This window comes from Rhinopithecus roxellana, chromosome 18 (assembly GCF_007565055.1).
Source record: "Rhinopithecus roxellana isolate Shanxi Qingling chromosome 18, ASM756505v1, whole genome shotgun sequence".
NCBI lineage: Eukaryota > Metazoa > Chordata > Mammalia > Primates > Cercopithecidae > Rhinopithecus > Rhinopithecus roxellana.
Window position 1 is genome coordinate 31,577,218 of NC_044566.1, and position 72,089 is coordinate 31,649,306.

The 72,089-nt window shown below is 41.3% G+C and overlaps 1 protein-coding gene across 2 annotated transcripts; it reads right to left on the reverse strand.

Annotated features, from left to right (window-relative positions):
* Nucleotides 1-43,082: 43,082 nt before the first annotated feature.
* SPRY2 (sprouty RTK signaling antagonist 2) lies at nucleotides 43,083-48,377 on the reverse strand. Of its 2 annotated transcripts, none has more exons than XM_010361836.2 (2): nucleotides 47,859-48,377; nucleotides 43,083-44,863 (listed from the first exon to the last, which is right to left on the reverse strand). In XM_010361836.2, the coding sequence occupies exon 2, from the start codon at nucleotides 44,810-44,812 to the stop codon at nucleotides 43,865-43,867; it is 948 nt and encodes a 315-aa protein (XP_010360138.1). In that variant the 5' UTR covers nucleotides 44,813-44,863; nucleotides 47,859-48,377; the 3' UTR covers nucleotides 43,083-43,864. The 2 variants fall into 2 exon arrangements, with proteins under 2 accessions (XP_010360138.1, XP_030778248.1); XM_030922388.1 differs by lacking the exon at nucleotides 47,859-48,377 and adding an exon at nucleotides 45,902-46,504.
* Nucleotides 48,378-72,089: the final 23,712 nt, after the last annotated feature.

Here is a 72,089-nt window from a genome sequence, read left to right on the forward strand (position 1 = left end):
GGCTGGGCGCGGTGCTCACTTTGGGAGTCTGAGGCGGATCGATCACAAGGTCAGGAGATCAAGACCATCCTGGCTAACACGGTGAAACCCCGTCTCTACTAAAAATACAAAAAATTAGCTGGGCATGGTGGCAGGCACCTGTAGTCCCAGCTACTCAGGAGGCTGAGGCAGGAGAATGGTGTGAACCCGAGAGACGGAGCTTGCAGTGAGCCGACATCGTGCCACTGCACTCCAGCCTGGGCGACAGAGTAAGACTCTGTCTCAAAAAAGAAAAAAAAAGAAAGAAAAAGACAGAAAGAAACCATTAGAAGGCTCACTAGGAGCCACTGCATTAGCATAAATTCAGGTATGGTTATTGGACTTTCTTATAAACAACAAATGACACTCCTCTGATTGAGAAGACTCTAAGAGTTTATATGTAAAATCTCTATGCCTGTGCCACCTGAAACCACAACAAAAAACAAATACTTTTATTTTTTCCTCTTTTTTTCTTTTCTCTCTCTTTCTCTCTCTCTCTTTCTTTTTCCTTCCTTCCTTCCTTCCTTCATTTTCTCTTTTCTATTTTTTTTTTTTTTCTGACAATGTCTGGGATCATGGCTCATTGCAACCTCAACCTCCCAAGCTCAAGTGATCCTCCCACCTCACCCCAAGTAGCTGGGACCACAGGCACATGCCACCATGCCCAACTAATTTTTAAATTTTGGTAGAGATGGAGTCTCCCTATGTTGCCCAGACTTGTCTCCAATCCCTGGCCTCCAGCAATCCTCCTGCCTTGGCCTCCCAAAGTGCTGATAACAGGTATGAGCCACCGTACCCGGCCTAGATATTTTTATTATACCACATAGGTACCACATATGTAAGCAAGTACTTGCAACACTATAAACTAATTCTACGTGATAGATTTATGTTCGGAACCCAAGTCGTTCACTTCTGATCACACTTGATAGCTGATAATTTCCTCATCCTCCACCATCTCTGCTCCCCCTTGATGTTTGATCACCCTAGCCTATCTTAAGCAAGAATTGTTAGGTTGGTTTAACCAAAATCCCCCTTACTCTTTTTTTTTTTTTTTTTTTTTTTTTTTTTTTGAGGTGGAGTCTCTCTCTGTCACCCAGGCTGGAGTGCAGTGGCGCGATCTCGGCTCACTGCAAGCTCCACTTCCTGGGTTCACGCCATTCTCCCACCTCAGCCTCCCGAGTAGCTGGAACTACAGGCGCCCGCCAGCACACCCAGCTAATTTCTTGTATTTTTAGTAGAGACAGGATTTTACCGTGTTAGCCAGGATGGTCTCAATCTCCTGACCTCATGATCGGCCCGCCTCAGCCTCCCAAAGTGCTGGGATTACAGGTGTCAGCCACTGTGCCCAGCCAAAATCCCCCTTACTCTTAATAGTAGCTCTTAGTAATGTTCCACTCACTGACCCTCAGTCTGTTCCTTGGCTATCAATTCCCACTTGCACATGCTGTATTTGGAGTTGAGCCCAATTTCTGTCTCCCACTCTTGTGGTCCCTATGTGCAGGATTCTCTAACTGATCCTGAATAGAGTCTGCCTTATACTTACCAACCTTTATGCTTTGATAAGTATAATTGAATAACTTTTACTTTAACAAGGCCCTTGAAATTATGTACAACTGTCTCTAAGACAGTCTTTTTTATTAGACAGGGCTTCATTCTGTTGCCCAAGCAGGTGTGATCACAGCTCACTGTAGCCTTGAATTCCTGGGTTCAAAGGATCCGCTCACCTCAGCGTCCCAAGTAGCAGGCTAATTTTTTATAGTTTTTTGGTAGAGATGATGTCTCTTTATGTTGCTCCGGCTGGTCTTGAACTCCCGACCTCAAGTGATCCTCCGACCTTGGCCCCCTAAAGCGCTGGAATTACAGGTGTGAGCCAATGTGCCCAACCAACTTTCTGGCTGTTTTTGAAAATGATGTTTATCAGGTTAACAGGAGACTTCAGACCTGAGCATTATTTGTCTCCATCTATTGTGAATCCCGGTATTTGTTACCGTACAGTTCATTGTATTAGAAAATGAGACCATCAAGTGTGTTCTCAGGATGAAAATAAGCACAGTTTGGGAGGACAGACAATACTATGTCCAGTTAGTGAAACTGCAGAGAATTGGGAATAAATCAAATAATATGTGTTTTGTACTGTTAGTAGCAAGACAATATTCCCCTTTTTGATACTTTTTTAGTTATTTAAATTTTTTTTTATATTTTTGTTATTCTGTCTGTTAGAGTTAAGCCTAATTTTAGAAATAAAAGAATTGAGACAGAGTTCAAGGAGATGCCAAGTCATAGTCAATGCTTCCTTGAGGAGTTTGTACCAAATAGATGGATACAAACTTCAAACAATGATCTCTGATTTCTGACCTTTTACTTCAAAACTCTGTTTGCTAGTTGCTAGTTTTCTTTATTATTATTAGTAGTAGTAGTATATTTAATTTTATTTTATTGTTTCTTTTGAGATGGAGTCTTGCTCTGTCGCCCAGGCTGGAGTGCAGTGGTGCAATCTCGGCTCACTGCAACCTCTGCCTCCCAAGTTTGAGCAATTCTCCTGCCCCAGCCTCCTCAGTAGCCAAGATTACAGGTGTGCACCACCACACCTAGCTAATTTTTTTTTTTTTTTTGTATTTTTAGTAGAGACAGGGTTTTACCATGTTGGCCAGGCTAGTCTTGAACTCCTGATCTTGTGATCTGCCCGCCTTGGCCTCCCAAAGTCCTGGGAGTACAGGCATGAGCCACTGTGCCTGGCCCTGTTTGCTAGTTTTCTATATGCTGAATTAATGCCTTTTTTCCCCAGGTTTCATTTTTATTCTCCTTCAGAAAATGTGATTAGGATTGCATTTTATTTTTTTTTTTTATGTTGAATGACAGCATTTACTAATTTTCTTTTTTGTTTGTTTGAGATGGAGTCTCATTCTGTTGTCCAAGCTGGAGTGCAGTGGTTCGATCTCCGCTCACTGCAACCTCTACCTCCTGGGTTCAAGCAATTCTTGTGTCTCAGCCTCCCGAGTAGCTGGGATTACAGGCCCCTGCCCACCACGCATGGCTAATTTTTGTATTTTTTAGTAGAGGCAAGGTTTCACCATTTTGGCCAGGTTGGTCTCGAACTCCTGACCTCAAGTGATCCACCCACCTCAGCCTCCCAAAGTGCTGGGATTACAGACGTGAGCCGCCGTGCCTGGCCTACTCATTTTCAAAAAGAGTGACACAACTTCTAACAATTGCTGATCAGATAAAGTCAGGGATGTTCTATACTTTCATTAGAAGGCTGAATTTGGAGAGAAAGCTGCGAGAAAAATGAGATTTTCCTGTAGCTCACTGGCTAATAAATACACCTCCAGGTGGAGGGAGTCACAGTGAGTATTTTGGCACCGCTTTTAGTTAATTAAAAGCTAGACTACACATACTATTTGTAATTGGGCTATCTTCTTTGCACTGCTGTTTACTTAATTGTAAACATGAGAGTACACTGGTATTTTGCTTTACAAATGGAATATCAGAAGTATTGCATTCATTTAGTCTGATTGATTTGTGCCCTATGAAACAGAATGAAACATTGGGTAGAACTAAATCAGGGTATTAATATTTGTCTACTATCTTCTAATTAAAATGATTTTCTGTTAACATTTTGTTTCCCATACTATTAATAGTGAAGGAAAAGACTGGGTGCGGTGGCTCTTGCCTGTAACCCCAGCATTTTGGGAGGTGGAGGCAGGTGGATCACCTGAAGTCAGGAGTTTGAGACCAGCCTGGCCAACATGGTGAAACGCTGTCTCTACTAAAAATACAAAAATTAGCCAGGCCTGGCAGTGGATGCCTGTAATCCCAGCTGCTTGGGAGGCTGAGGCAGGAGAATCACTTGAATCCATGAGGCGGAGGTTGCAATGAGCTGAGATCATGCCAGTGCACTCCAGCCTGGGCGAGAAGTGAGACTCAAAATAACAAGGAGGGGGGGGCGGGGGAGGAGGAGAAGGAGAAGGGGAAGGAGGAGGAGAGGGAAAAAAACTGCTTCCTTTATTTTGGTAAAATGTTTAACACTTTTCTTCTTCCTTCCCCCAGCCCCCAAAAGTCGTAATTCTATCCCTTTCATGATTTATAAGAGCTCTCCTGAGGCATTCATACGCATACTTTGAAGGTCTTCTGTGTTATTGTTCGTTAGTGATTCTTTTTTTTTTTTTTTTTTTTTTTTTTGAGACGGAGTCTTGCTCTGTCGCCCGGGCTGGAGTGCAGTGGCCTGATCTCAGCTCACTGCAAGCTCCGCCTCCCGGGTTCACGCCATTCTCCTGCCTCAGCCTCCCGAGTAGCTGGGATTACAGGCGCCCGCCACCTTGCCCGGCTAGTTTTTTGTATTTTTTAGTAGAGACGGGGTTTCACCATGTTAGCCAGGTTGGTCTCGATCTCCTGACCTCGTGATCCGCCCGTCTCGGCCTCCCAAAGTGCTGGGATTCCAGGCTTGAGCCACCGAACCCGGCCGTTCGTTAGTGATTCTTATAATAATTAAATAATTTTCCTAAATCCAAATTTTACTTTTGACTAACCTATTTGGTTCTAATGTGTATATACACAGGAGTTTTCACAGGGTCCCCTATTCTCAAAATCAGCAACGCTTCTTTGGATGCTCTCTGCAAGAGGCATTCAAGGTTAAAAGTCAGCATGACTCTCCCAGCGAACCTTGTACCTTCATACCCACCCCCATCCCAGCGACGGAGGAGTTTCCTCCTCTCACTTCCCCCAGAGAAGGAAGCTCAACAATATTAGCACACAAATGCAAAATAACCAGCCAGGATTCTTCCTAGGAATACAAATTAGGGGCAGGTAGTTGAAGAGCTTAGAAAGCTGAAATTGTTCACTATGAAAGGATGAATAGATGTGAGACTGAAAGTGGGGTAAAGTGTTCAGCTTTTGTCATTTAAAGTGATGTATTTAACTCTTTGCCTTCTAGAGACTACCCTTTGCCAAATAATAGAGCTTTACAATCAAGAGTTCCTGGGTTTAAAAAAAAAAAAAAAAAAGAGGTATTCAGCTTCCTTTTAAAAATTAGATATTGGTTTCACTAGAGCATAAGTCTGACAAAAAAAGACAGTGGAGAGCCTTATGGCATTGAATAACTTATTAGCAGATCTTTTAATTTTTTTAAAAAAGAGAGTCTATATTAACTGATTAGTGCATTTTCTTTTTTTTCTTTTAGCTGCCACTTTTAGCTAAATGCAAATCATGTTTTACTACATTTACATTTGGCCGAGTTTTAACTTGAGAGGTGTGTTTGGCTGAAAGCTTGAATTTTATTTTCTAATTAGATCTATCTTATTTAGTAGTCAATGGCATAGTCTTGCCACAGTTTTCCTATAATAATTATAAGATGAATGCCCAAACAAGTCATTTTCTAGATTGCTGAAGCTTTGGATATGTATCCTGGATATCCAGAAAGTAACATTGTGGGGAGAGTAATCAGCACTGTGCACGCACATTCTCAAGCTAAAATCTGACTAGTTCAGCATGACGCTGCATCAGTGGCTAAAAACCTAACTTAAGGGCAGGAAGATGCATTAGTGTCTTATTATAAGACAATGGAGGAACACGAACGTATAAAGTTAACTAATAAAACTCAGGGTTTCTACAACAACAGCGTGTTTTGACCTTGAGGTAAAATTGTCGTTTGGTTTGCTTTTATTAAGAGAGTATTTCCTAGCTAGGCATAGTGGCACACACCTGTAGCCGCAGGTACTTGGGAGGCTGAGGCAGGAGGATGACGTGAGTGCAGGAGGTCAAGTAAACCGAGGCAGGAGGATCACGTGAGTGCAGGAGGTCAAGTAAACCATGACTGTACCTCTGCACTCCAGCCTGGGTGACAGAGCAAGGCTCTCTCTCAAAAAAAAAAAAAAAAAAAAAGGATTTCTTCTTTTGTAGATACCAACCTTTGCTCTGATAGAGATCATACATGATGTACTATATTTATGAAATCCCTTCTGTGTACCCTTCGACCAGACTGTGCTCATCTTTGGTAGGACAATTTGGACCAACAAGTTATAATTGCTGAAGAAGATATAATGTCACTGAAGCACAGAGAAAGTATGTAAGACATAAATCCTAAGATATCCAAAATTGGTTTTTTTGGGCGGTGGGGGGAGTGTACGGGGGTGGCGAGGAAAGAGTTTCACTCTTGTTGCCCAGGCTGCAATCCAGTGGTGCTATTTTGGCTCACTGCAACCTCTGCCACCTGGGTTCACGCTATTCTCTGGCCTCAGCCTCCTGAGTAGCTGGGATTGCAGGCGCATGCCACAGTGCCTGGCTAATTTTTGTGTTTCTAGTGGAGATGGGGTTTTACCGTGTTGGCTAGGTTGGTCTCGAACTCCTGGACTCAGGTGATCCACCCACCTCAGCCTCCCAAAGTGCTGGGATTATAGGTGTGAGCCATGGCGCCCAGCCTCAAAATTGTTTTTTATACAATGGTATTGGGGGAGGGTAACTGGGAGATATATAAGTATTAGAGGATGTGGGCAGCCATGCATATAATGAGATTTTACATCTAGTATGGCATTATATTTAGAATATTTCTACTGTATAGGAGGAAAGCCTAGAAAGTTATGGTTTTTTGCTTTACTTTTTCTTTTTTTTTTTTTGTGAGATGGAGTCTTGCTCTGTTGCCCAGGCTGGAGTGCAGTGGCATGATCTCGGCTCACTGCAAGCTCTGCCTCTCGGGTTCACGCCATTCTCCTGCCTCAGCCTCCCGAGTAGCTGGGACTACAGGCGCACACCACAACGCCCGGCTAATTTTTGTATTTTTAGTAGAGACAGGGTTTCACTGTGTTAGTCAGGATGATCTGCATCTCCTGATCTCATGATCCGCCTATCTTGGCCTCCCAAAGTGCTGGGATTACAGGCATGAGCCACGGAGCCTGGCCTTGCTTTACTTTTATAATGACACTTTTAACAAAAGCCAATCCATTACCTTGCACGCTTTTTTCTCCTATTTCTCCAGTGATACATAGTTTTTTGAGGACAAAATGTCCTTTCCTTTCTCAGTGTCTTCAATAGTCCTGTTTATAATATTAGTGCTTAAAAATATCTTTAGGACAGGGTGTGGTAGCTCACACCTGTATTCTCAGCACTTTGGGAAGCTGAGACAGGAAAATAGCCTGAGACCAGGAGTTAGACCAGCCTAGTCAACATAGTGAGACCCTGTCTCTACTTTATATATAAATAAATAACAAAACAAACAAGCAAATAAAATAAAAATACTTCTAGTGGCTTAAGGGTACCACACCAAATCCCTGTGTCCTCATAGATAACACAGAGGTATTTATCTACCATCTTTGATTTCTGCTCTGAAATCTGTCAATAGTAAAATCCACATATAAAATCTAGGAAATGATTATTTATATCAGATACAGTTCTAAGAAAGACACTCTATGAAAATTGTCATGATTTTTGTCGAGGGATTTCCCTAGAAGGCTCCTTTGCAGTCTCCTTCTCTTTAGGTTGACATTGGGATTGGAGAGTAGAAGCCTCTCACCATCCTTCTTGTTTTGTTTCTTGATTACTTTTGACATTTTTAAAGTAACCTTGTAAAATCATGATGAATACAGGGATAATAGGATGGAAGTTAAGCCAATAAAGACTTAAATTTTGGAATCAGATAAAGTTTGAATAGAAGGAGGTTCTGCCGTTTATTACTAGTTGTGTTATCTTCAGCATTCCCTGACATCTTTGAGCTTCGGTATATTATCTACAGATGAAGAATAATAATATCTACTTCACAATAGGTTGTGAGGATTAAATGGAATCCTGTTTGTAGGTAGCCTAGCCTAGTAACTGCTTAGTGTAGCTGTTCAATCCACGTTAAACCATGTTCTTACAGAGAATGAGCAGAATTTGCTTATTGTAGCTGGGTTATTCATAGGGAGGATGACTTTAGGATGGATAAATTCAGGAGCTCAACCTACTATCAATGTGAGACTAAACTGGGTTTTGAGGAGGAAGCTGTTGAAGGATGCACACTGAAGACTGAAATTCAGAAAAGATCAAGGTAGACTGGTTTGAATAAGAGACTCTCTGCTATTAACCCATTTTCTCTCTCAAACCCCTAGTTCTACCTTTCAGTAGACTACAAACTCTTGACTCTATCTCATTCCTGGATACTGAACTTCTATATTCAAGAGTTTCTGGACTCTGTTTGGATGTTCTACATACATCTCAAACCAAACATGCCCCAAACTGAATATATAATACAAAATTACATCTAGAAAGGAGAAATAAGTTCTAGTGTTCTATGGAATTGGAGGGTGACAGTAGTTAACAATTCATTGTTTATTTTCAGATAGCCAGAAGAGAAGATTTTGAATGAAGAAGTGATCAATGTTTTGGGTAATGGATATGCTAATTACATTACCCTGAGTTGATCATTACACATTGTATATATGTACTGAAATATCACACTGTACTCCATGAATATATACAATTATTATGTGTCAATTAAAAATAAACAACTGAATGTTTGAATTTCTCCATCCAAATCCACTCTACATCTTGCATTCCCTAACTTTGTGATTGGTGTTGATATGTAACCTGGAAAACTGAATTGCATCATTAACTTGATCTTTGTCGAGTACATTCAATCGGTCATTGGCTCATGTACACTCTTCTTCTTAAAGTCATTTGTTCTGAACCTTTAACATTACTCATATTTTAAACTCGTTCTTTGATGCACTCCCTAGCTTAGATACATACAATTCTCTTCACCTCAAATGCTACTCACTTCCCTTCTCTACCTCAGGAATAACTAGTCCTATTTCAAAAAGCAACTCCACTGTCCCCTCTGTTAAGCTTTTCTCAACCTGTTCAGTGGCAGCTTGCTCCCACTCTGTGATTCAGTAGCATCCATCTAAAGAGAGGAAATTTAGAATATACTCCATCCTATTATTTATTATTAATTTTTCATAAGTGTCTCCATTTTTAAGTTATAAAACTAATCTTAATAGAAAAAAACAAGAAATTATTCATAATAAATGATTTAGCAATGTATAAAGTAAAAAATAAAAGTCTTGCATATTCATTCCCAGAAAAAATTACCACATCTTCTTCTTTGAAACAGAGTCTCACTCTGTTGCCCAGGCTGGAGTGCAGTGGCACTATCATGGTTCATGTAGCCTTGACCTCCTAAGCTAAATTCATCCTCCCACCTCAGTCTCCCTAGTAGCTGGGACTACAGGCGCACGCCACCACATCTGGCTAAGTTTTGTATTTTTTGTAGAGACAGGGTTTTGTCATGTTGCCCAGGCCAGTCTCCTACTCCTGGGCTCAAGCAATCTGCCCGCGGCAGCCTCCCAAAGTGTTGGGATTATAAGAGTGAGCCACTGTGCCCAGCCAAAATCACCACACTTACCAATTTGGTATGTATCCTTCCACCCTAAATAAAGAAAAACATACACATACACATTCACAGATGTACATGAGTACAAATACACACATATTTGTAAGAATGAGACTTGAAATACAGATGATTCTATTCTCTGGTTTTATATTTTTATATATTGCATAATATTAATTAATACTTGAATGTTTTAACTTACTCATATGGAATACATTTATATCTGGTAGAGCAATTATGTAACGTCTAAAACGTTTTTGCTAATTTTATGTTCTTACTTATTAGAGTTAGTGAATAAAGCTCAACAAAATTGTATTTTTATTGGGATGGAAACAAACTAATAAATAATTCATAAAGAACGCGTATCTTTAAAAAATGTAGGCTTCTCATTCATAAATATGGCGTAATTTTTCGCTTGCTAAAAATCTACTTATACTTTTAGACACTTTGAAGTCTTCTTGATACAGGTTTTATATATTTTTATTGTCAGTGCTCAATTTATTGATATTGTGAATAGAATATTTCTTCCCTTGTTTTGTTCTAACTGCTTTCTGCTTTTATAAGGAGAGCTATTGCTTTTTGTTTATATTTCTTATATCAACATACCTTAATTGAACTGTTACTAAGTTTGAAGGTTATTTATAAGATACACTGATTTTCAGGCAGGGCGCGGTGGCTCACGCCTGTGATCCCGACACTTTGGAAGGCCGAGGCAAGCGGATCACGAGGTCAGGAGATCGAGATCACGGTGAAACCCCATCTCTACTAAAAAAAAAAAAAAAAAAAAAAAAAAAAAAAAAAAAACTCAAAAAATTAGCCGGGCATGGTGGCAGGCGCCTATAGTCCCAACTACTCGGGAGGCTGAGGCAGGAGAATGGCGTGAACCCGGGAGACGGAGCTTGCACTTGTAGTGAGCTGAGATCACGCCACTGCACTCCAGCCTGGGTGACAGCGCCAGACTGTTAAAAGAAAAAAAAAAAAAAAAAGATACATTGATTTTCTTTTCTTTTCTTTTTTTTTTTTTTTGAGACAGAATCTTGCTCTGTCACCCAGGCTGGAGTGCAGTGGCACAATCTTGGCTCACTGCAACCCTCCACCCGCCGGATTCAAGCAATTCTCCTGTCTCAGCTTTCTGAGTAGCTGGGATTACAGGCACATGCCACCACGCTCAGCTAATGTTTGTATTTTCAGTAGAGATGGGAGTTCACCATGTTGGTCAGGCTGGTCTTGAACTCCTGACCTTGCCATCCGCCCACCTCGGCCTCCCAAAGTGCTGGGATTAAGGTGTGAGCCACCGTGCCTGGCCTGATACCCTGATTTTCTTAATAAACAGTCATGTCACCTGCAAATAAATGATATTGCCCCACACTTCCTATCCATTTTTTCCAGCTGAGTACACTGGATAGGATCTCTAGAACAATCTGGAATAAGAAGCGCATTGGCAATATTCAGGAGGGTGCACGTATGCCCTGAGGAAGATGCTGCAGAACTGGCCTCAAGGCCTCTGTGGACGGATATAAAAGGAAACAGGTTTCAAAGGACGTTGCTCTAGGGCACCGTGTGCTCCATGGAAGACCTCCTGTTCCTCGGCTTTGCTGACATTCACAGTTTCAGATATAGCAACTTTCCTAAGAACCATCTAGAAAAATCCCATCATGTTCTTAACCACCGTTTTTGTCCCAGTCACGAGACATTTAAGACCTCCAGCTCATTCTTTATTCCCCAGACTCTAATCCGCAAAGAGTTTGGTAAAACACTTTTTCTGACTTCATCTCTTACTGTTCCTCATCTCCTTTCACCCTTTCACCATGCCGTCTGGAACTCCACATCATCTGTGAAATTTTTGCCTTCTCACTCTGGAACCTAACCTTGTCTTGAAGCCGTCCTTTTCCTAAGGTCCTTGCAAGAGACATCTGTTTTCTCTCTTATAGCCCTACTGTCACTAGGCCTGGTGGTAGATTAGGTATCCTGTGTTCTGGAATAGTTTGAATAACATAGGAATTATAATTTCTTAAAATTGTTTTATATATAGAATAGCCTATAAATCTCAGTACTTGACATGTTTCTAGTTGTAAATCTTTAACAACCTTTTCAATGTTTCTGTGTTGCCCATCTATTCATATTTCGGTCTCCTTGAATAAATCTTGCGAATTAATATATTTTTAGGAAAGTTTCAATTTGATCCAGATTTTTAGATTGTTTAATAAACAACCCCAACTCATTAAAAGTTATGTTCTTTAGGCCAGGTGTGGTGGCTCATGCCTGTAGTTCCACTACTTTGGGAGGCCGAGGCAAGGGGACAACTTGAGACCGGGAGTTTGAGACCAGCCTGGCCAATACAGTGAAACCCCGTCTCTACTAAAAAGGTATGAAAATAGGCGGGGTGTGGTGGTGCATGCCTGTAATCCCAGCTACTTGGAGACTGAGGCATGAGAATAGCCTGAATTGGGGAGGCGGAAGTTGCAGTGAGCCGAGATCGTGCCACTGGACTCCATCCAGGTCTGGGTTACAGAGCCAGACCCTGTCTCAAAAAAAAAATATATATATATATACATATATATATATATAATTATATATATCATGTTCTTTGAGTGCAGCATCATTAGTTTCCCTTTTCCTTTTCCTTTTTTTTTTTTTTTCTGAGATGGAGTTTCGCTCTTGTTGCCCAGGCTGGAGTGCAATGGCCTGATCTCAGCTCACCGCAACCTCTGTCTCCTGGGTTCAAATGATTCTCCTGCCTCAGCCTCCTGAGTAGCTGGGATTATAGGCATGTGCCATCACGCCTGCCTAATTTTGTATTTTTAGTAGAGAAGCGGTTTCTCCATGCTGGTCAGGCTGGTCTGGAACTTCCAACCTCAGGTGATCCTCGTGCCTTGGCCTCCAAAGCGCTGGGATTATAGGCCTGAGCCACTGTGCTCAGTCCATTGGTTTCTCTTTAAGCCGATATCAAATTGAGGGAAACCACCTTGAAATCCCCTGTGTATCATAAAATTGGATTTTTTGCTTTATATACCTGATGAAGAAATAGAAGCACTGAGGTCTTTGAAGGCACGTTTATCGAGGGAGGGGATTGTGACCTATTTCTTTGACTTGTCTTATCACGCGTGTTAGAGGCATTGAACACTCAAAAGGGGACTATATTGACTGTGCCAGATGGAGTCAGAATTTCTTCGTTTCCTGCATAGGCTAGTTGGGTGTCAAACTAGGTAACTCACTTATCTCCTTTATTTTTCCTGTACTACCTATGTTGAGTATACCTATATATCTGTTCAAATCTTGGACAATCCTATATCCTGAAAGTATTAAAACAGGAGTACTTAGCCTTGCTATTATATTAAGACATTAAACCAATTAAATTGAGACCTTAATATGGACAAAATACTATACTGAGAAATATTAAGAAAAATGAGACATGGTCTTTGCCATCCAAGAACTGACAATCCAATTGGGAAAACTTGTGTTGAAGAAGCTCCAGTAAAAGTCAGTTTATAAAATAATTACTGGCTGGGCGCGGTGGCTCACGCCTGTAATCCCAGTACTTTGGGAGGCCTGAGGTGGGTGGATCATGAGGTCAGGAGATGGAGATCATCCTGGCTAACATGGTGGAACCCCGTCTCTACTAAAAATACAAAAATTTAGTGGCACGTGCCTGCAATCCCAGCTCCTTGGGAGGCTGAGGCAGGAGAATCGCTTGAACCCGGGACGTGGAGGTTGCAGTGAGCCAAGATCGTGCCACCGCACTCCAGCCTGGGTAAGAGAGCGAGACTCCGTCTAAAAAGAAAAAGATTATGAAACATCACTATGGTATTATTCTATTCAATGTCGATCCAGTCAGTTTTCACATACCCAGTGCTATACTGGACATTATTTGTACAAAGACTAGTGGTCCTCAAGAAGCTAATGATTTAGCAGAGAATCTCAGATATATAAAATTAGCCACACTCTGATGTAATTTATTCATCTCTGTGATGAATAAAATGCCACGTGAGAGTCCAAAAGAAAGTTGTGTCTCGCTAAGGAAATGAGTGGCTGAGAAGATGATGATAAATTTAACTAACACAGGAAATGCAGGCAAAATAGCTCATTTTAGTGGGATGCTCATTTTAGCAGTTGGAGCTGAAGATTAAATTTTGAAATCAGCTTCACTTTAATAATAACTAAAACACTGGGGACAAATGCCCTTGCCTGGGGAAAGAATCTGTAGTAAGATAAGATTAAAAAAAAAAATTAGGCTAGAATCATGGGAAAAATTCAAGATGTGCTGAAGTTCAAAACGGGTGCTGTGAGAGTCTAAGGAAGGGAAAGTTTCATTCTGGCTGAGATCATCAGGGAAGGTATTTTGGAGGAAGTGAGATTCACAATAGAATTTAAAAGTGCAGATGAGGAGAGCAGTATATTATAGAAGATGGAAATTCTAGATCTAGAGAACTATTTGAATAATAGTTGATGAACTGCTGCTTCAGAAATGTAGTTTATACATAAGAAGAGTAAAGCTGAGGAAAGTTGGAGAGAAATTGTACAATGATTGTTACAGCTGGTTATTTCAAGGCGTCAACTAGTGAGGGATATGTTTGGCTATGGAATAATTTTGAGCAGGAGAGTTTCAGAATCAGTTGTGAGTTTCAGAAAGAAAGCTTTTGAAAAGCTCTCTGTGGAAAAAATAAGACCCTCTATCCTTTTGCAGGCCAGATCTCCAAATGGCCCTTGTGTTAGGGAACCAGGGAGAAATCTCTGTCTTTCCTAGGCAGAAAAAGGAGATGGAAGGATATTTTTTCTTTCTCCAAGATCCTAGGTAATCTTTAACTCAGACCCCTATCTGACCCATGAACTAGAGAAATAGACTTATTAATCATCTAATTATGAAAAATCTGGCTTTTAACTTGAGCAAATTTATAAACTAGTTATGACAAGCTTTCAGAAGAAAAATATCTTTCATCATCCCTATAACTTAAAGAACAGAGTCTTAAACTGTGTATTATTTATAACGTTGAAAACTTGGAAATTGTTCAAAAGTTTGTCACTGATGAATAAATTATTTGTGACTTTATAATTATTTATATTTCAGATATGATATATTTGTTCTTACAAGTAGATAAAAATGATTTTTTATCTATGAAATTCTGTAGCTTCCTTTATTTACATATCTCAGTGATTTATGAAACACATATTTATGCTTTTTTATTAAAGAAGAAGAAGAAGAAGAAGAAGAAATGGTTAAGAATTGTTATTCCTGGAAATAGTTCTGTTTATGCATGGCTTTTAAGTTTTTAAAAATCAATTTAAAGAGGGTCTTCCATCATACTTTACTTTTCATTTCATATTTTACATATTTTTTCCTGAAACACTAACATTGAAATGCTTTCAGTTGTAAATTTCCAGGGGAATATAGAAATGGTATTATTGAAAAGCATAAAGAAGATTAAAAAGAACCAGGAGAGATGCAAATGACGTTTCAAATAAGGATGTCGAAAGCTTCTTCATGTCATTTGCTATTTGCAGGAAGGGTGAGAAGTTTTGCTAGCTAATGTTGACAATTGTTTAGAAAACTTTTTACAAGAATTGGAAGGACACGTGACTTTCCCATGAGGAGAAGAGAGCAGGTATTTCGCCGGGTTGACTTTAACCTCAAGTACCAGAGACAGAAATGAAACTTACTCTTTTGAGAGAGTTAGTAGTGGTGTTCAATGTTTTGTAAACTCTCTCCAGAGTCTGTTGCTAAATTTGTGCCCAGCAATGTTCATATTTTATTCATGCTCCATAAAAGAGAGGTCAAGGGATGTTAGAGTTTGTTGATTTCAACAACCTGAGAATTTGAGTCCAGTGGGATTAAAAGCCCCTCTCACTTCCTTTATGAAGCCACTGTGCTGTTATTTGAATAAGTTGTCTGGGTATCTTTTTATTTCTGTGAGGCACTACAGTAAGGAGAGATGCCATGATGAGAATCAGAACTCACTTATTAAGCACACATTTACTCTGGGCATAGACCTAGACACTGGAGGTTTCTATCAGCCAACTTGAACATTAATATTCATGACATACAGGCAGCAGAACAATATTAAGACAAAATATACATAATCGGAAAGGCAGTTTTCCTAAACTGTGTTTTGAGATATGTTCATATATGTTCCTTGAAAATAAAAGGTAAAATATCCATTCAAAGTACGAGATGGATTAATAGATTTTCTTGTAATTAAGTATGAAAAGTTCATTGATATGATTTTGGATTCTATATTTCAACTAACCCTTAAGAAACTACCAGATGCTAAATTTTGGTACAGTACTACAGAATAACCACAATTTTCTGAAAATGTTATTTAGAAACTCCTGCTTTTTAAACTACATGTAATACCAGATTTTCTTCAACTACTTCATCCAAAACAACATTTCACAAGACTGCAATAGGAGATAGGAGTATTCAACTGTCTACTTTCAAGCCAGACATTAAAGTGATTTGCACAAATGTAAAACAATGCTACTGTTTTCATTGATTTTTGCTTTTTAAAACAGTTTTCATAAAAATATGTTATGTATATTAACATGTTAGGGTATATTTATTGTAGCTATTTTATTTATCTATTTTTATTTTATTTTTTTTTTAAGCAGGATCTTGTTCTGTCATCCAGGCTGGAGTGCAGTGGTGTGATCACAGTTCACTATAGCCTTGACTTCCCAGGTTCCAACAATCCTGCCACCTCAGCCTCCCAAGTAGCCGGGACTACAGGTGCACACCACCCCGCCCAGCTCGTTTTTATATTTTTACTGGATTCGGGGTTTCACCACATTGCCCAGGCTGGTCTCGAACTTCTTGGCTGAAGTGATCTGCCAGCCTCAGTCTCCTGAAGTGCTGGGATTACAGGTGTCAGCCATCGTGTCTGGCTGTAGCTATTTTAAATTAATTAATTAATTAATAGTTTATAAATTTTAAAAATGGCTTTTAGGGTCAAATGCACTTGAGAAATGCAGATAGAATATTGAATGTCTTCAAATAAGAATAAGTCTCAATTGTATTAACAATACAAGAACAAATTGGTTCTTTTTTTTTTTTTGAGATGGAGGAGTCTCAGTCTGTCACCCAGGCTGGAGTGCAGTGGCCCAATCTCAGCTCACTGCAAGCTCCGCCTCCCGGGTTTACACCATTCTTCTGCCTCAGCCTCCCGAGTAGCTGGGACTACAGTCACCCACCACCTCGCCTGGCTAGTTTTTTGTATTGTTTTAGTAGAGACGGAGTTTCACCGTGTTAGCCAGGATGGTCTCGATCTCCTGACCTCGTGATCTACCTGTCTTGGCCCCCCAAAGTGCTGGGATTAGAGGCTTGAGTCACCGCGCCTGGCCAACAAATTTGTTCTTATCGCAAATAGTAAAACCACCATTACTGAATATACCTGATTTTTAAATGAATTTAATGTTTTATGATACAGTGATTTAAAATTTTGATTCTAGATTTACTTAATATTGATAATTGGTTTGGCAGCCCTAAATGTTGGAAAAAAGACACATCACAATTACATAAAATAATGCTTTAGGTGTGTTTCATTGGTAACAATAGTAAATATTTCACATATCTCCCTTCACTCCCATTTCCTCTCAGACTGATCTTTTTCCCTTGTATCATGACTGATAATGAACTTAGGCTTGGAATAGGAATATCAACTGTCATTTTCTTACTTCTCACCTGTGCTTACATTATTAGAATTACAACTTTTGGTCTTTATTTAGACTGTGAGTGTGAGGCTAAGGTCGGTTTAAACTAGTTGATAGAATGGACAAACACGCCTAACCCAGGACACATAACTGTCAAATGTTGGTACATACTGAAAGCAAAGTGGTCAGGCGCGGTGGCTCACGCCTGTAATCCCAGCACTTTGGTAGACTGAGGCAGGCAAATCACCTGAGGTCGGGAGTTCGAGACCAGCCTGATCAACATGGAGAAACCCCATGTCTACTAAAAATACTAAATTAGCCGGGCTTGGTGGCACATACCTGTAATTCCAGCTACTCGGGAGGCTGAGGCAGGAAAATCACTTGAACCCAGCAGGAAGAGGTTGTGGTGAGCTGAGATCACGCCATTGCACTCCAACCTGGGCAACAAGACCAAAACTTCATTTTTTTTAAAAAAGAAAGAAAGAGAGAGAGGAAGGAAGGAAGAGAGGAAAGGAGGGAGGAAAGGAAGCAAAGCTTGAGTAAAAGAGCCATGACCAGCCCCTTTCCTCTCCGTGAGGTGCAGCTCACCACACATGAATGCCTGGCACAAGGACCAGACCTTGTCATCACTAGTAGGTATCCCTATAATAAATATAATGAATGACACTTTGAGAGGCCAAGGCAGGTGGATCACTTGAATCCAGGAGTCTAAGACCAACCTGGGAAACATAGCGAAAACTTGTCTCTACAAAACACACACACATACCCACATTAGCTGGGCGTGGTGGCACGTACCTGTAGCCCATCTACTTGGGAGGCTGAGGCAGGAGGCTGAGGCAGAGTTGCAGTGAGCTGTGATTGCACCCCTGCACTCCAGCCTGGGTGAAAAAGTGAGACTCTGTTTCAAAACAAAATAAAACAAAACAAAAACCCAATTATTTATTATTATTATTATTATTTGAGATGGAATTTAGCTCTTGTTGCCCAGGCTGGAATGCAATGGCACGATCTTGGCTCACCACAACCTCTGCCTGCCGGGTTCAAGCAATTCTCCTGCCTCAGCCTCCCCAGTAGCTGGGATTGCAGGCATGCACCACCACGCCTGGCTAATTTAGTCTTTTTAGTAGAGATGGGGTTTCTCCATGTTGGTCAGGCTGGTCTTGAACTCCCGACCTCAGGTGATCCACCTGCCTCGGCCTCCCAAAGTGCTGGGATTACAGGCGTGAGCCACCGCACCCGGCCTATTTGTTATTATTTTTAAGATAAAAAATAGGTATGTTCTTTCTATATGCCTATGGTTCACTGTACATATCTTTCAGAGGCACACCTCATTTTATAGATAATTTCTCTAGACCATTCAGTCTAAAAGAGAAAACCTGGTCAGAAATATAAGCTTCAATAAAAACAAACAAAATTAACATAATTTTTTTTTTTTTTTTTTTTTTTGAGAAGGAGTCTTGCTCTGTTGCCAGGCTGGAGTACAATGGTGCAATCCCAGCTCACTGCAACCTCCACCTCCCGGGTTCAAGTGATTCTCCTGCCTCAGCCTCCTGAGGCAGGCACGTGCCACCACGTGATTACAGGCACGTGCCACCACGCCCAGCTAATTTTTGTATTTTTAGTAGATCCAGGGTTTCACCATATTGGTCAGGCTGATCTCGATCTCTTGACCTTGTGATCCACCCACCTTGGCCTCCCAAAGTGCTGGGATTACAGGTGTGAGCCACCACGCCTGGCATAAACATAATTTTTGACTGATGAGGAAAACAATTTCATTACCTCTTGAAAATTAACAGCACTTTTGAATCATAAAAGGTGTGGATCACTTGAGGCCACAACTTCAAGACCAGCCTGTTCAAAGCCCCATTGCTACTAAAAATACAAACATTAGCTGGGCGTGGTGGCTCGGGCCTGTAGAACCAGCTACTCGGGAGGCTGAGGCAAGAGAATTGTTTGAACCTGGGAGGTAGAGGTTGCCGTGAACCAAGATCACTCCACTGCACTCCATCCTGGGTGACAAGGCGAGCCCTGTCTCCAAAAAAAAAAAAAAAAAAAAAAAGTTTTTTTATGCAATATAAGTTTATTTTCTAAGTAAGAATTATTCACTTGAGCAAATGTTATTTAAATTTACAGTCAGCCTGTCTTTACCCTTCTTTTAATCATACATATAAATCTGGTGTAATGAACTCCACAGGATATTTCTTCACTCTGTGTTGAAAATTGAGTTTCCTGTGTTCACAGAGAGCACAGAGGGTTGAGAGTACTTTTGGAATGATGGCAGTGGTTGAAAAAATAGAAGAATTGCTTCTTGGTGACTAGATAGAAAAACGATACAAGAGTTTAGCTATTGCCGAGTTCTACTTTTTTTTTCCTTTACTAAAATCAGAATCCATTATTGTTGGAAAAGACTTTAGTGACCATGTAGGGCTAATCCAATTCTCCTACTTCACAAGAGGCAAAAATGAATTAAACGGCTTGCCTGCTGTTACACAGAGTGGCAGAATCAGGATGAGAATCCAGTTTTCCTCACTGTCAGTCCCTGTAATCCACATTCTCTCACTGAGGAAGACTGCCCCACAAGTGCTCTTTTTACAGAGTAATAGTCCTGCAACCAAGGTCCAAACAAAGTACTTGTGCCATCTCTGTTGTATAAGGCACCCTTCCTTGAGGTGACATTTGTTGTCCAGAAATTTTATCTGTAAGCAATGTCTCTGCTGAACTGCTTCACAAAACTCCTAGTTTCCCTGACACACATTCTTATTATGCCTTTCAATGAGCCCTTTATACTCAGAAGCTTCAAACTCCTACAGGTGGTAAAAATGAAAACAGTAGCAAAAAGGAAGTAAAGCAGTGTAATAAAAGGTAATATAAGCAATATACTGACTTAGGATAGGATGTGCTGTAGGAAGAAGTGTTATGATTTAGCTTCCTCATGTTATTGCAGTAGACACAAGTAATGGCAACAGAAGCTAGCATGTGGCAGTGTATAAGAAAACAGGGGCCGGGCGCGGTGGCTCAAGCCTGTAATCCCAGCACTTTGGGAGGCCGAGACGGGCGGATCACGAGGTCAGGAGATCGAGACCATCCTGGCTAATACGGTGAAACCCCGTCTCTACTAAAAAATACAAAAAACTAGCCGGGCGACGAGGCGGGCGCCTGTAGTCCCAGCTACTGGGGAGGCTGAGACAGGAGAATGGCGTGAACCCGGGAGGCGGAGCTTGCAGTGAGCTGAGAGCCGGCCACTGCACTCCAGCCTGGGCGGCAGAGCAAGACTCCGTCTCAAAAAAAAAAAAAAAAAAAAAAAAGAAAACAGGAAAAGCCAATACAGTTATAGAAGCTTCATTTTAGGCTGAATGTTGCAGGAATGAATGCCCACCTGTATTTTATCTGTAAAATATGTCTCTGCCGAACTGCTTCACAAAACTCCAAGTTTCCAGCCGGCCATGGTGGCTCACGCCTGTAATCCCAGCACTTTGGGAGGCCGAGGAGGGTGGATCGCCTGAGGTCAGGAGTTCGAGACCAGCCTGGCCAACATGGTGAAACCCTGTCTCTATTAAAAATACAAAAATTAGCCAGGCATGGTGGCAGGCGCCTGTAATCCCAGCTACTCGGGAGGTTGAGGCAGGAGAATCACTTGAATCCTGGTGTCAGAGGTTGCAGTGAGTCAAGATCGTGCCACTGCACTCCAGCCTGGGCGACAGAGCAAGACTCCGTCTCGAAAAAAACAAAAAACAAAACAAAACAAAAACAAACCTGCAAGATTCCTTGATACACACATCCTTACTATTGTCTTTCAATGAACAATTTGTATTCAGAATTGCTTTGCATGTATGGCAGGTCTAATTGTACTAGAGCCTGGTCAGTCATCTTGATGGAGCATGTCAAGGTCCTGGCCCCAAGTGTAGGGGAACATTCTATTAGAAATGCTTCATTTGTCTTTTTAGGCCATACCATGATGATTACATCACAGAAAGGGAAAGGCTCTCATCAACTGGATTTTGCAGAGACTATGCAGAATATTAGGGTTATTAGAGCTTAGAGAGCTTTTATCCCAGTGATCAGACCTAAATTAATGCTGATGTCCTCAGCATCTCAACAGCTGCTTTCCGAGGTCCACCCAGAGTTTGGTCACAGTTGCCTTCTTGGTAGCTGAGCCACTCAGGGAAATGCTGGTCACTCTGGGAGAGGGAGAAGCAACGAGTGCTAAAAAGAGATAACACATTTCATTACGGTCCTTCCTTCTGAGAAGGTTGAAAGGGGCACTCCTAGTGGGAAGAGAATTAAAAGACACTAACTATTCAGCCAGTGCCTGCTTAACTACAAATCAAAAGCTGACGCACCAAAACCATGGGTATCATGAGAAGCACAAGCTTTCATTTCAAAGGTGAATATGATTGGGAGAAAAGTGGGAGATATAAAGGAAGTAACATTTATCAGCCAGCCACCATGAGCTAGGTGCCATCCTTGGAAATGCATGTACCTTATCACAAATTCTTACAAAACTTGAGAGATAAGTATTACTTTCCCCTACTATAAGGGTGAAGAAAGAGAGGTTAAGACACTCACCCAATGTCACATGGTTTTCATATGGTAGAGCAGGGCTCAAATTAGGTTATCTCTGACTCCAAAGTTCATGTTCTTTCTGGGACGCTGCACCAGTGAATAAGTAGAATAAATAAATAAATGTGACTATTTGTTTTTATAGGATGTAACTCCCTTAGTAAAATAAACAAATAAACCAATAAATAAAATGAGTCAGAGGAGTCTTAGTTATAGGTGAGCTCCCTACCCGCATGTATATTCTCAGCAAAGGATCAACCTACATTGATGACGTTGACATAATCTATGACAAAACCTAAATATAATTTGTTCTTGTTCCACTGTGGAAAAGTGAAAGTGAGGAATCACTCAGTGAAGAAGAGAAGGGGAGAGAGCTAGGCATCTGGCCCTTCCTTCCTACATGCCTTCTTAGGCATGGGCTAAGACACCTGGCAGGGTCACGTCAGAGCATGCTTAGGGCAGAGGCTGCCACTTGGGCATTTCCAGGGGATCCTGCTCTGAAAGAGATCACCTAGAAATTTGTTTTAAAAATTTAGAAGTGATTTTTTTCTGTGACAAAGCTTTTTCTTTCAGCAATTGTGATCATGCTCCATTTAAAAATGAATAAATATGCCAGGCAGGGTGGCTCACACCTGTAATCCCAAAACTTTAGGAGGCTTAGGGAGAATCATTTGAGTCCAGGAGTTCAAGACCATCCTGGGAAACAAAATGAAATCCTGTCTCTACAAAAAGAAAAGAAAAGAAAAGAAAAATTCGCCAGTCGTGGTGGTGTGCACCTGTAGTCCCAGCTACTTGGGAGGCTGAGATGAGAGGGTTGCTTCAGCCAGGGAGGTTGGGTCTGCAGTGAGTCTTCTTTGTACCAGTGCACTCCAGCCTAGGCGACAGAGTGAGACCCTGTTGCTAAAACAGAGACAACAAAAGAGGAAGAAATAAGTAAAATTTTCTCCTCTATAAAAATGCTCCATGTTTTTAATATCTGTGAAATAAACTAGGGTCAAAGATTCCAGGCAATGACTGTGGAACTAGTGGTAATTCACATTTGTTGAGAAAGGGACAAAAAAAAAAAAAAAAAAAAATCTCAAAACTCAGTTACCCTATTTAATGAATTTTGCAATTAAACTCAAAATTGATAAGATGGACCTTTAGGCAAACCAGTCCATTACTTACTCTACTCCCATTTTCTTCTCTACTTTGGTTTAAAATAATACCAGCATGCTCAAGATGTGAGAACTCTGGCAAAAGAAGGCAAGGTAATGACAAGGCAGGATCAGCCTGACATCAATTCCTCTCAGCCCTGTCTAAGAACCACTGGGCAGGAAGAATCTGAGTTCTTGAATTCTGCTACAGTGGCTGAGATCAGTCTTTCAATGTGTCTAAATGGGAGATAAATCATTGTTAACTTAAAATGCAACATGGTGATTTAGCATGATTTTAATTGGATTTGGGCAATAAAAATACCCTTTGCTACTAAAAAAGAAAGGCAAAATTTGAAAATGGTGGTTATGTAACCTCTTTATGGCAAAAGAGCAGTCTTTTGAAAGATTGTCCTTCTCACAATAGAAGCTGATTTTATATTCCTAATGAGGCATGGGAGACACAATCTATTCTTGAAACGTTTCAGCTCTCTTCAGTGTTCCCTATTTAATTAGAATTGCTCCCTATACTAATCTCCCTAGCTAGCAATCTAATAGCCATTAGCAGAATTTATTTACTGTTTAAATTGCTACTTAAAGTTTAGGCTTGCTTCCAAGGATTTAAGCAGGTAACTAAGAGAAGGTTTGGCTTTTTAAGTCAAATCCTTGCCTCATTTCTTCCTTCAAATTATGCATAAGAAAATCCCTGTAAAAATAAATCAATAAAATCATAGCCCTAGTAAAGGAGACTTGTTTATTTTTGGGGGTGGGGGCAGAGGAGATGAGGAGTGAGGGTGCAAGCAGATAGTAATTATATATATCTAAATGCACCTGCAAATCTGTTGAAATTGGAAATGTTTATGTATTTGTTTTCTTTTTTTGGTACGTGCATTTACAGATGTGAATCTTAGAGTTTCATACTATGCGAGACAGCCAACATATGAAAACAATTAAAACAAATCTACCACACTTACCAGGTTAGCATATTTTACTTTCCTAAATGAGAGAAAAGAAAGTTACAGGAGTAACCAACCTAGAATTTGGGAGGTTCATAATGATAACTCCAGTACATTCCTGGGGAAACCTTACATTAGCCAGTTCTATGGAAGTCAAATAGAATGTGAAATTTAGTATTAATAGTTTTGTTTTTAAATTCCCAGCTCTTTTTCTATTTTTAGATTAATCTAATTAGAATAGCCATAAAATAATTACATTCCATAGTTATTAGGAACAGGCATATCAATGAAGATAAAATGATACATTCCTAAATGATAGTTGACCAGGAAATTAAATGGCAAACTTTGTGTAAAACATTAAATAAATTATTCTTAAATTTAAGGAACATGAGAAAACTCCCACAGATTGTTCAACTACTTTCTCACTTGTGATTCATTAAAACGCAACACATAGAAGGGATAGGAAATATATTTTCATGGATCTCCCTTTAGATATGTTTCCAAATCAAGCAATTTATGTATCAAAAATAAGAAGGTTTATGTATTCTTTCATTATTTTATAGGATTAGAATTGCTGAAAAGTAATTGGATATGATCTGCTACTAATCATTGACTTGAAAGAATAGTAACAATGCTAATAACAATTCCAACAACCAAAATTATAGTAGAACTCATACAAGAAGACAGCTTAGCTTAGAATAGCCTAACTTTTATTACTATTTTTTATTTTTTATTTTTTTACAATTTCACTCTGTCACCCAGACTGGAGTTGCAGTGGCATGACCTTGGCTCACTGCAACCTCTGCCTCCTGGATTCAAGTGATTCTTGTTCCTAAGCCTCCTGAGAAGCTGGGATTACAGGCGCACACCACCATGCCTGGCAAATTTTTGTATTATTAATAGAGATGGGGTTTCACCATGTGGGCCAGGATGGTCTCTAACTCCTGACCTCAGGTGATCTGTCCACCTTGGCCTCCCAAAGTGCTGGGATTACAAGCATCCTCCGTGCCTAGCCTAGAATAACCCAATTTTAAATAGTACATGGGGCCGGGTGCGGTGGCTCAAGCCTGTAATCCCAGCACTTAGGGAGGCTGAGACGGGCGGATCACAAGGTCAGGAGATCGAGACCATCCTGGCTAACACGGTGAAACCCCGTCTCTACTAAAAAATACAAAAAAAAAACTAGCCAGGCGAGGTGGCGGGCGCCTGTAGTCCCAGCTACTCAGGAGGCTAAGGCAGGAGAATGGCGTAAACCTGGGAGGCGGAGCTTGCAGTGAGCCGAGATCCAGCCACTGCACTCCAGCCTGGGCGACAGAGCGAGACTCCGTCTCAAAAAAAAAAAAAAGTACATGGTTGCCCAGGTATAAAAATGACAGAACAGAAATATCATCAGGTAACCAAGAATGCATTTAAGAAATATTTCTCTGTAAGCAGAGATAGAAGGAAACAACTATAAACAATCATAACATTGGTCTTGGAATCAAAAGTCTGGGCCTCAGTCAAAATATTTTTATTTGCATGCTATGTGATTTGGAGCAATTCTGTCACCTACAAAAATTCCAATTTCCTCTTATGTAAAATCGGCATATTAGTATCTGTCTTACATGAATCTCAGGGCCAACTGTGAGGATCAAAAGTCAAAATGAGACAATGGGGTGGACATAGTGGCTCATGCATGTAATCCCAGCACTTTGGGAGGCCGAGGTGGGCAGATCATTTGATCTTAGGAGATGAAGTCCAGCCTAGGCAACATGGCAAAACTCTGTCTTTACAAAAAATACAAAAATTAGTTGGGCATGGTGGCACATGGCCTGTAGTTCCAGCTACTTTGGAGGCTGAGGCAAGAGGATCACTTGAGCCCAGGAGTTTGAGGCTGAAGTGAGGTGAGATCACACCACTGCACTCCAGCCTGGGAAACAGAGTGAGACCCTGTTTCAAAAAAAAAAAAGTAAAACATAAAGCTACAAGTCAATAATATGGGACTGTGCCATAAAATGTAAATAATTACTATGATTCATACAAATATAGCCTCAGTTTTCATGTTAAGATCTGAGACTAGAGCTCAGGAATAAGATAGATCAAGGATACATTAATATCCAATGAAGGTTAATCTTAGATGGTTTTATTATATCCTGCTTCACCCTACAATGAAAGTAAAGTGGCTGTCAACCAAAGCTGCCATTTATGTAGTGCTTTGTTCATTGGCATGTACTCATGCCACAAATGTTGCAATTCAAGGCAGTGCTAGATGCTGGGGATAAAATATCCCTTGCCCTGCAGTGGAATATACAAACCAACTTAAAGAAGACAGTAGTAATATACCATAGTTTTAATTATGAGATGTCCTATAAGAAAGTATTTTTAATCCCTCTTTTATATGTGAGTAAATTGACGCTTGCGAAAGTTAAGAAACAACCCCAAGGCTATTCAATAAATGCAGGTGCCATCTATAAAGTTCCAAAGTCAGTTGACTTGGGCTATTATATTTGTATTGTATCAAATCAAAAATTGTTGGTGCTTTTTTAAGAAATCCCTCTAAAGCTCTAATAGACAGTTTATAAGTTTTCCGAAAAAAGTATATTCAATATGCTTGAATATGGTTTTCTGTTTAATAGAAGAGGTTTAGTGTCCCACTTGTTAAAGTCTCACCCACTTATCATCAGCAGGCAGCTAATTTATAATGTCTTGGTAAATCTAAAGAGATACAAAAACATACCCTTTCTTTTGAGACGGAGTCTCTATCTGTCACCCAGACTGGAGTGCAGTGGCGCTATCTCGGCTCACTGTAACCTCTGCCTCTCAGGGTCAAACGACTCTCCTGCCTCAGCCTCCCAAGTAGCTGGAATTACAGGCGCCCACCATCACACCTGGCTAATTTTTTTTTTTTTGGTATATTTAGTAGAGATGGGGTTTCACCATGTTGGCCACGATGGAGACCTAACTATTTTAATTAAGAACCAAGTCTTTCCCTATATCCTTGCTTCCTATGATGATTAATTTTATGCGGCAACTTAGTTGGGCCACGGTACCCAGATATTTGGTCGAACATTGAACATTTGGGGTGTTTCTTTGAGAGCGTGTCTGTGGATGATTTAAATTGGTGAACTTTAAGCAAAGCAGACTGCCCTCCATAATGTAGAGTATCCTCATTCCAGCAGTTGATGGTGTTACTAGAACAAAGACTAAACTCCCCTGAGCAAAGAGGAATGCTGAGAGGAGACATTTTTGGTCTGGTTTATTTTATTTATTTTTTACATGGAGTCTCACTCTGTTGCCCAGGCTGGAGTACAGTGGCACGATATCAGCTCATTGCAACCTCTGCCTCCCAGGTTCAACAGTTCTCGTATCTCAGCCTCCTGAGTAGCTGGGATTACAGGAACATGCCACCACACCTGGCTAATTTTTGTATTTTTGGTAGAAACAGCGTCTCGCCATGTTGGCCAGGCTGGTCTCAAACAACTGGCCTCAAGTGATCCACCTGCCTCAGTCTCCCAAAGTGCTAGGATTATAGGCGTGAGTCACCGTGCTTGGCCCATCCCTGTCTTTTAAAACCTTAGCATCAGTTCAGTGGAAGCATAGATGTGTAAGTAAGAGCAGTAATATGATACAGGTCCCCCACCCAAATGACAATGAATCCAGGACTTTGGAGAAGAAAGAAGGGAGAGGTAAGTTTTTCTTTAACTAGTTCTTGCATTTCTAATTCATTCCACCAAAACAATCATCTGAGTTTTTCAAAATAGCTACTTCCTCATATCCTTCCTTTCTCAGATGCCATCAGTATATCTTTACTTTCTGTTTTGAATTCATTCATTTATTCATCAAATACTTATTGAGCTCTCCCTATGTTCCAGGTGATGGGCGTGATCCTGGGAATCCAGATGTAAATCAAATAATAAAGGTCTAATGGAGACAAAGACATTAAACAAATAATCACACCGATAATTAAACTTCATTGCTAATGTGTCATGAAAGAAAAAGACTGCAGAAGATGACAGCAAACCACGAAGGATTTTATCTAATCTGGACTAGGGGTTGGAAGCAGTTTTCCCGGGGAAGTGATATTTTTACTGAGTTATTGTTTGTTTGTTTGTTTGTTTTGAGATGGAGTCTCTCTCTGTTGCCCAGACTGGAGTGCAGTGGCCGATCTTGGCTCACTGCAGCCTCCGCCTCCCAGGTGGTTCAAGCGATTTTTCTGCCTCAGCCTCCTGAGTAACTGGGATTACAGACACCTGCCACCACGCCCAGCTAATTTTTGTATTTTTAGTAGAGAAGGGGGTTTCATCATGTTGGCCAGGCTGGTCTCAAATTCCTGACCTCAGGTGATCCGCCCACCTCGGCCTCCCGAAGTGCTGGGATGATCGGCGTGAGCCACCATGCCCAGCCTTTACTGAGTTTTAAAGGAAGACTAAAAGTTTATCAGGTGAATGGATGTGGGATGAGGATTAAGGAAGGGGAGTTTCCAGGTAAAGACAACAGTATTCTGAAGGACACGTGGAGGAAAGGGATGAGACTGAAACTAAGAAATGAGACAGAAGGCAGAGCAGCTGTGGTGAGCGTGTAGGGCTGGTAGGAGGATAGTTATTGGCATAGGGAAGAACCGGATCTTTATAGATCTTGAAAGAACTGGAACTTTGTTCAAAGAGCAAAAGGAAGTCATCAAATACATTCTTTTCAAAGGTCTAAATTCTTAGAATATACTCTTAAAACATCCCTCTTACAAATTGATTGAAAAATGTTATGGAAGGGCCAAAAATAGATTTGGGGAGATGCATTAGGATGAAGTCCAGGTTCTTTAGTTTGACTTTCAGGCTCCTTAGAATTGAGGCCAAACCATGAGAATTGCTTGGACCCAGAAGGCAGAAGTTGTAGTGAGCCGAGATCGTGCTACTGCACTCTGGTCCAGCCTGGGCAACAGACCAAGACTTCGTCTAAAAAAATTTAATAAATAAATAAATAAATAAATAAATAAATAAATAAATAAAAGTAAAGAATTGAGACCAAACCTATCTTCATAGTTTTTTTTTTGAGATGGAGTTTTGTTCTTGTTACACAGGCTGGAGTGCAATGGCATGATTTCAGCTCACTGCAACCTCTGCCTCCCAGGTTCAAGCAATTCTCCTGCCTCAGCCTCCTGAGTAGCTGCTATTATAGGCGCTCACTACCACATCCAGCTAATTTTTGTATTTTTAGTAGAGACGAGGTTTCACCATGTTGGCCAGGCTGGTCTCAAACTCCTGACCTCGGGTGATCCACCTGCCTCAGCCTCCCAAACTGCTGCTGAGATTACAGGCTTGAGCCACCGCATGCGGCCTATCTTTACAATCTTAAAACTTTTTCTTTCTTTTTTTTTTTTTTTGTGGCGCGATCACGGCTCACTGCAACCTCTGCCTCCTGGGCTCAAGGAATTCTCCCACCATCAGCCTCCAGAGTAGCTGGGATTACAGGCACGTGCCACCAGGCCCAGCTAAATTTTTTTTTTTTTTTTTTTTTTTTCCCGTAGAGACGGGGTTTCGAACTCCTGAGCTCAAGCAGTCAGTCTGCCTTGGCCTCCCAAAGTACTGGGATTAGAGGCGTGAGCCACTGTCCACCCCAATCTTCTTTATCATTTCACTTTTACATGAATGTGCACTTCTGCCAGCCTGGTCCATTCACTGTCTCCTGAACAGGATTTTGCTCGATCCTGACTTTTGGCTTTCCAGAACACCTCCTCACTACCTATTTTTTAAGACCCAGACAAAATTTTGTCTGTCCTCAGTATCCAGGTTGACCATCATCCCTTTCTCTGAATATCCAAAGTGACTATGTATTTCTACACATTTAAGATGAAACATTGTAAGAAACTACATTATTTTTGAACTACGAAGAAAATAAAAGTACTGCTGATAAATTCATGACAAAATCTCAATGTTAGCCATTTGAGATACATAAATTGGTCATGCCAGCTTATCATTGACTTGAAATTTCTCTCATCTATTCATCTACTGTGGGGCCTCTCCCTTTCTTAGGTCCGACAAAGAGTTTAGTTGGTTTTTTGCAAGAAAAATTGGATTGCAATCCTTTCTCCAATAATAGATATTTGTTTTCTTACTATTAAATTTAAGCCAAATAACATAATATTAAATATTCTTGACTTTGGGCGTATAAGTTTTCATTTGAAAGTATTTTATTTTATGTATTTATGTATTTAATTAATTAATTAATTTTTTTGAGACAGAGTCTCACTCTTGTTGCCCAGGCTGGAGTGCAATGACGCGATATCAGTTCCCTGCAACCTCCACCTCTTGGTGGAGATTCTCCTGCCTCAGCCTCCGGAGTAGCTGGGATTACAGGGGCGTACCACCATGCCTGGCTAATTTATTTTGTATTTTTAGTAGAGACAGTGTTTCACCATGTTGGCCAGGGTGGTCCCGGATTCCAAACCTCAGGAGATCTGCCCGCCTCTTCCTCCCAAAGTGCTGGTATTACAGGCTTGAGCCACCACGCCCAGCCTTGAAGGTATTTTAAACAATTAAAATTAAAATGTGCAAGTAGGTCGGGCACAGTGGCTCATGCCTGTAATCCTGCTACTTTGGGAGGCCAGGGAGGCTGATCACAAGGTCAGGAGTTCAAGACCAGCCTGGCCAACATGGTGAAACCCTCCACTAAAAATACAAAAATTAGCCAGGCATGGTGGCAGGTGCCTGTAATCCTAGCTGCTCGGGGGGCTGAGGCAGGAGTATCGCTTGAACTGGGGAGAAGGAGCTTGCAGTGAGCTGAGATCATGCCATTGCCCTCCAACCTGGGCGATGAGAGCAAGACTCCGTCTCAAAAAAAAAAAAAAATGTGTAAGTAAACTTAAATGTGGTAATGCATATTAACTCACTCGAAGTGGGACAATATGAATACCTGTGGTCAGCTTCAAGCACAACAAATAGTCAAAAGTTATGTCATGACTACCGGTTGCCTAGCCAATGGCAATTATAAAACACCATTGATTGCATGATGCATTCTAATTCCAGAGATGCACAAATGAAAATACAAATGTTCAACCCAGAATTGAATAACTTTGTTATATCTCTAGCACTCAATTGATAATAACATTTTGATGTGTTATTATTTATGCTCCTTCTTCCTTAAACACCTTCCATATACATTTATTTATTTATTATTTATTTATTTATTATTTTTTGAGATGGAGTCTCGCTCTGTCGCCCAGGCTGGAGAGCAGTGGCACCATCTCAGCTCACAGAAACCTCCTCTTCCCAGATTCAAGCGATTCTCCTGCCTCAGCCTCCCGTGTGTGCCACCAGGCCCAGCTAACTTTTGTATTTTTAGTAGGGACAGGGTTTCACCATGTTGGCCAGGATGGTCTTGATCTCTTGACCTCGTGATCCTCCCACCTCGGCCTCCCAAAGTGCTGGGATTACAGGCATGAGCCACCATGCCCAGCCAATACCTTTATTATCTATTGAATTGTTTTCCATCTGGGAACTTATTAATGGAAAGATGTAGTACTTGCGACTATGAATGAATTCTTAAAGTTCTTCTGTTAGTTCATTCAAAGTAGATTAACATTGGATAAAACTAGTCCATAAGTTAATTAACATGGCTATTTGTTTTAGTAGGAACGTTGCAAAAGTCTATATATGTATAGACATACATGTATATACACCCATGCATACATTCTCTGTGGAAAAATCATAATCCATTAAAGAACATAACTATATTATCAATATATCCATTTAACAGTTCGCTTTAATAAGGTACTTTATTTAAAGAGGAATATCTCTTTTAATTATCAGATCACTCATGAAGTATATATTACAACTACCATTTGCAGGGAAGAAACTGAACCACAGAGAAGTTAAGTGATTTGCTCATGAAGACACTTGGCCTACTATTCTATAGCTAGTGTTCTTCCTATTAAGTCATGTTATACATTTTACACATTTAATATTTTGTAGATAGTTGCTATGCTTTGAATATGGTTTTGTCCCCAGCAAAATTCATGTTGAGGTTTGGTTTCCAAAATAACAGTGTTGAGCGATAGTGAAACCTTTAAGAGGCTTTGGGGTCACAAAGGATCCACCCTCATGAAGGGATTAATGCCATCTTGAGGGAAGGAGTTCAGTTACTGAGATCAGTCACCGAGAGAGAGAATAGGTTGTTAAAAAGCAAGTTTGTGGGCAGGCGCAGTGGCTCACTCCTGTAATCTTAGAACTTTGGGAGGTCAAGGTGGGCAGATCACTTGAGGTGAGGAGTTGGAGACAAGCCTGGTCAACATAGTAAAACCCCGTCTCTACTAAAATCACAAAAATTAGCTGCACGTGGGGATGAGGACTTGTAATCCCACCTAATTGGGAGGCTGAAGCAGGAGAATTGCTTGAATCTGGGAGGCGGAGGTTGCAGAGAGCCGAGATCACGTCACTGCGCTCCAGCCGGGGCGACACAGCAAGACTCAATCTCATAAATAAATAAATAAATGCAAGGTTGCCCCTCGTATTGTCTCTTTTGCACACATTCACTCACTGCTCTCTCCTGTGCTCTCACCGTATGATGCCATCTGCCATGTTGTGATGCAGCATGAAGTCCTTGTCAGGTATGGCCACCCAGTTTTGAACTTCCAGGGACAGTAAGCCAAATAAACCTCTTTGCTTTATGAATTGCCTATGAATTGTCCAGTCTTTTTTTTTTCTTTTTTTTTGAGACTGAGTCTTGCTCTGTCGTCCAGGCTGGGGTACAGTGGCATGATCTCGGCTCCCTGCAACCTCCACCTCCCGGGTTCAAGTGATTCTCCTGCCTCAGCCTCCTAAGTAGCTGCAGTTACAGACCATGCCCGGCTAACTTTTGTATTTTTAGTAGAGATCGGTTTTGCCATGTTGGCCAGGCTGGTCTCGAACTCCCAACCTCGGGTGATTCACCCACCTCGGCCTCCCAAAGTGCTGGGATTAGAGGTGTGAGCCACTGCACCTGGCTGAATTGCCCAGTCTTAGGTATTCTGTTAGAGTAACAGAAAATGGACTGAGATGATTGTAATATTCAACAGTAATAGGTCCACACACATTTCTTTTTAGACTTCTATCTTATTAATGGATAATCCAATTTAGAGTTACTTGTCATATAAAAAATTTCATTGCATTGCCAAAGGAATTACCTATGTCTTTTTTCAATAGAAGTGTATTTTAAAGTCAATTACTTAGGTGAGTGGGCAGAAAATAACATGTTAGCACCTATTAACAATCAAAGATGACTGAGGAAAGGAAACAAAGGACTTCTGAATATAACTTTAATCAATAATACAACTTTTAAAAATTGATTGTTACTTATAATGGTTTATACTCATCTGGGTGCAGTGGCTCACACTTGTAATCTCAGAACTTTGAGAGGCTGAGGTGGGCGGATCAAGAGGTCAGGAGTTCAAGACCAGCCTGGCCAACATGGTGAAACTCCACCTCTACTAAAGATACAAAAAATTAGCCAGGCATAGTGGTGCACACCTGTAATCCCAGCTACTTGGGAGGCTGAGGCAGGAGAACTGCTTGAACCCAGGAGGTGGAGGTTGCAGTGAGTTGAGATTGTGCCATTGCACTGCAGCCTGGGTGACAGGGCAAGACTCCATTTCAAAAAAAGAAAAAAAAAAAAGGTTTATACTCATGTTTGCTCTGAAAGTTTTCAAATAACTTAAAATAAATGAGAATATATACATCACAAATTGGAAATTGGCCAGGCGTGGTAGCTTATGCCTGTAGTCCCAGCACTTTGGGAGGCTGAGGTGGGCGGATCACGAGGTCAGGAGTTTGAGATCATCCTGGTCAACATGGTGAAACCCCATCTCTACTAGAAATACAAAAATTACCTGGGCCTGGTGGCACACACCTGTAGTCCCAGCTACTCGGGAGGCAGAGACAGTAGAATCACTTGAACCTAAGAGGCAGACCTTGCAATGAGCCAAGATCACGCCACTGGAGTGCAGTGGCGTGTATATATATATATATATATCTGTACACACACACACACACACACACACACACACACCCCACAGATTAATTAAAAGTAGGGTAGACTAATAATTTTACTTAGTGGACCATTCTAAAAGTAGGGTTTTCATTTGGTGTTTATTTATTTATTTATTTTTATAGAGACTGAGTAAGTCTCACTATGTTGCCCAGGCTGGTTTTGAACTGCTGGGCTCAAGTGATCTTCCTGCCTTGGCTTCCCAAAGTGTTGGAATTACAAGCATGAGCCGTTACGCCCAACCCATTTTGTGTGTTTTTTAGGGAACAAAGGGGTTTTGTGAATTTTATGGGACAGTTGACTAAGTTCTGCTATTCAAAACAAATTTACTTCCAGTAAGAAACATCAGGCCAGGCGCTGTGGCTTACGCCTATAATCCTAGCACTTCCTAGCACTTTGGGAGGCTAAGGCGGGTGGATCACAAGGTCAAGGGATCGAAACCATCCTGGCCAGCATGGTGAAACCCTGTCTCTAGAAATACAAAACTTAGCTGGGTGAGGTGGCACATGCTTGTAGTCCCAGCTACTCGGGAGGCTGAGGCAGGAGAATAGCTTGAACCCAGGAGGCAGAGGTTGCAGTGAGCCAAGATCGCACCAGTGCACTCCAGCCTGGTGACAAAGTGAAACCCTGTCTCAAAAAAACCCCAAAAAGCAAAAGGAAAAGACTGGGCACGGTGGCTCATGGCTGTAATCCCAGCACTTTGGGCTGAGGCGGGCGGATCATGAGGTCAGGAGATCGAGACCATCCTGGCTAACACGGTGAAACCCCGTCTCTACTAAAAAATACAAAAAACTAGCCGGGCGTGGTGGTGGGCGCCTGTAGTCCCAGCTACCCGGGAGGCTGAGGCAGGAGAATGGCATGAACCCAGGAAGCACAGTTTGCAGTGAGCCAGAGATCGCGCCACTGCACTCCAACCTGGGCGACAGAGTGAGACTCCATCTCAACAACAACAACAACAAAAAGAAACATCAATAAATAACATTTATAACATCAACAAACTCTAAAAATGCACATCTCTTTATATATATTTGTGTGTGTGCGCAATTACTAGAAGCCGTTCTTTCAAAACTTAAATCTCTTATAAATAAACATTGATCTGAAATTTATTAATTCTTTTAGCTTCATATCACTTTTTTTCTTTTTTACAAGACCAAATTCCTTTCTCATCCACGCTTGGATGTCTGTGGACTCCTACCTACCACTTCATTTTTGGAAAATCATCCAAGTCCCTTTGTGACATTACCCTAAGAAACCCCTGATCCCACTTACCACACCCAAGATAGTCACTTCCCCTTCATATGTATTTTAAGTCTTTTATCATGTTTCTTACACTCTATAGTAAATACGTATGTAGTTATCCTACAGACACCTTCCAGGAAGGCAGATGATGTCTTACACCTTCAGTATTTAAAACTGTGCCTGACAAGGGGAACTGCTAGGGGGTGGAATTCAACTGAAATAAGAAGTTAGAGTTACTATTTCTTTAGTACTTACTTTGTACCAATCACAAAGGCTAATATTTCATGCACATCTCTTCACCGTTCACAGTAAGCTTTTGAGCAGGAACTATTCTCTCTCAGATGAAGACATTAGGCTTGGGAAAGTTGAGTAACTTGCCTTTGGCCGCACAGCTAATAAGTAACAGAGAAGGACGTTTGTACAGGGGCTTGTCACCAAGGCTAACGAACTTAAAGCACTATAGGAAAGTAGGTGTATTGGACATATATTGATATTTTACAGATACAGGTCATTTTTCTTTTCTTTCTTTTTTTGAGACGGAGTTCTGCTCTTGTTGCCCAGGCTGGAGTGCAATGGCACGATCTTGGCTCACTGCAACTTCCACCTCCCAGGTTCAAACGATTCTCCTGCCTCAGCCTCCCAAGTAGCTGGGATTATAGGCATGTGCCACCACACTAGGCATGGGGTTTCATCATGTTGACCAGGCTGGTCTTGAACTCCTGACCTCGTGATTCGCCCACCTCAGCCTGGGATTTCAGGCGTGAACCACCATGCCTGGCCCCTTTTTTTCATAGAATTTTAGAGGCTTAGGACTTAGAATGGAAATTGCGAAGTTATGGTCACAGTAATCTCCACCTGTCCTTTGACCTCTTTCTCTCTCACACAGTCGACAGCCTTTCTTGCCGTGTATTGGAAGGATATATGAATATATTACATTCTCCTCACTACTCTCTCAGCTTTCTCTGTGGCAGGTTTCTTTTTCTTTTTCTTTTTTTTCTTTTTCAAACAGGGGGTCTTTTCTGTCTTATACTCACCATAACCTCAAATTCCAGGGCTCAGGTGATCCTCCCACTTCAGCCTCTTAAGTATTAGCTAACAAGTAACAGAGAAGGGCATTTGCACAGGGGCTTGTTTCCAAGGCTAATGAACTTAAAGCATTAGAGGAAAGTAGGTGTTTGGACATATATAGATATTTTACAGATATTGATCATTCTTCTGATAGAAAAATTTTTCACGTGTAAGCTTACACTTCCAGTTCAAACAAAACTAAATCAATTAGGCTCTATCTTAATGGTGTAGGTCAGAGTCCAGGTGACATCCAGACCTAAATGCAAATGTTGATTGTGTGGTTGCTCATGTTCCTGGAGTCAGTTACTCACTACCAGAGTCATGGGTCAGAAACAAACATCTCTTGGGGCATCCTAGCCATTAGCTTTGCCAACAGAGCAGGTATGAAATTTATCCAAAGGCTTTGTATGTGCTATTGCTTGATACATGCTAGGCTGCTTGGTCACTACATTTTATAATGTTCACAGTGGCCACTAGATATGCAAACTTCGTGTGTGTGTGTGTGTTTGTGACAGAGTCTTGCACTGTCACCCGGGCTGGAGTGCAATGGCACGATCTCGGCTCATTGCAACCTCCGCCTCCCAGGTTAACACTATTTTCCTACCTCAGCCTCCCGAATAGTTGGGATTACAGGCGCACACCACTACACCTGGCTAATTATTTCTATTTTTAGTAGAGGCAGGGTTTCACTATGTTGGCGGGACTGGTCTCAACCTCCTGACCTGTGATCCGCCAGCCTTGGCCTCCCAAAGTGCTGGGATTACAGGCGTTAGCCACCGCACCCAGCCTAGATATGCAAACTTAAATGCTGTTCTGAACTTACAAAGATGACTTTCTAATAGGAATCTCCGGAGCAGCCTTCTAGTGTGAGTAGCTACAGATATATGTTGGCTATTTTATGGCTACTTTGGAGGAGGAAATCTGTGTTTGAGGCCAGAATGGGTGCACTATGCCTATTAAGAATCTGGAGAAATGAGAGATGATACAAGCATGATATTTATTGGAACCCTGCTTGACTGTAAACACTATTGATCCAAGTCAATAAACTAGATGTTATTTGGAGCAAAGCCCATTCCAAAAATGAAAGTTGCATTGGCCTAGGAACTGGAGAGGGTCACATAAGTTTTGAGAGCCATGTGAACCTGAGCAGCCAGGTCTCGGGTGTTTTTTGGCAAAGGCAGAATTGCTCCAAAGCTCAATCACTTCTTTTCACAACATCATTTACACTTTTCTTTTTTTCTTTTTTTGTTTTGCCCCCCTAACTTATTTCCAATTCATCCTTCTCTAGGTACAGAAGCAAGCTAAAATTATGGTTAATGACAAAAGGTAAATTCCAACAAGAACTGGAAGAACAAGAATAGACAGATCTTTTCAACTTATTTCTTAGTTCTACCTCTTGAAAAAGTCTTTTTTTATTTGTATTTTTTTAAGGGAAGGTTTTAGTGAGCCATGAATCTGAAAATTAAGAATAAACATAGTGAATGGGCGCGGTGGCTCACCCCTGTAATCCCAACACTTTGGGAAGTCGAGGCGGGCAGATCACCTGAGGTCAGGAGTTCCAGACCAGCCTGACCAACATGGAGAAACCCCGTCTCTACTAAAAATATAAAATTAGCCGGGCATGGTGGTGCATGCCTGTGATCCCAGCTACTCAAGAGGCTAAGGCAGGAGAATCACTTGAACCCAGGAGGTGGAGGTTGTGGTAAGCTGAGATCATGCCCCTACACTCCAGCCTAGCCAACAAGAGCGAAACTCCATCTCAAAAAAAAAAAAAGAACAAACATAGCAGCATACAGTTGTTGACATATTCATTAAACACCTCTGCAATTCATTTTAGTAAGTTGCTTTGAGGATGGTGAGCATAGTTTTATTTAATGAGTGATGCTAATTCTGTTGTAACTGTCTCAGCAAAAACTCTTGGGATATTTAAGTATCTGAAACCATTGCAAAGACATGGTGATCAAATCAACTAACGAGAATGTATCAATGTTTCCCTCAATTTCTGTACTCATAGCATTTTGCTTGTGCTTCTGTTATAAGTCCTGTCTTGCATTAGAGTTGCTGCCACTTTCCTTTTGCATTAGATCAACTAGCCCTGTAATTCGTAAGCAGTAGGCATCCAAAAACTAAGTTGAAATGCCAAATTTATATTTCGGTACCCAAATTTTCTTCCAAGACTTAATTTGACTTAGTAAGTCAAATTATTTATTCTTCTCTGTGTATTAGCAACTGTTTTGAGAAATAAATTCATAAGTGATGCTGAAGCCTTACGTGCCTCATCTAGCCAAGCCAGAGGCCAAGGCTTCTTTCTAATCTCCTCTAATAGTTTATTTAAAAAAAAAAAAGTATGAGTTGCCAAATAAGATTGACTTTTAAAAATTATTTAAGTCGGCCGGGCGCGGTGGCTCAAGCCTGTAATCCCAGCACTTTGGGAGGCCCCAAGACGGGCGGATGACGAGGTCAGGAGATGGAGACCATCCTGGCTAATACGGTGAAACCCTGTCTCTACTTAAAAATACAAAAAACTGGGGCCGGGCGCGGTGGCTCAAGCCTGTAATCCCAGCACTTTGGGAGGCCGAGACGGGCGGATCACGAGGTCAGGAGATCGAGACCATCCTGGCTAATACGGTGAAACCCTGTCTCTACTTAAAAATACAAAAAAAAACCTAGCCGGGCGACGAGGCGGGCGCCTGTAGTCCCAGCTACTCGGGAGGCTGAGGCAGGAGAATGGCGTAAACCCGGGAGGCGGAGCTTGCAGTGAGCTGAGATCCGGCCACTGCACTCCAGCCTGGGTGGCAGAGCAAGACTCTGTCTCAAAAAATAAAATAAAATAAAATAAAAATTATTTAAGTCGCTCAAAATGCACTAATAAAAATGTAAAACATTTGCTAGGCATGGACAAAAGTTTAAATGTTAATTTGTTCCTCTTTTGCTATATTTCTATCTCCCTTTTTTCTTTGATTGTAAATTAAATGAAAGTGTTAAGTTAAATTTTGACCAGAGATGCAGTATCATCAGCGGTATTCACATTTTGCCTCTCATTATTCACAAAGTTGTCTCTTGTAGTGAAAGGGGAATAGCAGTGTGGCATACAAATAAAATCTACAGTACAAGACATATACAATCTGACTCTTATCCTCTTGTGAATGGCCAAACCCATGATGAAATACTCCAGATGTATAGCTTGACTCTGATGATCACTTTTAGGTGAAATCAGATAGGCCTTGTTAAAATTCTAATCTGGACTTCACTCAATGGAGACCCACCCTTAGTATGTCATAAAGAAGTGAAGCATTAGACCAAATTAAAATAGAAATTAACATGACTTTTGTCTTAACTGATATTGCAAACCAGAGACTGGATACTGATACAATAACAATAATGATGTGACTAGTTAATAACCTACTATTATGTTTTCTTTGTGAAAATAATGTAAAATGTTCTCCATAAGTTGACAGACCTGTTTTTGATCTGTACAATTTAGCCCATTTTCAAAGTTGAAACTTCTGTGTTTTTCCCCTGGTCCTTGTGCTCATTTAGGAGAGGAAGACAAATGGCCAATTGTGGGTATGACTTCAAGTAAAACTCTAAAACCATTAAACCTTTGAAAATTTTGACCTAAATGCTTAAAAGTTAATAAATTACATCAAACCCATCAACTGCGTATCAAATACCTTACAGCACTGTGCAAGAGCAAATTCATTTATCTGACATCATCAGTACCTTAACTTACATATCCTGGAGTCAAGTAGTCCTTGAGACAGAAGTATACTGAAGAAAGAAGTTATACAGAAAGTTTGGTTGGGATGACTTGCCTGGGTTTTGGCTTTCTTCTCTCATAGACAATCCCCAGAGCAAGCTACAACATGGCAGAAATTTGGCAGGGCCTTCAAATCTCCTCCTCAAAACACATAAATGAATGTTTTAAGTAACAACAATCAAGTTGTCATTCTTAAATGAATCTCAAATATAGAGCATCCACAGGTTTAAAAAAAATTAAAAAGCAAGAAACCACAAAAATGTATTAAAATTCTCCTAAAGGCTTAGCAGTTATGTTTGCATTATCATCATACTTCTACTCTATCACATCAAAATAATGGCCATTGGATTACAAATTTATCATGTTATAATTTTTTATGAACTTAAAATAGAGATTAAGAAATTGAGGTTATTCCTCCACATTTTTTCCCAAGTGAGATAATTTGCAACATTAAAAAAATTATTTTTGGCCGAATGTGATGGACCACCTGAGGTCAGGAGTTCGACACCAGCTCGGTCAACATGGCGAAACCCAACTTCTAATAAACATACAAAAATTAGCTAGGCGTGGTGGCACGCCCCTGTAGTCTCAGTTACTTGGGAGGCTGAGGCAGAATGGCTTGAACCTGGGAGGCAGAGGTTGCAGTGAGCCAAGATTCCACCACTGCACTCCAGTTTGGGTGACACAGCGAAACTCCACCTCAAAAAATAATAATAACATAAAAAATAAAATTGCCGGGTGCAGTGGCTCACACCTGTAATCCCAGCACTTTGGGAGGCTGAGGTGGGCAGATCACCTGAGGTCGGGTGTTCGAGACCAGCCTGACCAACATAGTGAAACCCTGTCTTTACAGAAAATACAAAAATTAGCCAGGACTGGTGGTGCATGCCTGAATCCCAGCTACTCAGGAAGCTGAAATGAAGCAGAGGACTCTCTTGAATCTAGGATGCAGAGGTTGCAGTGAGTTGAGATCGCACCACTGCACTCCAGCCCGGGTGACAGAGCAAGACTTTGTCTCAAAAAATGAAAATAAAAAAAAAGATTAATTATTTTTAATGTAGTGAATGAGTGCCAGTTGTTTTTAATCTATTTAGATGTAAGTATTTAATCTTCCATATTTTGAAAATTAATTCTATGCTGGTATATAGATAAAGCCAACATTTAACAGGTTAGTTGGAAGCTTCTTGAGAAATCCAATTTTCTTTTCTTCTTTTTTTTTTGGAGACAGTCTTACTCTGTCCTCCAGGCTGTAGTGCAGTGACACGATTTTGGCTCACTTCAACCTCCACCTCCCAGGTTCAAGCAATTCTCCTGCCTCAGTCTCTCAAGTAGCTAGGATTATAGGTGCCTGCCACCACGTCCACTAATTTTTGTATTTTTAGAGACGGGGTTTCACCATGTTGGCAAGACTGGTCTCAAACTCCTATCAGGGGCGGGTCCCACCGATATCCGTTCGGGGTCCCTGACTTCCCACAACACCTGACCTCAAGTGATCCACTTGCCTCAGTCTCCCAAAGTGTTGGGATTACAGGTGTGAGCCACCATGCCTGGCCTCCCATTTTCTCATATATCTTTAAACAAAACATTTTCATAGGACTTCATATACTTAATTCAAATCCTCTTCCAATTTGTTGACTATCACTTTATGCTCTATATTTGAACCAATGAGTTATACTTAATGATCAGAGTCCATTAAAAAACTGAATTAGAAAGCAATTCCTAGGTCAGTAGTTGCCATACTGCACATAATCATTTGTAGAATGATTAAAAATGCTAACTCCTAGGCCACACCATCAGATTCTGACTCAGTAACTATGGGAAGAGGTTCTTACTTTTTCAATAAACACTCAATAGCATCTGATGCAATCTGTGTAAGAATACTTTCAAAGCCACTTATGCGGTGAAAAAAATATATATATATTTACCTCGCAATTTTTATACCAAAAACAGCTTTGTCAATGCACATGGCAGTTTTTGATGAACAAAGCTAATGAGTCAAACTTTTTGTGCTTTACAAATCTTGAAAACTATATAATGAATAAGAAACCCTACCCTATTTTCCAGCAACCAGATTCTTCCTTAGATCACCAGGGTGAAGTTTTAAGAGTGTTAGAATCGAAACATTCAGTAACTCAAAGTTGAAGCTTAAATCATTTCTAAATTAACTTAATCCTATGTTTCTTAGAGGAAGTCAGAGGAAACTGAAGGTCCTTAGAGCAATGTCTTAGTGTAGGAGGCTATATAGTTCCTTGAGAGCCAATTTTAAAAAACAAAACAGAAGACAACCTGTACTAAGACTTAACCTAATAAGAAGGAGCCTCAGAACAGGAAACAAGAGATTAAACAATAATGACAAGTAAATTATTTTCTAGACTTCCGGTGACTCTTGGCAGCAAAAGTTTGCACTTTTGGGGGAAAAAAAAAAAAATCATCAGCCACAAAGTGACTAATCAAGTGACTTAAAACCTAGTATTTGTCAAGATGGGCTTGCAGCAGCTTGCTGTACCTTTGCTTCTAAAAGACAACTCCAAGCACACTGACTCTCATGCTGCATCTTTTTCCCAGAGCAAAATTTAACAATTTTCTGAATAATCTGATTGAATAAGTCAGGGCCCTAAATTGGCCTTCTTTGGCTTGAGTAAGACCAGTATCAGATCAAATTTTATGATACCAAATACCAGAATCAAAGCAAGTTCTTTTTTTCATGTCTTTTCTAACATAAGGAATTTGGTAAAATGGTGATGTTTCAGAGTCAAAAATTAAATAGACTGGAAAAAACACTGCCACGATCAGCTAAGTCAAGAAAATATTTTTGGCCTTAATTGTAAGAACTGATCTGTGGATACTGCATGTCTGAGATACAGGTGACATTCAATAAATGTTTGTTGAGCTAAACTCATTTCACTAGTCTTGAATTATCCTCATGGAATTAATCCTTGATACTGTATATAAAGAAAAAGCCTAACTGTTAATTTTTAAGGAAAGTCTCCTGAATAAACCAGTTCAAAGATTTAAAAAAAAAAAAAAAAAAAAAAAAAAAAACCTCTGCAAAACAAACACAAGTCAGATAATCTGCAAATATAAAAATAAAAAAAGGGCGGGGGGAGAAGAACAAGAACAATTACATAGCTAAAATAAGCTCTCTTATAAGTACAGATATTAAGTCAAATGTTGTTAGTTCTGTTGATTGCTAGAATTGTCTCTGAAAGTCATCAAATCCAGCTTACTTTAAAGCAGCAATCATAAAATAATTCTACAGAAAAGTGGTTAACTATTTCATTAAAATGTTACCCTTAACATAAAATGCAGTTTCTTACACTTGAAAGAAATAAAAGATAAAAGAAGACAAAACAGCTCAGTTTAATTTCAAACGTTAATATATTTTCTATTTTATATTGGACATATGCATCTGTAACCCCTTATGTGCAGCAACTATCACATCCTCATAAAAGGGGCAAAATTTGTAAGATGCCTCTTAAAATAAATATTCTTTTTTATAAAATAATAAAACTTCAAATAAATATTCTTTACACTAAACAATATGTTGAAAAAATTAGAAAATAAAGGTTGAATTTTACTGTAACTGTACAATATACATGAAGTCCAAAGGGAAATCAGAGTCTTACAATAAAGGCTTTCTGTAAGGCAAAATACAATCTAAAAACATACTGATTGATTCACATTCTTCCGAATGTACAACATATTAGTATAATATTTTGTGACTGTGCCATGTAGTATGGCACAACTTGTTTTTCACAGTTGCAAATATTATTGTATATACAAAAATATAGCACATTCTCTCTGGAGAAAACAATGGAAAAAAGTCATCTGCTAATTTACAAGTTTTGCAAGTACTATTCACAAACAAAAACTTTGCCTAGGAGTGTCTGTGTTGCTTTAGCTTATGCAATACATGGGTCACCAAGTTCTGTATCTCATACTTTGAGCTCCATTAGCTGAGTTCTAACAAGCATATCAGTTAAAATGGCACATGGACAAAAAGCATTTCACTGCAAACAGCAAAGACTATCCCAACTCTCTATTAACAGTGCCAAGATTATAACTGTTTAGTTGGTTGCATATGTGTGTTAAAAAAAGAAAGAAAAAATCCTCATTACTGTAATATTCCTGATTAATGATGCTATGTTGGTTTTTCAAAGTTCCTGGGGGGGACAGTGGGAACTTTGCAGCAAACTGTGTTTGAGTTTTTACAACGGCATCCAGGCCTGTTAACCCGGTCATAACACCCCTGGCACAATTTAAGGCAACCCTTGGCTGGAAGGTAACACCATAAACAAGGCAAAAAGAGGGACATGACACCCATGGCCGACCATCGTGTACAACAGTGAGACTGGCTGCAAGAACATGGGTTGTCAGCACAGTTGTCCTCATCATCATTAGAACAGTGATAGAAGAGACCTTTCACACAGCATACACAAGTCCCATAGTCAATCACGTTCTGGGCCGAGCAAAGGCACTGCTTGTCGCAGATCCAGTCTGATGGCAGAGGCCTTGGGTAGGTGCACTCCTTACATTTGCACTTGCCACAGTCCTCACACCTGTAGGCATGCAGGCCCAAATCTTCCTTGCTCAGTGGCTTAAGCTCGCCTGGCTTGAGCTCAGATTTGGGTTGCACCCGGATTATCCCATCAGCAACAGGCCCGGAGGAAAAGGATGATCCTAGCAGTCTCTGTTCAGAGGAGCTGCTGCTGGTACTTGTCCTCGTACTGCTCCGCGACCCTGAGCTGACCGTGCTTATGGATCTGGACAGAGGGGCTCGTGCAGAAGAATGGACCTGCGAGTGCTGGAGCCTAGGAGGCTGGCGGTGCTCGGGCAGCCCGTGGAGTCTCTCGTGTTTGTGCTGAGTGGAGGGGCGAGGAGCAGGCTTGAGACCAGGTCTTGGGACGACAGTAGGCCCCTCTGTGTACTCATTGGTGTTTCGGATGGCTCTGATCTGATCCAGAGACAAGACATGTACCTGCTGGGTGAGGGCGTCTCTGGGGTCGGGCTCCCCACGCTGTCTGCCACCGTCACGGGGCGTCTGCAGCAAGGGCTGCGACCCGTTGCCACTCTGAGCTCTGGCCTCCATCAGGTCTTGGAAGTGTGGTCACTCCAGCAGGCTTAGAACACATCTGAACTCCTGAGGAAGCCAAAAGGAAAGAATGGTTGATACTCTAAGATACTTCCCACTCTCCACCCACCTGAATTGACTCCTCACTTCCCACTTTCCCTAGAGAAATAGGATTTGAAATGGAATGGCAGTAGGGAGGTATTAGCCATATGATCAACAACGCCTGTACCCAAAAGTAAAAATTACGACTGGCTACTGACAATTCTGTAATCCCGTGATGTACAACAACACAAAGCTGATCTTTGAGTCACTTAAGTAAGAACTCCTCATTCAAAGAAACTACAATTTTTAAGGCTCGGGTTCAATGTAAAAACCGCAAGAAAGTATCGCTGGAATATAACACTGCTACCAACGTTTTCAAAAGTTGAAAATCTTTTCGAAAAGTTGAAATAGGTTTCCATTTGTCATGGCCATTTTTGCCTTAAGTGTTAATAATGCAGCCTAGAAGATCCTTTCTGGTTCTTAGTTTTTACTTTTACATTAAACACTTTAACTGTGACGTATCCGGTATTCTGTAACTTTCTCAAAGCCGGTAGAATTAATATGGCATGCAAAAAGTAAATACCCAAAACAGTTAAAAATTTTACAACAATCATGCCATTTTTAATTAATTGTATAGTAGCACAAAGTTATAGAACTAAAAGCAAATCAAATCCTATTAGGTGCCAGAAACACATTAAAGCAAACTTACACAACAACAAGAAGACAAGAATTTATTTTCAACTTCTCAACAACTTAAGAATTAAGTATTTTACAGTCTGATAGCCTAGAACACCACCTTAGATTCTGCTGCTAAAAGGTTGTTCTCCCTGTTTTAGAAATGAAGCATGTCAAAAGCTCGACTAATTTTCTGTTTTCAAAAAATTAATTGAGAATACAAACGAAATGATAACCAGAAAAGTGTTTTAAAAACTCAAATGTCACACTTCGTATCTAGCATTCTGTCAAGGAATTCCTTACACTACAGTCCTTCTTCAATTTCAAAACGATCACCCAATTTCCCAAGCCTATATGGCAATAAAAAGCATAAAACAGGCAAAAGCGGACCTTTATCCAATCTCCGCTCTTTAGAATAGAGGCCACAGCGAACAAGGCAGGTGACAAACGTCTCCCAATTCGGAGCAAGGCAGCGCTGGAAACCGGATCTCCTCACCTCCAAAAGAATGGCAGAAGACAGCGCTGCCCTTTGCTTTCACTTAGTTTATTGCCTCTCTGTGCCGCAACACCGTCCCCAGCAGGTGGGACACAGCCGATCCCCAGGGTACGTTTCTCCAGGCGGACTGACGCTGTCCATGGGCCAGGCTGCCCCCCTGCTTACGATCCCAAGACTCACAGACAAGACTCACAGACAGGCGGTGGCCGCGGGCGCCTCCGAAGGGGACGTGTCACGAAATGCAGGAGCACACTTCCCCCGCCTCCCTCTCCCCAGTTAAGATCTCCCCCAACTCAAGGGAACTGCCTTGCAGCCCCAAGGAGCCACCCCGCCCCGAGGCACAGGTCACGCTGACCACCACTGCTTGGCTTTCTGCAAAGCCCCTCGGACATCCGGCACAGGTTTGCCACCCCGACACGGCGAGCACGAAAGCCCTGCCTGAGACACGCAGCCAGGACGCACAAGTCCAACCCACGCACACACAGCGACTCCACGCTGCACTGACCGAAGGGGGCATTGCCTGTAATCTGCACACGCCTATCTCCTTTTGGGTCGAGAAAGACAAAAAAAAAAAAAAAAAAAAAAAAAAAAAAAAAAGAAAGAAAGAAAAAAAGATATCATATTTCTTAAAGTGAAAGAAAAATTGCTTTTTTTTTTTTTTTTTAAAAAAGGTCATTTTCCAGGGCCCCACTGCTCACTCCGGGCGCGCAGAACCCAGCTCCCGGAGCTGTAAACTTTTGGTGCAGATTTGCTTGCAGTCAAAGTAGCATCTTTGAAAGAAAAGGGGGCTTTTTAATTTTATTTTTTAAGTGATTTCTGCCGATCTGATCCCTGGCCTCCTTCGAAGCTGGACTCCCCACCTCCGCCCCTCTTCTCTTTCCCAGTCCCCCCTCCCCTTTGAAAGTGCTTTGAAACCCCCATTAAGAACAGTGTGTGATCAGACTGAGGATTAGGGGAAAAGAACTTCAGCTCTAGGGTGGGGCAAACGGACACAGAAACTGCTTTGTAAAAAACACACAAGAATCCAAATTAAAACACAGCAACAACAACAACAAAAGGAAATAAAAAACTGCCTCTTTTGCCACCTACTTTCAGGTAATGGAAAATGATCGCGACCGCTTGATGACTTTCTTCCTGCGCTGGGTCAGCCTGAGCTTCCAAAAATAAAATAAGTGTGACCTAGGCTGACCACGAAGAACGGAAAAGAGAGAGAGCTGCACTTCCGAACCGCAGAGACCCGGCGCCAGGCAGGGCGACGCTCCCACCCGCTCCGGGCTAGACCGTCCACACGGAGCAGAGGCGGGGACTCCCTCCACCCGGCACCCTGCCTTTTTCTCACCCTGGGGGTCTCCTGCCCCCGAGGCGAGCAACCCGTGTCCCCCAGCCCCACCAGCGCCCCGCCTAGGGACAGCCTCTCTCCGGACTTTGCCTTCCACCAAGAGGAGGAACAGGTTAGAAATGCGGGCGCCTGCAAAGGCGACCTGGAAAACACAAAGTGTCTTTCTCTCCCTCTCTCGCTCTCAGCGCCGAATTCGCGGCCAGTGCACGGCTGGGAGCAGGCTGCGAGCTGTCCTCCGTCCCAACCCCCTAGAGCGCGGGCGCGCGGGGTCGCCTGCCGGGGACACTGCACGGGGTGCATACAGAAGTCCCCGCAGAGGCAGGCCGAGCCCGAGCCCCGGGCAAGGCAGGTTCGCGGGGAGCGCCCCGGATCCGCACGAAGACCCTGAGGGATGTGAGAAAGGGAGGCTCGGGGAGAGACGGACCCAACTCCTGGTCCGGCTGCACCTACTCCATGTTGCCCACAACGCGCCGGCCACGGCGCCAGGAGGGGAAGAGCCAAACGTGCCTCACCGTGATCGCGGCTTTGCACCAACCCCTCTCCCTTGGATTCTCTTCTTTCTGCGATGTGCAAATAAATCCAGTCTCGATGCAAACTTTTTTCCCTTTCTTTCCAGCCTCTGCTTCAGTCCAACTTCCGAGCAATCGGCGGGAGAAAAAAAGAGGAGAATTCGGAGCCAAATTCCCCGCTGATGAACACTCTGGGGTTCGGGGCTGGAGACGACCCCCCTTCTAAAAGCACACGCGGAGTATTTCCTCTTTTTTCTCAATGAACAAGAGGCCGAAGCGCCAACGGCAAGTCCCTTTTCCTGGCAGATGAGCGAATGGGAAAAGAAAACGGCCTTACGAAGAACCTAAAGCCAGATCGCCAAGTGGTGCGGCCGCAGCCCCGTTGTAGCGGAGGCTGCGCCGGGGCGCGGGCCGGGCCGGGCCGGGCCGGGCCGGGCGGGCGCGGGGGCCTGGGCACTGCGCGCTCCGCCGGCCCCTCTCCTCCGCTAGCGCTGCGGCGCGCAGCTCTCAGCGGTGCAGACTGGGCGTTGTGGAGGCGAGGCAGCGAGGCCGAGGCGGGGGCGGTGGGTGCGGAGGAGGAGGAGGAGGAAGAGGAGGAGGAGGAGGAGGAGGGTCTGGGGCCCGCCCGGGGGGGGCTCGCCGTTGGCCTGCGCCCTCGCCTTTCCGGAGGAGGCAGGGAGCTCTGCGGCGGCCGCGGCAGCAGTAAATGGCGTCATGTGGATCCGAGGCGGAACAGAGCAGTTGTTGTCCCAGAGGATATATCGCATCCGGTCCCAGCTCATTGGCTCCGCGGGGCTACATTCACTCACACTCCAGCGCCCGCCAGCGCTCTGAGCCGCAGGAGGCATTCAAAAGGGCAACCGCGCCGCCCCGCGCGTCCCCAGGACGGTCCTGCAGCCCGGGCGCCGTCACGCGGGGCGCCCGCGGGGCCGGGCTGGGCACGGCAGGGTCAGTTTATCTAGTTTCAAGGAAACACTGACCTTAAGGTTTCCCCAGAGGCAATGAGGGCGAGCCAGAGGCTCGAGCTGATTTAGGGAACTTTCTCCTTGCCACCAGGAAAGGGGAATGAACATTTAAGACTAATCCGGGCCACGCAGTGTTAGCATGAAAAGCAAGTTGCAGGTTTTAAGACTTTATCCGGAATCCATTTCAAGTCTACCTCTCCCCTTTTCTGTTCCCCTTTGCGGAGGGGGTGACGGGGGCTGGGGCGGGGGGAGAAGAAGGGGGAGGGGAAGGGGAGCGGGAAGTGAGGTGGGAGGGCTATTGGTTTATTCTTTGTCTACTGGATTAACCCGATTATACACCAGGCACTAGCACAAACCGCCTCCCCCACCTCCGAGCCTTGTACGGGAGGAACGGAATGCAGATTCGAGTTTCAAGTACCTTCTGCTCTTGCTGGGATTGGCTTTTGATTGTGTCGAGTTGTAGTTTTTCCGTTTATTAGAATTTCATTTTTAAGGGGGGTTATCTATGAATGGAGGCTTTTTGAAGAGCTTCCTTACTGTTTTGCTTCATGCAATAGCTAAAGTCTACAGTCTAAGCCCTTTAACTTAATTCATTAATGGACAGGAATATGATTACTCAGGGCGACAACATGGGATTCCGAAATGGGCGGGGGGGGGGGGGGGGAGAGGGAAGGGTTGGCTCACTGTTTCCCTGCAGATTTCCTTCTTCCCTTAACTAAAAGTCATCCTTCATTTCCCACTTTTCTTGACACCTAGAACATTTAAGATCCTGTTGTCCATGTTGAAGGTGTACTATTCTTTCCCATTAAAAAATAAATAAACATAGAAAATGCATACATATGCACTGTCCTAGCTGCCGTTCCTTTACTAAGAAATGTGCCTTCACGTGGGAGCACCAGTGGAAAATTAAAACTCGCGCATACACACGCCTAATACTGCATTCTGTCGAGCAACTTACAGAATGCTTTTATTTTACAGGGAATTACCTGCTTGTACGGTCAAAACTCCCGAAGAGCACCTGTGATCTTGCCCCATGCGGTGTGTTCTTGAAAGCAGTGTTAGGAAAACATGGTGCTTCATTCGTCCAGCTTTAACCCAATCCATTCGCAGCTACCCTGGAACTAGCTGCCTCCTTCTGAGCTCTCGCTCTAGAATGTCCCCAGCGCGCTACTGCCTCGCTGCGCTCTCACCCTGACTTCCCCATGTTTCTTTAGGGCTCTCCTCTTTCTCTAGGGATTTGGAACCAGCGATGGCAAGGGACGTGGCATGCGTTATTTCCGGGCGCTGGCCTACGTTCCCCGACCCCTAAGATGAGGGTGCACGAGGCTACAAGGGCCTGCTGCCGAGCGTCCCGGGGCTGTGGGCGCAAGACAGCTGGGCCTCTCCGGCCACAGTAGGACGCCGGGCGCCCGAATCCCTTGAGCAGCCAGTGAACGCAGGCGCCGCTGTGCTCGCAGCCCATCTGGCCACCAGGGGTCGCCCGCCCGGCACGGGCCTGAGGCGGCTTTCTTCTCCGGGACTCGACGCGGACCGGCTGAGTTACCTTCCAAAACGTGTGTGCATTAGGCAGGTTGGTTTAACATGAATACAAAGCTATTAATATAAACGACACAGAAGATAGCTTTCCCTCCTCTCTGCTCAAGAGGGTCAAAGCCTGGTTGTGCAAGGCTAGGCGGGAACGTGCTGCCGGTGTGCGGCCAGCAAGTCTCGAGCAGAGCAGGTGAAAGCAACGCCATCTCTTCGCCTCTTCAAATTCCTGCACTCGATGGCGGCTTTCTAGGAGACACTTGTGCCTTGCTCGTCTCCCAGCGCTGCAGGAACTTTGCGAAGACACATCGTTAGGGGTCAAAGCATGCAATGGAATTTAGATCGGGAATTTCCAGCTGTTTAGAGAACCTTATATTTTTGGGAAAATCTAGGAATTTATGTTATCTTCCATGAGCTATAAAGAATCTCAGGTCATCTAGCTGTCCCCCCCCACCCCCTTTACTCACAATCTCCAGTTTGCTGGCTGGGAAAACGTTTAACCTGTAACTTAAGTTCAAGATAAACACAAGAATCCGTTTGATTCTTTCTAATACTCCTTAGTCTTTATATTAATTACTGCAATTGTTACTCTTTCTCAGAGAATGAAGTGTGTAAAGCTACCATGTTGTGCCTCCAAAGTTTACTTAGTGAATTATAATCCAAAAGAGGAACTATGTTTTTGTGTATGTGTGATGCATGCACAATGAAATGGCTACTGCAGCTACTGTAATGTGTCCCCAAACTGATTCTCATGTTACATTCCAAAATCATAACTGCGACTAATTTTGGAAGATACTTTAAGAAGTATGATAAACCCAGCACTTTGGAAAGCTGAGGTGAGAGGATCACTTGAACCCAAGAGTGAGAGACCAGCCTGGGCAACATAGGGAGATCCCGTCTCTATAAAAAAGTAAAAAATTAGCCGAGTGTGGTATGGCACATGCCTGTAGTTCCAGCTTTCAGGACGCTGAGGTAGGAGGATCACTTGAGCCTGGGAGTTTGGGGCTACAGCGAGCTGTGGTTGCACCACTGCACTCCAGCCTGGGCAACAGAGTGAGACCTTGTCAAAAAAAAAAAAAAAAAAAAAAAAAAAGAAAGAAAGAAAAGAAAAAGAAAAGAAAAATTCATTGTAACATTGTTTGTTAGAACAAAAGTTAGAGAATAACCTAACAGCCCATCAATAGGAGATTAATAATACAGTTTTTATCTGTTAAAAGGAATGAACTAAAATTCATCTGTCAACATAAGTCTCAAAAAGTAGATTGAGTAAAAAAAAGTAGAATCAATGTATAGCTAATTACTATGTTTGTAAAGGTTAAATACATCAAATCCTACTGTATATTATTTGTGTATAAACATGCACGTGGGAGTGATACACTCAGGTTTAGAACAGTGGTTGCCTCTGAGGTGGGAAGGAGGAGACAGGGATGAGGTAGGAGGTAGACAGGCACTTCAGCTATATCTCAAACACTTTGTTTCTCTCTCTCTCTTTTTTTTTTTTTTTTTTTTTTTTTATTGAGACGAGTCTCGCTCTGTTGCCCAGGCTGGAGTGCAGTGGCGCGCCTCGCTGCAAGCTGCGCCTCCTGGGTTCACGCCATTCTCCTGCCTCAGCTTCCTGAGTAGCTGGGACTACAGGTGCCCACCACCACGCCCAGCTAAAAAAAAAAAAGAAGAAGAAGAAGTATGATAGAATGTAAGGCAAAACTTCACACACACACACACACACACACACACAGAGCTTATTTTCAAATGTGTTGTGGAAAGTTCTAGAGAGACAATCCTGACACATGAACAGGTGTTGCCATTTGCCTAATGCTGGAAAATACAGAATCCATGGAAATCCAAGCGCCAATAATTCACTTCTAAGTTTCTTTCTTTCTTTTTTGAGATGCAGTTTCCCTCTTATTACCCAGGGTGGACTGCAATGGTGATATCTTGGCTCACTGCAGCCTCCACCTCCTGGTTTCAAGTGATTCTCCTACCTCAGTCTCCCGAGTAGCGGGGATTACAGGTATCCACCACCATGCCCGGATGATTTTTTGTAATTTTTTTAGTAGAGATGGGGTTTCACCATGTTGGCTAGGCTGGTCTCGAACTCCTGACCTCAGGCAACCCACCCACCTCAGCCTTCCAAAGTGTTGGGATTACAGGCATGAGCCACCGTGCTTGGCCCCAAGTTTCTAATACTCACCAAGTAACATACCTTCCTAGTACTTGTTAAATAGGATTCTGGTCACACACTGGGATCTGTCATCTCTGGCTTCATTTTATATTCTGTATTCATTTATTTATAATTCATCTTACAACTATAATCTCAACTTTTTTCAATGAGACAGTATATAAAATATGTGAATTTTGTTTTTCCCAATCTTTGGTTGAAGACAGCAATAGACATGTTTCTTTTCTAGAAGGTGTGTTGCGTGAATTGAAGTGAGATAGTTGTAAGATTGCACTTGCTGGCTGGTGTAAGCTTTGAATTTATGTTGTAGTAACGGGAGAGTGCAGCTTTTAGCAACTGTAGCTCGTTTCTTTCTGGGATTGAGCAAGTCACTTGGCCTTAATAGGTTTAGTCCTAGTACTGTATCTTGAAATGATATCACGCATTCATGAGAAAAAGAAGAATGAATAGCTATTTGGTTAGTTTGTTAGTTCTATTACCAAGGCAGTCTATTTGAAGATGGCACAGAACATAACAGTGCATGCTGTTTCCAGGACTAACAGTTTGGGGCTTTCAACCATTATTTCTCCTAATAGTCCAGTTGAAATAGTAAAATTAGTCTATGCATGGCCTCTTCAGGGACCTTCCTAAGGGTTTTGTAATGATGGACCTTTTGTTTTGACAACAGTGACTCTAGTCATTTCACTTTTGAATTTCCCAAATTCTGTTGATAATGCCTCTCGGAGGGAATTGAGGGGGAGAGGGCTGTAACAAAAGATGCAAAGGAATTCAAAATAGACCACTTGAGTTCCTATCTAGATTGCTTGAAGGACTGGAAACAGTTATCTCTGGATCTAACCTTCTTTGGAGATATATTCTTTATCCCTAACTAAACTGGGGGAAAGCTCTGGGGTTATCTCAGGGTAAGAGGAGTGGTGCTGCTGAGTCGACCTTGAGCTCCAGGCTCCTGTGGGTCTGGTTTTTGCCGGAGGCCTTGTATTCAACTGGGATCCACCTGGTGATTTTTACTGGTTAATTAATGAATACTGTGAAATTATGCACATTATGACTACAGTTTATGCAAGGTCTGATGCGAACTGAAGTTCTATAACAAGGCAGAAACAGAATTTCTCTCCTGGCCAACACGATTTTTCTCATTATTTTTTCAATTTATTTGTCCTTTGGTTTGAAGGTTAAACTTCTTTGTAGGACTGATGTGTGCAGGGAAAATCTGATCAGTGAGGACGTTGCATTCATTCACTGCATTTCCCTGAATAGCCCTAGGTTTATTTGTTTTTGTTTGTTTTTAACATTTGATCCTCTATGCTCTGGAATCTTTTTAACCCAGATGCTAAAGTATCATATAAGTGAAAATCATGAATTGAAATTAGTATTTGGATATTACTGGCCAAGATTAGTAGCAGTTGGAAGATTTTAGCCTCTGAATAGTTGGAGGGTTTTGTTTTTATACTTCCTATTATGTGGACACTTGGTCAAAAGGGCATAGGAAGTTCAACCTGTTCTCTAAGAAAGATGTAGTTAAACAGATTCCACTTAAGCCATTCTTATTGTGCAGATGCCACACAGTATCAGGGCTGCCGGCCAGCTCGGAATTAACCTCCGCTAACAGATCAAGTCCAAAATTGTTCTATTTGGTAAACGGACTATGATTGCATGCAGATTTAGTTTGTTTGTTCCTTTGGACAGGAAGTGTTTTGAAGTTACAGAGAATCATTGGAGAATATTGTGGGGTAGGTAGAAACCGCTTTGTTTGTGCATACTGTGTTGGATGGAACTTTACAGGATAGACTGCTCCAAGGATCTGGGGACTATATATCAAGGCTGACTTGGACTTCTTTGGAACCTGGAATTGAAACAGGAAGATTTTTCACCCTCTCATTCCTTTTCTTTCTTTTCTCTCTCTCTTTGCTTTTTTTTTTTTTTTTTTTTTTTTTGACAGGTGTCACTCTGTTGCTTAGGCCGAAGTGCAGTGGTGTGGTCATGGCTTGCTGCAGCCTTGACCTCCCTGGCTCAAGGGATCCTCCCACTGCAGCCTCACAAGTAGCTGGGACTACAATCACATGCCACCATGCCAGGCTAATTTTTTAAAATTGTTAGTAGAAATGAGGTCTTGCTATGTTGCCCAGGCTGGTCCTGAGTTCCTAGGCTCAAATAATCACTCTGTGTCAGCTTCCCAAAATAGCTTACAGGAGTGAGCCACTGTGCCCAGCCCAGCATTTCGTTCTTAAAAAAAGAAAGCACTCACTCTGATCTCTGTAGACACTAGACACTCAATAAATGCTTTTCAATGAATGAATGAAATTAAGAAGTATGATTAAAATAAGATAATATTTTAAAGTCTTAATTTTGTAAAAGGAAATTCACAGTTTTTGAATTCTTTAATGGCAGAAGTCATTCTGCTATTCTAGAAATTACCGTTGTGTTTTACGTAATTATTAGGAAGTGACTGAAACAATTCTGTTAAGGCTATGATTGTTTTGTTTTGTTTTGTTTTGTTTTTTGAGACAGAGTCTTGCTTTGTTGCCCAGGTTATATTACAGTGGTGCGATCATAGCTCATTGCCACCTCTGCTTCCTGGGTTCAAGTGATTCTCCTGCCTCAGCCTCCTGAGTAGCCGGGACTACAGGCTACCTATTAGCCTGTCACCATGTCCGGCTAACTTTTGTATTTTTTCTAGAGGTGGGTTTCACTATGTTGGCCAGGCTTGTCTTGAACTCTTGACCTCAAGTGATCCACCCAGCTCGGCCTCCCAAAGTGCTGGGATTATAGGCATGAGCCACCGCGCCCAACCAGGGCTATGATTTTTAATAGGTGGAATATTAAATTATAAATACATCTTTATGGAAATGTTAGGTAACTGGAAAGAAAGCTGTAGGGAACATCTAGTTTTAAACTATATAGCAAAGAAATTAGCAAACAGGATGGTGATGGGTGGGTAAAGAATATAGGTAAAAGTAAACTTTTTACTTTGAAAAATATGACTATATTAATAATTAAAATTAAGTGTTAAACTAATTTCAAATAAGAAGTTAGCACTCTGTTAACTTTCAAGAACACATTTTAAAAATAGCTCAAGGAAGCCATCAATTAGCGAAAAATGTTTGCCGTTAGTGTTCTATGTGAGAAATCCCCTTACACTTTTGAGAAATATTCTTCTTACCCTCATTTTACATGACAGAGACCTTCTTGCATTATATCCTGAACATAATAAATATATGAGCAAAGTTAAAAATTATATATGATATATATATCATATATATAAATATATGAGGAAAATTAAAAATTAGATCTTCAGTCTGGGCACGGTGCTTCACGCCTGTAATCCCAGTACTTTGGGAGGCTGAGGAGGATGGATCACCTGAGGTCAGGAGTTCGAGACCAGCCTGGCCAACATGGTGATACCCCATCTCTACTAAAAATGCAAAAATTAGCCAAGCGTGGTGGTACACATCTGCAATCCCAGGTACTTGGGAGGCTGAGGCAGAATTGCGTGAACCCAGGAGGCGGAGGTTGCATTGAGCCGAGATTGTGCCACTGTACTCTAGCCTGGGCGAGAGAGAGACACTCTGTCTCAAAAAAATAAATAAATAAATAAATAAATAAACCAGAAAGTAGATTTTCAAAATCTTTATTATTTTCTTTTTTTAAACTGTAATTGCTAATAAAAAAACATGCTCAAGATTAAACTTTTGATATCATAATACGTTCCAGAGACTTTGGTAGTTCAAGATATCTGGATTTGGATGCAATCTAGACCACTTTGGGCGAATCTGATCACTATTGCCTGTTGCTTAAATTCTCCCCTGGCTTCACATTACTTCCTGGGTAAAGATCCAAGTCTTTCAAACAACTTCAAGGTCCTACTCTGGTCTGGCTCTTTTCCCGCACCAAACTCCTGTTACACCAGCCTCGTCTCGTCCTCTTCTCTTCTCTTCTCTTCTCTTCTCTTCTCTTCTCTTCTCTTCTCTTCTCTTCTCTTCTCTTCTCTTCCTGTTTTTACAGACTCTCTTGCTTTCTACCCTGCAGTTATGAAGGCTACTTTTTAGGGGCTCAGAAGCACCTCTCTCCTGCAACAGGGCCTTATTACATGCTATTCCCTGATGCACTTTTCTTATTAACCTGATTTGCTTTATTAACTCTTATTTATCTTTCTATTTTCATTTTCTTTCTTTCTTTTTTTTTTTTTTGGACAGGGTCTTGCCATGTGACTCAGGCTGGATGCAGTAGTCCTATTCTGGCTCACTGCAGCCTTGAACTCCTGGGCTCAAGCAATCCTCCTAATTCAGACCCCTGAGTAGCTGAGACCACAGGCATGCACTACTACCATGCCTGGCTAATTTTTTTTTTTTTTTTTTTTTTTTTTTGAGACGGAGTCTTGCTCTGCCGCCCAGGCTGGAGTGCAGTGGCCGGCTCTCAGCTCACTGCAAGCTCTGCCTCCCAGGTTCACGCCATTCTCCTGTCTCAGCCTCCCGAGTAGCTGGGACTACAGGCGCCCGCCTCGTCGCCCGGCTAGTTTTTTGTATTTTTTTTTTTTTTTTAGTAGAGACGGGGTTTCACTGTATTAGCCAGGATGGTCTCGATCTCCTGACCTCATGATCCGCCCGTCTCGGCCTCCCAAAGTGCTGGGATTATAGGCTTGAGCCACCGCGCCCGGCCTTTTTTTTTTTTTTTTTGTAGAGACAAGATCTCACAATGTAGCCCAGGATGGCCTACTTATCTTTCAAATCCCTGTTGTCATATTCTCAGGTAAGCTTTTTCTGACTTCTCTGACTAGGTGAAATCCCACCTTTTTTTCTCATGACCTTCTCCAGTGCAACTATACATGTAATTGTGATTGTTTCATTAATAACTGTCTCTTTCACTGTATTTTAAGGCCCATGAAGGCTGGAATCCAAGTCTGGTTTTGCCCACCAATGTGTGTCCAGCACCGAAGGGCCTAATACATACAGGGAGCTCAAACATCACTTTTCAACAGAATTAATGAACTGGGCACCGTGGCTCACGCCTGTAATCCCAGCACTTTGGGAGGCCGAGGGGGGCGGATCACGAGATCAGGAGATGGAGACCATGCTGGCTAACAGGGTGAAACCCCATCTCTACTAAAAATACTAAAAATTAGCCGGGCGTGGTGGCGGGTGCCTGTAGTCCTAGCTACTGGGGAGGCTGAGGCAGGAGAATGGCGTGAACCCGGGAGGCGGAGCTTGCAGTGAGCCGAGATCACGCCACTGCACTCCAGCCTGGGGACAGAGCTAGACTTCGTCTCAAAAAAAAAAAAAAAAAAAATAGATTGGATGAATGAATACATGACTGAAATAATTAACCTTAGTCTTTAGTCCCCACCTGTAAAAGAGAGGCATGGGGTCACTTGGAAGATTGGATGACATAAAATATCTACCCAGTCTAGCATATGGGAAGTTCTCAATAAGTATCTGCAATAACTTCAGTTAAATGGGACTTGATAGTTTATTTAGTAAAATTCGCTGTTTTGCTGCCATACTTTCAAAAAGCTTTAAACTTAGTAGAATTTGATTTATGTTATGTTTGCATAAACACAGGAATAATAATTTAGAGATTTAGAATAAGTTTTAACTGCATTTAGCTATATTTACCTAGTGATAGACAGTGTTTCTTATGTTAAATCTTAACCGTACATTGACTGGGCTTTCATGTATGCCTTCTTCAAAGTATATAAAACACTTTAGGGAAGAAGGGAGCTGTTTAGCTTGTATGGTTGTTTCTAACTAGAATACCTACTCATTGAATTATTTGTTCAGGAAATCTGGAAGCTTGAGAATGTAAATTCCCTCTCACTTGAGGGAACATTTAAGATATTATCCAACATTTAGGTTCTTATCCAATACTGGATTGAAGTATATATTTTTGGAATGAAGACCTGTGTCTGAAATGGTTTAGAAGCTCCATCCCCCGTTAGGAGGAACAGATACATTCACCTAGAATAAATTATGTAATGGCATAGGTATTTCACATGGCTAGCCAGTTTTCCCACCAACACCATTTATTAAATAGGGAATCCTTTCCCCATTGCTTGTTTTTGTCAGGTTAGACAAACAACTCTTTTCATGTGTTTGGCATTCATTTCCCAAGAACTTCATACAATTGATAAAATAAGTTGTTTTTTCCTCCACCTTCATAACTACGTTTCAAGTTATTACAAATCGTGATACTTTTTTTTTTTTTTTTTGAGACGGAGTCTCGCTCTGTCACCCGGGCTGGAGCGCTGTGGCTGGATCTCAGCTCACTGTAAGCTCCGCCTCCCGGGTTTACGCCATTCTCCTGCCTCAGCCTCCCGAGTAGCTGGGACTACAGGCGCCGCTACCTCGCCCGGCTAGTTTTTTTTTTTTTGTATTTTTTAGTAGAGACGGGGTTTCACTGTGTTAGCCAGGATGGTCTCGATCTCCTGACCTCGTGATCCGCCCGCCTCGGCCTCCCAAAGTGCTGGGATTACAGGCTTGAGCCACCGCGCCCGGCCACAAATCGTGATACTTTTTAAATCTAAGATAATATCAAATACCCTCTGTCAGCCTGCAGTACCTGAAGGGTAAGTACCTCTTCCATGTAGTCACTAGCATCATGGCTCAGCAGGTGTTAAAGAAAGAATCAGCTGGGATCAGGAGGGATTTAGTATGCTTTCAGTAATAGAGAATTTTAACAAAAATCTCTAGTATATTTTAATACCCATTTTTCATCAATTTATACTGAGTACTTTATGTTCCAGAATTATCCAGAAAAAAATGCACATGTTCTTTTTTTCCTATAATTGCTCTCCAAATAGCAAATGGATTTATTTATTTATCTTCTGAATTATATACTCACTGTATGAAAAAGAAAAAAAGAAACTCAAACAATTCCTAAACTTATAAAAGCAAAAATCCCAGAAGGAATTCTGTAAGTATATTTGAGACATCATAGTGGCATTTCTGGTTAATATTTGGTGAATATTTACTTTAAAATTCCATATTGCTAGTCATTAGATTCCAGACATCTGGAGGTTTGGGGACAGGTTGTTTTGCTAGAATAAATAGTGTTGTAATAAGCATGCTTCTTTATATTTGCACATTTGTGTTTTCTTAGGATACATTCATGAAAATAGAATTTGAATCAAATGTGTGCATATTTAAAATTTCTAATAATACTGCTAATATGCTCCCCAAAACATTATTCCAGTTTACCTTTCTAACCCGTCTATTAGAGTGACTATTTCCCCAAACCCTGACCAATAGCAAGCTTTGTCAAAATTTTAAATCATTGCTTACCTGGTATGTGACGCAGAATATCTAATTGTTCCATTTTTTCTTTGTTTACTTCAGAAGTTGAGCATATTTTCTTATAGTCATTGGACATTTGCTTTTTTTTTTCTTTTTGTGAATTCAGGTTCATATCCTTTTTCCGTGTTCTAATTGAGAGGCTTGTCCTTCATTTATTTATTTTCTCATGTATCCTATTTAAAAATACAAATATTCTCCCATTTTCTATTTATCTTTCAAACCTACTTTCAGTATTTTTCCTTTTATTTTGTGTTTTGCCATACAAGACATTTTCAACTTGTATGAAAACTCATGCCTATCAATTTTTTCATTTGTGGTTTCTGGCTGTGTTCAGTTGCTTAAAATAGCTTCTTGCAGCCAAATTATAAAAATATTGGCCCTTCTAGTACATTTATAATTTAACATTATCATTCATACCAACTGGATTCCCAATGATTTTAAATTAGTGCTTAGGTCGGGCGCGGTGGCTCACGCCTGTAATCACAGAACTTTGGGAGGCCGAGGTGGGTGGATCACCTGAGGTTAGGAGTCCAAGACCATCCTGGACAACATGGTGAAGTCCCGTCTCTCCAAAAGAAAAAAAAAAAAAAAATAGCTGGGCATGATGGCAGGTGCCTGTAATCCCATCTACTTGGGAGGCTGAGACAGGAGAATTGCTTGAACCTGGGAGGCAGAGGTTGCAGTGAGCTGAGATTGTGCCATTGCACTCCAGCCTGGGTGACAGAGCGAGACTCCATCTAATAAAAAAAAAAAAAAAGGAAAAGAAAAGAGAATTAGCCGTGGTCAATGTGTTTACAACACAGACATCCCCAGATGTTGAAATTTGTTTTTTTAACCCCAGGAAGCCAGTTATTAACACGCACCACCAAAGAAGAGGATAGAGGTAGCTGATGGGGAAGTCTAAGAAGATACTAAAGGTTATTACCTTCACTTACTTCATGTTTTGACCTGGGCTTGGACTCAGCCAGTTGTGATATCTGTCATTCATGGAACAATTGCCTGAGCTTCAGGTTCCAGGTTCCAAGAGATAGTGGACAGAAGAGCATGGTGAGGCTTCACTTGGCTTTGAATATAGAATAACCAGGGTGCGATTGAGCTTTCAATCTATCTTTATCCTAAGACTTGGGGTAAGTTATTTAATCCTTTTCTCAAAAACCTAAGGGTTTTTGTGAAGATATGCTCAGGTGGCACAGCAAGCCACAAGATGACATGGTCTATCTAACATTATTTATATATATATATACTTAAAATACAGATGAAATTAAATTAATAAATGATAATAATACAAGCCCACTAAAGGCCTACTTTAGGTTAGTGTTAGAACTCCCCAGCTACCTGTTCACTGGCCTTTGCTTTTGTTGCATACTTAGATGGAAATGAATGGAAAGTACGTGCCTCTGCTTCCCCACTGAACAGAACAGGATGGTTGTCAGAATGAAAGGAAATCATGGATGTGGGCCATGGAGTAGTGGCAGTAGCTCCTCTGTTTTTAGGAAGGTTTGTTGGGTCTGCTCATGGCTTAGGAATTTAGCGATCAGTAAGCACCCAACCCAGGGTCTGAACTTTGGCCAAGGCCTCAGTAGCCCTGAGTGCTCCCTGAGAACGCAAATCCTAATAGACTAAACGTGGAAAGAGCCAGAGTCTCATTGCCTGAAAAATTATCTTTGCCAATCTCTACAAAAATCAGCATTTGTTATTGTTCAATTGTTGCCTTTATTTGACTTGCTTTAATGAAATAAACATACTAAAGATTTTCTACAAATGATTGAAACATTCTTCCCTGTGGAATTACATTTATTTATTTATTTATTTTGAGATGGAGTTTTGCTCTTGTTGCCCAGGCTGGAGTGCAATGGCGTGATCTCAGCTCACTACAACCTCCGCCTCCCGGGTTCAAGCGATTCTCCTGCCTCAGCCTCCCAAGTAGCTGGGATTTCAGGCATGTGCCACCGTGCCTGGCTAATTTTGTATTTTTAGTAGAAATGGGGTTTCTCCACGTTGGTCAGGCTGGTCCTGAACTCCCAACCTCAGATAATCCACCCGCCTCTGCCTCCCAAAGTGCTGGGATTATAGGTGTGAGCCACCACACCTGGCCAGAATTAAATTTTTTTAAAGCACCTTGTATCATTATGCTAATTCACAATAGATTGCAAATATGCAACATTGTTATTTCAATTTTTTTCTATGAATCTCTGAATAAAATCATACATGAAAACTTCAATGTGACTTTTAATTGCTTAATTTAAAAAAAAACACAATTTTACTATTTTTGCAAGAAAGATAAATCACATAAGACTTACCTATACAAATAATTCAACCATAAATTTACCTTTTTGCAAATTTTCTTCTTTGGAAGCAGCAGATATGTAAAATCATTACACATTATGTTCATGCTGTATGTACATAAAATGGACTAGAGACCCCAAAAGTAAATTCTTTGGAGATTTGGTTCCAAAGAGGGAAAACAAACTCTCTTTGTCTGAACAGGTGAAAGGTACCAAAAAAGAATGAAAACCAGTTTTCCTCTTTTTTTGTTTTTTTATTTTATTTATTTTGTTTTTGTAGGAGAACCAGCAGTGGAAGAAAAGATCACTTCCTTTGTAGACACTTTATAGGGTTTCGGATTCAGTAAACTCTGGCACGTAACTCGACCTCAAAGTTAATGAAATCCTGTTAGACTTTCCCTGCCCTCCTTCCTGCTTCCATCCTTCAGATTATCTCACCTTTTAAAAACTCAATTTCTATTTGTATACATGTGATCTTCATGTCATTGGCTTCTTATGCGGGCACTTTTCACCTACATCCTTTCCTTCCCTCATCTGGCAGCCAGTTGGGCTTCTTCCTGCCTTGAATACCACATTCCCTAGTTCTTCAAGCTCAGTCATTAGCACCCTGTCCCCCTACTAAAATTATGAATGAAAAGCCTTGTTGTTCTTTACAAATAACTCAGGCTGCCTCAGTCAGTCAAATTCGAATGGAAGTGACTACCAGACAAAGGGCCAGGATGATGGACAGTGCTCACAGCAAGTCATCAATGCTCACAGGAAGTTTTTTAAGCCACAATATAGGTAGAGAGGCTTGGGCGTTCCCGGAGGACAAGCCTACAGAAGGAGGCTGGGAGGTGGGGGGAGGGAGACTTTCTGTGTCTGTTTGGAACTTAGAAAAAACTTCCATGAAGCTCAGAGATAACAATGTACAGAGTCAGTTTTGCCCTAGCAAGAACTTAAAATTCCAGCCATGGAGACATCTACACCTTGCAGTAATTCTGGTTTGCACCGACACACACAGACAAAAGTGAAGGCACCAACCATTTACTTGGTTTTGAATGCTGAACGATGCAAGAGTGGGTTACATTCTTGGAGCTGCACAACTCCCTGCTGAGAAGTTGCATTGTCTTGGGCCCCTCTTTCACAACAGGGGAAAAGGTAATTGACAGCCCGATTGTTTGGCTGGGACCCCTGCTGTTATAAAATCCTAGAAGGCCCCAGTCACACGTTGTCAATAATAGCCGTCGGAGGTGAGGAGTGAAGAAGGGCTGTTCAGGAAACAGTTTGAGCCCTTCAAGTGGACAGGCCTCAGTGACTTCTGCACTCTGGCTGCCACAAGCAGCTCATTCAAAAATAACCTTAAAGTAATAAATCAAACTTGTTTCCTGAACTATACAAGGAACAGCTGGTTATTTTTCCTCACTTTTTTTTTCAAAAACCAAAAAAAAAAAAAAAAAAAAAAGGGAGATTTTACTACAGGAAACCAAGCATGTCAAAATTTGGCAAAGCAATTTGGATGATTTAACAGTTAAACACTTCTCTTTTTAATGTTATGCTTTCATCAGTCTTTTTTATTTAAGCTTTTCAGTTTTGCATTCTGTTTGCTGCAATTAGTGTCCCTTATCTGTTCACCCCCTACTTTTGAAAGGAAAATGAGTTTAGGATCCTGTCTTTAGAGTATTTTGCTGTGTAATTTCTAATGTACTGGTCAAGTAGCTCAACTTATTTTACAGGTAAAATTTGTTTTCTTCCACAGAGTTGAGCTTGGATTTAGATCTACAACTCCACATATTTGTTTCTCCTGAGACCCATATATTTTGGAGTTCTGATGACAAGGCAGTTTTTCTTCAGTCTATTGATTTAGGAACCCTGACCTAGGAGTGCATATGCTATAACTGAAGTAGTCTGGTGTTTTAAGTAAGAACATTTTGCAATTTTTCTGTCTCTTTGGATCTTTGTTTGTGTCTTACTTTGTGTGCCTCTTTCTCTCTTTAAATATGTTGCACTCTAGATTCTGGAAAAATCTATCTTCTCATTGACTTTACAAATAATTAAAATACAGGCATAAATAAATAATATAAAATAATCTCCTTCGCTAATGATTCCCTATGTATCTTTATTTGTTTATTTATTTATTTATTTATTATTTTTTTTTGAGACGGAGTCTCGCTCTGTCGCCCAGGCTGGAGTGCAATGGCCGGATCTCAGCTCACTGCAAGCTCCACCTCCCAGGTTCACGGCATTCTCCTGCCTCAGCCTCCCGAGTAGTTGGGACTACAGGCGCCCGCCACCTTGCCTGGCTAGATTTTTTTTGTATTTTTTAGTAGAGATGGGGTTTCACCGTGTTAGCCAGGATGGTCTTGATCTCCTGACCTCGTGATCCGCCCGTCTGGGCCTCCCAAAGTGCTGGGATTACAGGCTTGAGCCACCGCGCCCGGCCTGTATCTTTATTTTTATAGATGACTAATGTTTTGAACAGAAACCATTTTAAATGAATTTTCTTTTTTATCAAAGTGTGCATCTTAGAGATGAATTTTTCACAACTTTTGGACATCTAAAATTAAGAATGAATGTGTCAGATTTTAATGCACTGTGTCTATTTCAATCAATTTAAATATGATTGAACTGCTAATATTAAAATTAAGTATAAGGTTATGTAAAACATCTCTTGTCACAGGATAGTTTGATCACTATTTAATGAATTAAAAGAAGTGCTGGTCAGTTTAACAGTAAATGGAAAATTACAAGTTATACTTTGAGATATTGTTGTACATGTATGATTAATTTATTTTTCTCCTTTGATCATCCTTTCATAATAAAATGTTTGTAATGAAATATATGCTTACAGGAAGATAATAAAATCCAATTTACAATGGAATTAGGTCGTGGTAGGCTTCATTTTCTTTTGTATTTGCAGTAAGCAACGATGCTATAATAGCACAAGTAAATCTATCTTTATGCTATATGGTTAGACTAACACACTTGGTATACTTACAGTATCTTGGCTGATACAACTGTGAATCCATATGGGTGTGGCTTCCATATAAATATTTCTTCCATATATGGTTGATATTCATACTGAACCTGTTTTGATACAATTTTTCTTCACTTTCAGCATTTTCAGCCTCAAACATGTGTTACGTGACTGGATGGAATTCCTTGAGAACTGTATTAACATGTTTCAAAGAGTTGAATTAACAGGTTAGTACCATGTCAGAAAAGAGTGTTCCTTGAAAAGTTGCACGGTAGTTATACAGACAGTTCACAATTATAAAATTCATAATTTATATGTGAATTACACACAGAAAATATCATCTTTAAAATAAATATTCAGTTCTATAGATGATTCATTTCTTTCTCATTAAATCTCAGCCTTTTGTGGTGCTAAAGGATACTCAGGAATTGATGAACTAAGTGGACCCTCCCGCAGCCTCCCCTACTCCCTCCCTTGGCTTCTGTGGACTCTGGACGTTAGTAGGGACGAGATAGTGAGTGTAGACTGAAAGTGCTCTGTACAGACTTGCTTTCTGGCCTCCTGTTCAGCTGCCAGTCTCACAGCTTGCCCTGAGAATGGACTTCCTGTGCTGTCATTTACACTCAGTATCACACTAAGGGCTCTTTGTCACTCAGCCTTTGAGACAGAAGGGGGCGAGATAACAAATCTAGACTGCTTGTGTTGACTTTGCGGATAAAGTAAAGGGCTGGAGTCAAGAACCCTGGGTCTTATCCTAACTCTGCAACTGCCTTTCCTGTGACATTAAGCCAGCTTTTGACCTCTCCATTCCTCAGTTTTCCTCATCTATGCAATGAGGATCCCTATACTGTGTTCTCTTATTTTATCACAAAGATGTGGTTTCTGAAAGAGTTTCTAAATGCTTAAAGCCCTTAGTAAAAGTTTTTTTTTTTTTTTTTTTACAAGCAGATGAAATGACCTTTTTCTGCTTTGTAGAGATGGGATGGATACTGCAGTTGATTAATTACTCCTTACTCCCAGAAATACTTCTCTTTAGAACCCCGTAAGTAGGGCCTTTCCCTTCTACCCTTGTAAGTTTTTTCTCATTATTTCCTTTTGTGTCCTGTCTCTTCCCTCTGCAATATTTCCTTCCTTTCTGTGTGGGAAACGATAGCCCCATGCTATGGGATCAGGGTGCGTAGAAGTTGGTAAAGATGAAGTATACTTCTAAAAGTCTGTGTTCTAAAAGTGCATCTGCAGAGACGTGGAGGAAAACAAGGAGAGCATGCTGAGTGACAGGAATGGATGGGGATACACAGTAAAGGCCACGGAAGCCTCGGCGAATTTATTGGCTTCAGAAACGTAAATCCACAAAAACAGCTACCACCTGGCTAGATGGGTCTCTGGGTCCTGGGCTCACTAATTTAGAAGGATCTTTTTAAAGAGATGATGTTGGACAGGGTCAGAACCTATAGTGAAATTCCGGGATTCTGTCTATGGAGTGGGATGAAGTGTCTCTTCCACTGATATCTGTGGTTATATTCTTTTGCTTATTTAGTTCAATTATGTGAATAAATGGAATGGAAAGGGATTTGCTCTACTTCAGTTAGAATTTGTAAAACATTGTGAGGGTTTTTGTTTGTTTGTTTGTTTGAGACGGAGTTTCGCTCTTGTTGTCCAGGCTGGAGTGCAATGGCGCGATCTCAGCTCACCAGCAACCTCTGCTTCCCGGGTTCAAATGATTCTCCTGCCTCAGCCTCCCGAGTAGCTGGGATTACAGGTGTGAGCCACTGTGCCCGGCCAGTATTGTGAGTTTTAAAGAATGCATTTTGATATATTTCACTTAAAGCTCCTAAGTGGTTTTGTTGCTAATTTTTTTGTTTTATTTTGTGAAAAGATTGGTAACATAAATTGCAAAGCAGAAATTAATTCACCTAGTTTTCCTCATCACAGTTTAAGATGGATATTTGTATTCTGGTTTGCTTATTATTTTTTTCCGGGTCCACACATTCACTCATATGTGTTTAGATTTTTCATCTGGAAGGCAGTGATATAATTTCAGGCCTATATGTTTTGACACTCTGTTCACTCATGGTTGTTATATGGCCTGACATTGTGTTTACTTCACATTTCCTAATTTTCCACTGTATGTCTGAGGATATTTCATGCTATTTTGTTACCTAAAGAGAGGCTACTCCTACATGGGGAGACGTATATACATATATGTAGGAGTACACATATGTGTGCATGTGTGTGTATTTATAAATGTCTCTCCATGTAGCAGTACACATATATATGTGTATATATAATTTGTTTTTATGAGAAGGATGTGAAAAGATACACAAGTCTGTTTATAATACAGATCTGAAGGAGAGATAGGAAAATACTGATTAAAAAAAATTTTCCCCTGATTTGTTTCACTTTGTACAACAAACAGGTATTACTTTCTTAATTAAAAGCATCAATAAATAAAATGTTTCAATACTGATTAATTAAAATCAGTTAAAGGGGAAATTTAACAGTGGCAAATAATATTTGTATTTTATAAGGGTTTTACCAGTCTTGACAAAGTATCTAGATATCCACGAAAAGACAGTTCCTTTTGTTTTTCAGAGCACACATTTAAAAAAAAAAAAAGACCACAATGATTGGTGCTCCCTCTGCTGGTTTCCCTGCAACAGTTAGTTGGCTGATTTGGGAGGATGAAAAGACAGCGAGGAAAATTCTGTTACTTTTGGTCTTTAAACACCATTTCTATAAACTAGTCTTATCCTTGATTGGTAGCAAATGTCAATGTTGTTTCTGAAAATTTATTCTTTTTGAAAATTTAATACTGATTCTGAAGTTGGGCTAGATAATTATAATCCTTTTAAAATTAATTCCTCCTTTCTTGTATCATGAAGCAGGACGCAAAACATAACAATTCTTATTTACTGGGATTTTCTTGGGTGGGAGTTAACCTTATATAGCTAACTGCCAGTAACTTGACCTTGCAGTAGTAAAGTTGGCTGTTTGAACATCAAGCTGACACTCTAGTAAGCAAAATAGAGGTTTGGAGTGACATTATCACTGGAGAATTACATTTTGTAATTAAACACTTTGCTGTATGATTATTTTAGCCTACATCATCCTGTATGAAAGATATTTGAAAATTGCATAGTTGATTTAATTTATCTTGATATCCAAACTATAATTAAAGATTCTTAGAATTCTTTGAATTCATCAATTTGCTCTCTGGGAATTTGTACTTTCATGAATCAGAGTATGTTGATCCATATACAGTGTTCATTTAACTAATACTTGTATTAAATCACTTCTAAGTGCTTATTATACCCTGTATTATAGTATTATATTCTGAGTCTTAAAGGTGCTTAATGTGAAGATTCTCTCTCTACATATTCAACTCTTACTAACTTTTGGCTTTAGGTAGAAATTAGTTAATGTATTATATGATAAAATAGGAAACTATTTCACTAGGGATATAGGTATTCAGTAGGGAGCTTTGGAGACTCTATGAGCTTTTTCAGGAAGCGTTTTTAATAGTAGGTTTTAGGGAGAGTTTTTGTAGTAAGATAAAGTAGACAAGAAAGTGTTGCCTCTAAAAAATCAACAAGCTGGGAATGGGGTGCAGAATGAGGAGAACCCTAAGCAATAGGCAACAAAGAGTAAAATGAAGGAGGTGTCATTCATTGGGAAAGAAAAGGAACTGTATGTACTCTACTGAGAGCTGCTGTCTTCTTAAAAGCCATTTTCGTGAGGGGTGCTTGTGGAATGGTAAAACAGAAAGCAAAGTAGATGGTCAGAGCTCCTAAATCAGCCTTACTCATCACTGGTGTGCAAGATACCATCATCAGATCATTTTAACGCTTTGGAAAATACCACGGAGAGGTTTAGCAAGTGACAATTAATATCAGGGAGAAGCAGTTTCTGATAAGGAGATCCAGCCATTGCTGCTGGAGTTTAGATGTGGAATTTCTAAGCTCTGGAAAGTGTAGAGGCAGAAATGAGGTGATTACGTTCATCTCCATCATATGGATTATCGCTAACATCCCTATAACAAAGACAGGTTATCAAGAGAAAGGAATGATAAATTTATTTAAGCATAGTTTCATATGATATGTGAGGCTTCAGAATGAAGACCCAAAGATGCAGGGAAAACTTGCATTTTATGCTTATGTTCAACTGAAGTATGGATAGCCATATAAGATATGATTGGACAAAAAGTATAAAATCTAATGCTGTAATGCTAATAGGCAGAGTCAGGAAACTCAGCAAAGCCTGTCCAGATTTTTCTTGGCCTTTCTATGCTAGCATTATTTTGTTGACAAAAAAAGCCAAACTCTGTAAGATATTTGAAGAGGTTTATTCTGAGCCAAATATGAGTAGCAGGGCCTGTGACACAGCCTCAGGAGGCCCTGAGAACATGCGCCTAAGAGGATTGTGTTACAGCTTGGTTTAATACGTTTTAGGGAGACAGAAGTTATAGGTATGTAAGGTATACACTGGTTTGGCCCAGAAAGGTGGGACATCTCAAAGTGAGGGGGCAAGGTGGGGAAGGGGAGCTTCTGGGTCATAGATGGATTCAAAGATTTTCTGATTGACAATTGATTGAAATAATTAAGCTTGGCTTGGTGTGGTGGTTCACACCTGTGATCCCAGCACTTCAGGAGGTCAAGGAAGGTGGATTGCTTGAGCTCACGAGTTCAAGGCCAGCCCGGGCAACATGGCAAAAACCTGTCTCTACTAAAAATACAAACATTAGCTGGGTGTGGTGGCACATGCCTGTAATCCCAGCTACTTGGGAGGCTGAGATGGGAGTATTGCTGGAGCCTAGGAAGTCAAGGCTGCAGTGAGTTTTGATTGCACCACTGCACTCCAGCCTGGGTGACAGGATGAGACCTTATCTCAAAAACAAAACAAAACAAAACAAAACAAAAATACTGATAATAATTAAGCTTTGCCTGATGACTTGAAGTCAGCATAAAGAAATGCTTGAGTTAAGATAAGGAGGGTTGTAGAAATCAAGGTTCTTATTATGTAGGTGAAGCCTCTAAATAATAGACTTCAGAGAGAATAGATGTAAATGTCTCTTATGGGACATAAAAGATGCCAGACTCTTAGTTAAATCTCTCCTGGGTCAGGAAAAGACAGGGAAAGGGAAGGGAATTATTACTGAATGTAGATTTTCTCCACAAGAGACAACTTTGCAGGGCCATCTGAAAATATTTAAAGAAATATATTTTGGGGTAAAATACTTTGATTTTTTGGGGGGCCTGTTATTTGTCATGTGATACTATAAGAGGGTCAGGTTGAATTTGCTGTCTTACTGCTACAAAGAATCTATTTTGTCAGCCTTATGATTTCTTTCTTTCTTTCTTTCTTTCTTTCTTTCTTTCTTTCTTTCTTTCTTTCTTTCTTTCTTTCTTTCTTTCTTTCTTTCTTCTTTTCTTTCTTTCTTTCTTTCTTTTTTTTTAAATGGAGTCTTGCTCTGTTGCCCAGGCTGGAGTGCAGTGGTGTGATCTCAGCTCACTGCAAACTCTCTCCCAGGTTCAAGCGATTTTCCTACCTCAGCCTTCCGAGTAGCTGGGATTACAGGTACCCGCCATCATGCCCAGTGACTTTTTGTATTTTTGTAGAGACGGGGTTTTGCCATGTTGGCCAGGCCGGTCTTGAACTCCTGACCTCAGGTGATCTGCCTGCCTCGGCCTCCCAAAGTGCTAAGATTACAGGCATGAGTCACTACACCATCATGCCTGGTGAATTTTTGTATTTTTGTAGAGACGGGGTTTTACCATGTTGGCCAGGCTGGTCTTGAACTCCTGATCTCAGGTGATCTGCCTGCCTCGGCCTCCCAAAGTGCTGAGATTACAGGCATAAGCCACCATGCCTGGCCTATGATCTCTATTTCAGTGTTAATGCTGGTCAGTGGTGTCTTAACTCCAAAGAGAACACAGTATAATAAGGCATGTCAGACCCCACTTTTTGTCATGGCCTGAACTAGTTCTTCAGGTTTCTTTCAGATCACCTTGGCATAGAGGGGGGTCTATTCTGCCAGTTGAGAGGTTTAGGATTTTAATTTTTGCTAACACATTCCTTTGGGATATGGAGGAGGACCCCTCTGAAATGAGGGTCTAATTTATTTATGGCCAGGTATTACACAGAAAGATGGGGGAAGAATAGAGTTGTATTTTTAGTCTTTAGGACTGGCTTTAGAGAAAAAGGTTCCAATTTCTATGGCTTGTCTCGGCGAGAATGAGGGGCAAGAGATAGGAGGGCAGAAGGTTGGAGACAAACTTTGCTTTGCAAGCCTTCACTTTGGGGTTTCATTTTCTGAACCCCAACATTTCTCATTCTGAAACTTCCTCAAGAAGTTTCACAGTCCAAAAATTGATTGATGGATTGTCTCATAAGCCATTGAATCAGTCTCTCAGTCCTGAGAATAGGCCAGTCTAGCTAAACGGTTAACAGTTGTGTCTCATTTCAGGCAATGGTGTTGCAGATGGGCTTCCATGAAAGTCGAGTATCACTTCCTGAGCCCCAATAAAGGACTTTAGAGAGTGCTGGGTGTGGATGTTGTGGAGGGGTTGGACTGAGGGGGCACAAATTCTTGGATTCCAGTGCTAGAGGACCTGGAGTCAACAGGGAGTGAATCAAAGCGAAAACAAGACTCAATTTCTATGGCTGGGCTCTGAGGTCAGGAGGACAAATGGTAGGATCCCTGCTCTGGAAAGTGGGATGTGAGTGGCTATGGATAAGGCTGATTTGATACTAGCCCCAATATACTGCTACATTCCTTCATCCTGAGACTGAAGAGGGGTGGCACACATGAGTGCATGTTCAGTTTAGGACCTAAAAGCACACAGATAACTGCACCAAAGGGAGGAATTTTAGGAGAGATTATTGGATGAGAGGTCATACCCCTTGCTTCACAAAGCATGATGTATGGGCTAATGCTTACTTAGCCTCCTCATAAAGTCATTCTGCATTAGAGGTCAGAGACTAAAGATGCCAGAACACCCATTCTTCCAACAACTTTTATATTTGCTATAAGGACCAC

What these genes read in the sequence shown, in the direction of transcription:
- SPRY2 (XM_010361836.2), bottom strand. Translation starts at nt 44,812, where the DNA reads ATGGAGGCCAGAGCTCAGAGTGGCAACGGGTCGCAGCCCTTGCTGCAG.